The 72,089-nt window shown below is 41.3% G+C and overlaps 4 protein-coding genes and 1 pseudogene across 7 annotated transcripts; 2 read left to right on the top strand and 3 right to left on the bottom strand.

Annotated features, from left to right (window-relative positions):
- The first annotated feature begins 17,081 nt into the window (after positions 1-17,081).
- LOC119730059 (tetratricopeptide repeat protein 22-like) lies at positions 17,082-22,763 on the top strand. The gene is made up of 3 exons (XM_038202845.1): positions 17,082-17,121; positions 17,827-18,230; positions 19,174-22,763. The coding sequence occupies exons 1-3, from the start codon at positions 17,082-17,084 to the stop codon at positions 21,499-21,501; spliced, it is 2,772 nt and encodes a 923-aa protein (XP_038058773.1). The 3' UTR covers positions 21,502-22,763.
- A 4,239-nt stretch (positions 22,764-27,002) lies between these two features.
- Positions 27,003-33,109, bottom strand: LOC119730058 (monocarboxylate transporter 12-like). Its single transcript, XM_038202844.1, has 4 exons — positions 32,908-33,109; positions 30,239-30,382; positions 28,769-29,581; positions 27,003-27,353 (listed from the first exon to the last, which is right to left on the bottom strand). The coding sequence occupies exons 1-4, from the start codon at positions 33,107-33,109 to the stop codon at positions 27,214-27,216; spliced, it is 1,299 nt and encodes a 432-aa protein (XP_038058772.1). The 3' UTR covers positions 27,003-27,213.
- Positions 33,110-40,118: 7,009 nt separating this feature from the next.
- Positions 40,119-54,894, bottom strand: LOC119730468 (monocarboxylate transporter 12-like). 4 transcript variants are annotated; one of them, XM_038203385.1, is made up of 5 exons: positions 54,369-54,894; positions 51,634-51,844; positions 48,846-49,046; positions 47,068-47,880; positions 40,119-42,551 (listed from the first exon to the last, which is right to left on the bottom strand). In XM_038203385.1, the coding sequence occupies exons 2-5, from the start codon at positions 51,830-51,832 to the stop codon at positions 42,412-42,414; spliced, it is 1,353 nt and encodes a 450-aa protein (XP_038059313.1). In that variant the 5' UTR covers positions 51,833-51,844; positions 54,369-54,894; the 3' UTR covers positions 40,119-42,411. The 4 variants fall into 4 exon arrangements, with proteins under 4 accessions (XP_038059313.1, XP_038059314.1, XP_038059312.1 ...); XM_038203386.1 differs by having other exon boundaries at positions 54,524-54,894; XM_038203384.1 differs by having other exon boundaries at positions 54,574-54,893.
- Positions 54,895-59,128: 4,234 nt separating this feature from the next.
- On the top strand, positions 59,129-62,592 carry LOC119730057 (monocarboxylate transporter 12-like). Its single transcript, XM_038202843.1, has 4 exons — positions 59,129-59,476; positions 59,678-59,821; positions 60,666-61,478; positions 62,448-62,592. The coding sequence occupies exons 1-4, from the start codon at positions 59,278-59,280 to the stop codon at positions 62,585-62,587; spliced, it is 1,296 nt and encodes a 431-aa protein (XP_038058771.1). The 5' UTR covers positions 59,129-59,277; the 3' UTR covers positions 62,588-62,592.
- Positions 62,593-65,674: 3,082 nt separating this feature from the next.
- LOC119730055 lies at positions 65,675-68,949 on the bottom strand (annotated as a pseudogene).
- Positions 68,950-72,089: the final 3,140 nt, after the last annotated feature.

Raw genomic sequence — 72,089 nt, 5'->3', positions numbered from 1 at the left:
ATTGCTTGTCGAGCGAGGGCTCAAGTTGCAAATGCGACGGCTGTTTCCTGTGCCGTAGATCCTGAACATGCTGAATAGAGATCAGTGCACGTGGCCCCCAGACGATAAATGCATGGTACTATCCTGAATAGAGATCAGTGCACGTGGCCCCCAGACGATAAATGCATGGTACAGGAAACAGCCGTCGCATTTGCAACTCAAGCTCGACAAGCAATTTACATAACATGAGTACATTGTGCATTATTATTCAGTTCTTAAAGGGGCACAAGGTCTTGAAATCCCCGAAAATGTTATGTTTTGGATTGTTTACTTAGCCTATTTCAAACATCTGGTTGAAAGGAAACCAACCCAATGTCTTACCGTTCCCGAGAAAAGACGAAAAAAAACCTCCGCTTGTTTAGGCATAAAAATACTCGGTCTCTGGTCAGCGCGCGCGTCGATTTTAATCATGCTCTTCAACTTTTTTTTCTTCAAATTTACACGGAAGCTACAACAGCGCCCTCTATTGCCGCACCTCCTCAAATTTTCGGACCAAGGAGCACCAAGGAATGGGGAAATTGCACCAAGGCAAATGATAAAGGGCAACAAGGCAAATTATGGAGGACACCAATGTATAACGAGGACACAAAAGAGCAAAATAGTACCCACCTTGTCTGTTCAATTCAAGCTTGACAAAAAAAAAAAACCGTTCAATTCAAGCTTGACAAAAAAAAAAAAACAACAACAACCGCGTCGCCGCATCAATTCCGGAACTTCTGTCTGACCAGAGACGGATTTTTTTTTTGGCCTTACATCAGACATGACTGAGTACGAATACGTTTTTCGTGTCGTTCTCAGTGTACGATATACACGTTGTGTGTCTCGGGAACTGCGGTGACCAATCACCAACTGTAAGGCCAAAAAAAAAAAAAATATTCGGTCTCTGGTCAGACCGAAGTTCCGGAATTGACCCGGGGACGCGGCTTTTTTTTTTTTTTTTTGCTTTTTTTCCTTTTTTTCTTCAAGCTTGGATTGTACAGACAAGTTGGGGTACTATTTTGCTTTTTTGGTGTCCTCATGTACATTGGTGTCCTCCATAATTTGCCTTGGTGGTCTCGATCATTTGCCTTGGTGCAATTTCCCATTTCTTGGTGCTCTTTGATAAAAAAAATTGATGAGGTGCGGCAATAGGGGGCGCTAATGGAGCTACAGCGGAACATTTTGGGGAAAAAAAAGATAGACGCGCATGATTAAAATCGACGCGCGCGCTGACCAGAGACCGACTTATTATTTTTTTGGCCTAATGAAAAAAAAAGAATAAAAAAGAAAAATGGTTTCTTCAACGTCCGCAAAAGGCGATGACTTTACGAATGAAATCACAACTGGCATCCAAACGGCTCGAATTTATACAGGAATAACACAAAAACGCCCAGTTTTGAAAGGATAGTTGTGTGGTTGTTTATAATCTAATTTCAAATGTTATTTCCGATAAACATCATCTCGTTCAAAGCGCGTTTTGTAGCCCAATCCGGCTGTTCCAGGAACTAGTATCCCTTTAACGTTCAACAGCACAGAGAATAAAAATGGCGCAGTGTTTGCCTAAAATAGGGAACGGTTGACATTACTCATATCGGGGTTTCCCCGTTAGCGGTCGTGCTATTTACTTAAGAGTCAATAATTAAACCGCCAACAGCGTCAACAAGCTGAAAGTGCACGCTTGTCTCGGTACAGGTTTTGAACCTCGACTGAACTTACAACGAATGCTCAGTCGAGACGTGGCCACAGACTAGACACACAATCAAGCTATCACAGGAAAGAAGACACAATGTCCTTTCACGTGATATTCAACTTATTTGAAAATATTTATATGGGATTTTTTTTTATAATTTACATTTACATCTGGGTTTCCTTTTTTTGATACACCCTGTAGTTTTCACAATTATTTCTCATTACGGGGTCAAGTTAGACTCGTATGATGTATTCTGATTAAGTCCTGTTAAACCAAGAATGCAAGTATTGAATTTATATCTTGCATTTAGTCATTAAATTGCAGGTGTTGGACGATCATTGTGAATTATCATGTCCAATCCTCAAGAAATAATTCTCCTTTTTTCAATTTGTTTATTATCAAACTTAGATTAAAACTGAATTTCGGATGGGTAAGATTATTAAACACGGGGGAACTTTAAAAAAAATTGTTTATTTTCCGATCTAATGACACGACGAATTACGGGTCTCATTTGCATACGTGTTCAAAAATCTTGCACATGCAAATGATCCAATACCGGGGAGAGAGCAGGTAGTGGTGGGCGCGTACTGCTCGACGAGGTTGCCATAATCCATATTGTACAGGCATCGCGAGTTTTGAATAACAATAAATGTACGTTCGTGACGTAACATGCAAAGCACGCGTGCGCATTATTGGCGCGCCCGGCGTGCAATCTTCGAAATGCGCGCGTGGTACGCTGTGAATAGGCAGTCAGCATTGTTAAAGCCCGTGTCACACTTTTGCGTATCCCAATTCCTTATGAGTTCCTTATAAACAATTTTCAATACGCAGCCGTACGATCAAAAACGTCGAAATTTTTTGATTACTTTGACATAATGTGCGACGCACATCTAGCGAACAAGTAACGAATTCAGCGCATCAACTGCGTATGAGATGCGTATGAGTTGCGTAAGCATTGCGCAAGATCGCCATCTGTGCGTTTCTCATAAGTTACGAATAAGTACAATGCGCTGCCCGCTCGCGGGACGAGCGGTACTAATTCGTGCAAGGCGTCGCTATGTATACGTCCAATATAGGAGGTCAGCGTATTGCCGCGTATGAACGGCTTATCCCTCACGAACACATAGCGTACTCGTACCGCGCTCGACCGATGCGGGACCGATGCCTGCGTTCATAAAACTTACATAAAACGATAGAGATGCATATGAGGTTCGTATTGTGCGTAAGACTGCGTATGGAAAAAAGGCAATGCGCAACTCATAATGAATTAGGATACGCAGAAGTGTGACAGGGCCCTTAAGCCCCTGTCACACTTTTGCGTATCCCAATTCCTTATGAGTTCCTTATCAACAATTTTCAATACGCAGCCGTACGATCAAAAACGTCGAAATTTTTTGATTACTTTGACATATGAGCGAACAAGTAACGAATTCAGCGCATCAACTGCGTATAAGATGCGTATGAAATGCGTATGCAGTGCGCAAGTTCGCCATCTGTGCGTTTCTCATAAGTTACGAATAAGTACAATGCGCTGCCCGCTCGCAGGACGAGCGGTACTAATTCGTGCAAGGCGTCGCTATGTATACGTCCAATATAGGAGGTCAGCGTATTGCCGCGTATGAACGGCTTATCCCTCACGAACACATAGCGTACTCGTACCGCGCTCGACCGATGCGGGACCGATGCGCTGCGTATTTATAACTTATGACCTGCGTAACAGCGTACGCAGCGTAGTTTTGTGCATGCCCAAAACTATCCAGCGTACTGGGCCGTACCATGCGTATGCCTACGTACATAAAACTTACATAAAACGATAAAGATGCATATGTGGTGCGTATTGTGCGTACGACTGCGTATGAAAAAAAGTCAATGCGCAACTCATAAGGAATTAGGATACGCAGAAGTGTGACAGGGCCCTTACGTACGTGTTAATAAATACCTTGGAGAGTTGATGGTTTCTGATTGGTCGAGACTCGATCACGTGGCCGGGCATTAACGGTGCTAATGGACCGGCTTCAAAGAACAAGCGAAAAAAATGGCCCCTGAACCAGCATTGATCCAGCCCCATTGAAGGCAATGATTGGCCAAATTTACAACATTCATACGGTAGCTTGCAACAATACAGCACTGCACATGCGCTCAACCACCTTCGCGTGACACTGACGCGCGCGTACGCAACACAGTTGCTATGGGTGTGCGCGCGCGTAAGAAGTTTTAAAACGACTGGACATCGTACATGTACATGTACATGTACATGTACATACAGCAGTGCAGTATCTGATTTACTGAGGATGTTTACGACGAAAGCGTAGATCTACGATTTATTTTGTTTAAACACTTCGCCCAACGACATATTTACCTTTCCTAAACCGAGCATCTTTGTAATTCTGGACACGAGGAGTGTGTTAACGAAATTTCAGCTTCCTCCATCAGGTAAAAATATGAAAACATTGTTGTAAATATTTTGTTTCGCTACGGCAGTAGAAGTCCAAACCCTGGACGTCGTACGCGTACGCAATAAAGACGTTGTCCACCAATGTCCAGCACAGCCTGGGCCCGGCTGTTGGTGTATATAACAACGCTTATCCTAGAGACAGGGTACCACGCATAAGTTAAAATATGGCCCATGAACAATGAACACAAAAAAGTCTGGAAATATCGCCGAAAGAAAGTCACAAAATTTGAGCATTTTAACTGTGTCTCGGTCCATTAACAGCGGTCACCCCCAAACCCGGTCATTATCACGCAGTGAAGACCGGCTCCTCACACTGTTATTCCCTTTTATACAACACCTGAATAAATCCCCGTCATCTGATTGGTGAATTGTAGATCACGTGACATATTATTATTCAGTATAATGCACGGTGCGACCATGCGTTATACCCATGCGTTATACCGTTCACTTTGCGCTTGTTCCATGACGCGGTATTTGCGTGCAAAATGCATGCTGGTGTGCGCGTTCAGCATAGCGCGTATTGTTCCAAAGAGCCAGCGCTACAGCGTTGGGTTCAAACATTTTCGTGAAGGGGTAGTTCAACATCTTTAAAATCAAAATAAATTGTAGTTTATAATTTACAAATCAACTGACGAGAATTTATTCAGGTGTTGTATAAAACAAATAACGAATGTTTTACGTTAGTGCGATGAAAAGAATAATTTCATTCGGTGACAGATTGAATGTTCTATTCCACTCGGCTTTGCCTCGTGGCGTGGAATAGAACATTCAATCTGTCACCTCATGAAATTATTCTTACCATCGCACTCACAAACATTCGTTATTTGTATAATTAAATGACTAGATCGGCAGTGCGTACAGACGCGCGTTCTGCCATGGGCGGCGCCATTCTTTAGCGCGTGGGGCAAAAGTTGCGTTACGCGCACCTTTTTTTCCCGTAGGTTTGTATGGAAAGATATATTTTTATGTCCGTAAAAGTAATATTTTTGGCCTGTAGTAGTTATTTGCCCAACAAAATTCAAAATGGGTTATCAAGCTGCATATTCATTTCGAAGTTTGGGCTATTTTATTTCTCGTATTTATTTCCCGTTTTAAAATGCTGGTGCGCGTAGCTTAAAAAACCCTGGCATCCAGTTGTTTGAGTCCTATTTTCTTCATCAACAAACATAATTTTCAAGCAGTTGTTGCGCTGTCCTTTAATTTGAATGCACAGAAGCTCTTAAAGGACAACACCCAGAACATTTTTTTTCTCCATTACCCCGCCTCAGGGTATGACATACGCCGTACATCATATGCAGTTTTTATACTGCTGGATACTGGGGGGAGGGGTATGCTGGCCCCTCCCCCAGCCCTTCACTTAAATTAAAAAAAAATAGAACAGATTAATTTGTGTTATTTTGCTCTGGACCTTTTGTGGCACATCCAGCATCTAAAAATCTTCAAGAAGGCGCAAGAATCTCACCATGTTGAACAAAATGGGTACTATTAAGCCGTCACCGACACCACGAACTGACACCCGGTGGTCAGCGTTGCAGAAATACAAATCGGAGAAAAACGCTTTTAAAGGTTTGACAAGAATTGACTCAGTAAAATAATCCATCTATCTTAGAGGTTTTAGTATCACTTAACGTGAAAATGCTTTAACTACTCAATTATAAACGTTAAAATGTGAAAATATGCTTAGTTAATTAGCAATTAAATGATTAAGATGGGTGTCAGTTCGTGAAAACGAAAATGTATGTGTTTTGGGAGAGTGCGCGCATGCAATAGCGTTAGAGAGTGTCAGTTCGTGAAAACGAAAATTGACGTAATTTGGGAGAGTGCGCGCACACACTGCGCATGCGTGCGCGCACTCAAAAGCATGTCAATTTTCGTTTTCACGAACTGACACTCTTTAACGCTATTGCATGCGCGCACTCTCCGAAAACACGCAAATTTTGGTTTTCACGAACTGACACCCTGTGCAGAGTTACTTCGTGGTAACAACAAACACAAGAATTTACCAATTTCTTGAAAATTCATTATTAAAATTTGCTTATTTTAGATGATTTTAGCAATTTTAACTTCGTCATGTTAAACTTCATGATACAAACTGCTAATATCGGCAAAAAAAGAAAATTTGAATTTTTAATTTGTTTGTACACATGTGATGCAAAGGGTGTCAGTTCGTGGTGTCGATGACGAAGCGTAGAGCACAATGTAAATAAACTGGAGGAATTAATTAGGTTATTCAGAAGTTCGGAACATTACGGGAGTGTAATTTCATTTCATTCTGAAAACGGTTTTCAGGGGCAATATTATTGTCATTATTATTGTCACACATGTACAAGGAATCCAAGTAAATTGTTCTCATCCCAAAAAGGATAATAATTTTAACACAAATCTCTAAAATCATCCATTGAAACATTTCACAATTTTCTTAACTAATTCAACGGTTATTTAAAAGCAGTTTTTACATTCTACTTTTTCCCTTTTATTGTTTAAAACAATGTCTTTATACACGTTTTATCAGATCGGCTGATTTTATTTGGAGATTTTCAGCAACGCGCACCACCATTTTGAAACGAAAAATAAATACGAGGGGAAAATGGAGCAAACTTCGAGGTCATGACTACCAAGCTTGAAAATGCATATTGACTTTTGTTGGATACATAATAACTACTGGTAAAACAATGTAGGTGCGCGTAACGCACGTTTTGCCCCACGCACTACTGCGCGTAGAGCGTCCATGAAGAAACGGGGAATTTTGTCTCATATGTTGCGCGTTCCGCGTCCATTTGTTTATCATGTAATTGGACAATATTTCACAAGCTGAGTTGACGCGATTCTAACGCGATTTAACCGCGATTCTACCGCGATAGGTCAATACTCCTCCGCTTGAAAAACAGATACATGACCACGTGACGCCATCCGACATCTGGGGTGCGTTTTGGCGGTAATAACCAAGAAATGATTCGGTTGTTTCTTGTCAGTGAATTTCTGCGGGAATTTTAAATGGACGAGAATTACTCACGGTTATGCAATACTCAAACCCCCAAAACCATTAGCCAAAGAGAAACAACAGAACCAATTTTTGGTTATGACCGCCAAAACGCACCCCTGATGACCGGCAATGGACCTATCCAGTAAGCCCCTTCCCACTGCGCACGTGCGCAAATTAACACGTACTCCTCTCCAACGCCACGCTGCATTTTCCTGCCGCGCACATCATACGCGCGTGCACGCATGTCGGACTTTTGTGCACGCATGTCGGACATAAATCGCGGCTGTGATTGGTCAGAATACCATTGGGCGGTGCTTACTGGATCGGTCCATTGATTGACTACGCAGTCGTACACCTTCTATGAGCCTGCCCGAAAAGCCCGTGACCAAAATAACATGCAAATAATGTAAGGGTTGTTCACATAAATCCGATTACATTAAACCAGGCTTATTTCAGATGTAAAACACCTTTATAAACTCACCACATTTATTACAGTGAAATGAAAGTTGGAGGTTGTTTTTCTCTTATTATCTTTACTTGCTCCCACTCCCATGTCTGAACCAATGATGATAGAGGGACTGGGAACCAGTCTACTAATCAACGAAATGAATAGCGCCATCTACCACCGCTGCCGCTTGACTGCGTATAATACCACAGCAATCATACTACATGTACATTGTTCATGTACATTGTATGTATTAACTCAACTATTTTTAAAGCTATTGTCCATCATTTGTAATTAGTGCATTTTGTTCGTTTGAAGCAACAAAAATGTTCAAAATCTAATGAAGGATACTAAGCAACTAACCTGATGAAGTTTCAGCTAAGCTTCAGCTGTACATGCCGAGAAAAGCAGCATTCTAAGATCTCAATTTCAAATCAAAAGTTACTGAATCATGTTTTGAATTGTTTTGAATTGCAGCTATACGCGGCGTCGCGCACTGATCCGACGAATTATAACAACCGCGCGCGCGTGTGCGTCGTTCCAATACTTGTGCGCGCTGCGCCGAATAACAAAACGAACTACTAATTTAAATTTTCCTACGGTGCTTCTTAAGAATCACCGTTGGAAATGCCTTCTTTCGTTGATTACTTCAAAATGACAGCTTCCCAGAAAGAATAATTTCACAGGGAGTTTAGTTCCCTTACTATCTTTCAACCAAGTTTGTTTTTCAACAGTAATTACGCCAGTTACTTTTCGGATGGCTGCAAATGATGGACTATAGCTTTAAGGATTACACAAAAATAACGTTATACTAGATGGCAATCAATATCCACTGCGCGGTAAAAAAAAATGCTCGTCATTGCCCCTTTCTCAGTACGAGATTCGAGCGGAGCAAGTGACTGCTACACCTGCATAATATCGGATTATTCAGTTTGATGATAACGGCATGGAATTTGGCACACAGTCAGACAGAGTATGTCATGGGAAAGATATTTGGCTATAGGGCCATCGCAGATTTGACTTTTGAAAAAATATCATAGGATAATAAAAATGTTCAAAATTTTCAAAATGGCGGCAATTGCAAGTTATTCTATGCTATTTTTTTCAAAGGACAAATCTGCGATGGCCCTATTATACAAATATTGAATGCTTCGAGTGGTGTAGTAAAACTAGCCTCCCGAGGTGATCCATGGACATTCTATTTTCCCGAGGCGAAGCCGAGGGAAAATAGAATGATCCATGGATCACCGAGGGAGGCTAGTTTTACTTTACCACGAGATAAAGCATTCAATATTTGTTTTATAACACTTCACCCACAGATTCTGCTTGATTTTAATATTTTAAATTATTTAAATCTGAACACAGCTGAAATAAACTTCAATTTCAATACAAAATTGGTGGAAAATGTATTTCTCTCTTAAAAACTACCCCTTCGGGAAATGTTTGAACCCAAGTCTGCGGCACACTCTCATTGGAATAATACGCGCTACGCACAACGCGCAACGCGCACACCAGCATGCATTTGCACACAAATACCGCGCCGTGGAAATAGTACTTTGGTTGCTAATGGTATGGAACTTTGGTTGCTATGCGCATAGTACTTTTGGCCGTGCACAGAAAGATAGTAAAACTAGAAAGTAACATGTGACTCGCTCTCGGCCAATCAAGACACAGAATCTGTGGGTGAGGTGTTATAAAGTCATATATCGTTTCCATGACATACTCTGACTGTGTGCCATATTAAAGCTCATGCTTTTATCATTAAATCAACAATTCCATTATATGTGTACCAATCTGCCTGTCTATCCGCAGTTTTCATAATGTGAACTTTGGATTGAAACAGAACTTCATTGATTTCAAGCGGAAGAGCAGCGCATCAGGTGAGCACAATTTAATGTTTGGGTTGTGTACAGAATGGTGAAGGGCACTTCAAGGATAACATAATAATGAAAATCAATCTTTAATTTTGTGTAGATATCTGGAACACAATTGGGTAAAAACCTCGGTTGAATTGCGAAGCGGTTGAAAACCGTGTGCTCAAATGCAATTGTTTTTACATTTTATATTCACAGCACAGAAAATTGCGCATTGTTGGCCTAAAATAGGGAACGGTACTCATGGGTTTTCCCGTTACCGGTCGTGCTATTTATATTAGCGTCAAGGTTAAACAAACACGCGTCAAAAAGAGTCAACAAACTGAAATGCACTCTTAAAGGCCCAATATGAAATTTTATTTTATGCAAATCTTGAAAATGCACATTTATTTTTAATTTTCGTTTTGCCATTTTCAAGGGCATTTTGCTGTCTTTTTGGTTTTTATGCTAAATGCCAATTTGCATATTCATCAGCAAGAGTGTAAAGTCATTTCAGGCACAAACCTCTATGTTACAATGAGCAAACTTTTCTCACAAATGATAATGAGCAGATTTTTACGGAAGCGTATTGCTGCCAACCCCCCACCCCCCAAAAAAATAAACCCACAAAATACCACAAAAGAAAACGACCCGATATAAACAAACACCTACAAAAATATTAAAAAGAAAAACTAACCGGAAAAAAATAAAACGAAAAACAAACCACAAAAAATATAATAACGAAGAACGAACCGAAAAAAAACCACCGAAAAACGAACAGAAAGAAAAAATAAAACGAAAAACGAACAGATAACAAAATATAACGAAAAACGAATAGAAACAAAAAATAAAACGAAAAACGAACATAACATTTTTTGGGGGTTTGTTTTTCGTTTTATTTTTTATTAGGTTTGCTTTTCCTTTTAATATTTTTTGGGGGGATTGTTTTTTCGTTTTATTGTTTTTCGTTTTTTATTTTATAGCGGTGTGCATGCGCTTTATAGTTCGTAACAGTGTTTTTTTCTGGGGGGGGGGGTTGACCTGGGGGATGGACAGCGTTTCAAAGGGGTTTCCAATGGCGGTTCTGAAGTGGGAGCATTTAATATTGGGGTCAATGGAAGTTTATTTACGGGTCTGCAACCCGAAGGACAATGGGGACAGGGAACCAGACCATAAACTGAACAGTATCTTCCTGAAATGACATCACGGCAACAGTGCCCTCAGTTGTCCGGAAAAGCATATTTAAAAAAAAATGTTTAAAGAAGTCCACTTTTGAATAAAATTATCCAAAAAGAGATGTCGAACAGTTTTCATACATTTATGAGAAATAGAAAGTTTCACAAAATGTGTTCCTAAGAAAAATCTATTTCATGCATCTCTTTAAGCTTAAAAAGGTATCATCATGATTTAATAAATAAATTGCCACATCAACTTAAAATTTGGTATGGGAATTGGTTTTCAAGTCTCCAAGAAGTCTAACGATTTCTGTTGATAGGCCCCTGGTGACTCTCACGTGGCCACAAAGATGATATCAGTGAAACGACACAAAGTTTCAAATCTTATAGTTTAGCACTGGCTTTAACAACAACTGTTCTGTATGTTCTTTTAGTTAGGAAACTTTAATTGGACCTGATTACTACCAAGATGCCGCAAAAGACCGTTCAGCAGTTAGATGCATACATTAAGGCAACATCCGTCGTGTACGACCACTCCAACGCAAAACTCATCAGCAAGAAGGCTAAAGTCAAACCAAGGAGGAAACAAGCGCTCCTGTCTGTACTGCATTACAGTAATGCGTCTTTGAATGAAAGCTGTGCAAAGAGGCGACCATCGATGCGATGGATGCCAGGACAATTGAAGTGCAAAAGTAACAGCCGGAGGTAATCAAATCAATGACAAATGTATTCAATAGCAGGGGCAGATCCAGAAATGTTTGCGGGGGGGGGGGAGGGGTGCCTCATGAGGCCGGCAGGCCCGTCAGATTTTTTTTAATCAGCAAGTTAGTGCTGTAAAGTGGACAGGTATTTTTCTTCGGGACTCTTGGCCTCCTTTGAAAAAAAGAGGGGGCGGGTGCTGGTACCCCCAACCGGGTGCTGGTACCCCCGACCCCCAACCCCTGGATCCGCAAGTGAGTAGAGAAATCGCTAAAATAAAGGGCACTATATACATGTATTGAACAATTTCGTACATCGTTATTATTAGAGCTATGATAATGAACTGTTTCTTTGACGAACTGCAACTTGAATTCCTAATTAATCTTGCTCAAGGAAAAAGATTTGCAAAACCTACAAAAGTAATTTCCCCTTTTTACAGCCATGTCGGGAAACAAAAGCTGCAATTCTTTGTCCGGACTCCCTTCCAGCCTGCTCCCTTCTTACATACACCGAAGACGCTTTGTTTCCGCCTCGATTCAGGCACATCCATCTCATCATTGAAGCAGTGGATTCAAAAGAAGACCGGTGTCGAGGCACGATATCAGCGTCTGTACATCAGGAGAAACTTTCAGGTACAAGTTTATTTGGGGTCCGCTCATAAGTCCGACGCCTCATAAGTCCGACACAATCGCATCCCCTTAACCAATTTAGGCCCATAAGTCCAACTCCTCATAGGTCCGACGCCTCATAGCTCCGACGCTTCGTAGGTCCGACAAATGAAATTTTTCCGACGTAGGACTTATGAGGCGTCGGACTTATGATACGGCCCCGTTTATTCTACGTAACATTTTCAAATACACAACCTCGTGCGCGCTGCATTTCCATTTATTTAGGCCAAGTATAAAAACTCCAGATTTTCAGCACAATTTTACTTTGAATACAACTTCAAAATATGGTAGAAAGAGCAATGAATGGCTCATTTCGAAACAAAGTATTAGTAAATGAGAAGAAAAAAATGGAATAATCTATCCGCCATATTCATTTTTTTTTTACCTTGGCCTTATATCGTGTGCACATGCAGAACTAGCCTTGATAATGGGAATTCCGTTGATTGGCTGGTCGCTTACAATTTCTTTTTTAATGACTGAAATAATTGGGAAGTGTAAGATATAACATTTTGAGATATGTTCAGTTTATTCAACAGAACGGAATGAATGGTGAGGAACGAGCCATACAAACACTGTCTGTTAAATAGTTTTGGGTTTCATATATATCTGCGCAATAAAACTTGAAACGATTTAACTTATTTATACAATCCCCCCCCCCCCAAAAAAAATCCACTGAAAAATATCATGAGATCATTTGTCATTTTTTTTTCATTCTTTTGCAGCTTTGTGACTTGTTAACGCTTGAAGATAACGGCATTGAGAAAGACGAGAATATTTCGCTCCGTCTATCTTTCGATGGTTTACATGGGGGCGGACCAAAAGGTAGAGTCCGACAGAAGAATTTGTCCTGAACTAAAATAATATGTCTACGACAATGCCACCTGACGATCTCCGGTGATCTTCTGTAAGATTAAATTCCTCAAGGACAAGAAGTGTACAACAGTACCAAAAACTGGGACTGACGTTGTCTTTATAAACTGCACAGCGCATTTTTTTTTATATCTGTGGACTCTCAAGGAGACCCGAATCAGATTGACCCGAATCCGCACTCTGTTTGGCCAGACAAAATGGCAAAGTTGAAACGAGTCACCGAGTCGAGTCGAGTCATTTTAAAGAAGTGACTCGACTCGAGTCGAGATTTTAGGTCAAGAAGGTCGAGTCGAGTTAAGTCACAGTGTGTAGTCGAGTTCAGTCTGATCGAGTTAAATGTTAAGCTCGAGTCAATTCGATTCACGATTCTTTGAACACTAACATAACAAATAAAGACGAGAGAAAGTCGTTTGTATCACCATAGTTCAGAAAATTCGATCTTATACAGTGTGTCTCAAAAAATACACACAAAATATTACGGAATGCTAGACGTAGGATGTGTAACCAACATAGATAATTTAGGTATGGTTTGAAAGATACACCTTTTCACTTTAAAATGAGACATCAAACGACAAAATTTGATATTTTTTGGATCGATTTATGAGCAATTTTCCAAGAGAGGTCAAATAGACCACGGGACCAGGTTATTCATTTTAGGCATTGGGACAAAGGTAGCCTAATGGCCTCCGTGTGGATAATTGCCTGGCCTAAAAATACATTTAGTGAGTAAACACAATTCTAAACACACACATACTGGAATTTGTATCCTTGTGGTGCCATTCCTTTGTTCTCGTGTACTAAGAGTACACGAGTTTGAAAGTGTAGTTTCAAAATGCTCCTATTTTAACCAGAATTAATTTCCTGGGCTGAAATTCGGACTAAATATCTCTTACATGAAATACTTCAATTTGCGACGGATCCATTACAGATATGTTTTACTTTTATTTTTGGGACTCGAGTTCTTTTAACCTTCGAGTCGAGTCGAGTCCAGTCGAGTCTTCTGATGAGGGACTCAAGCCGAGTCGAATCATTTGCTCGCAGTGACTCGAGTCGAGTCCAGTCACCAACAACTGTGACTCGATGAGCCGCACTCGAGTCGAGTAATTGACTCCAGTCATTACAGCTCTTCGAAATGGACACTCTGTCTGGTCGGAATTACACTTCTCTGATCGACTCATTTTGTGGAGTCAATTTGACCAGCGAACCTTGGCAACAGTGTAATGTTGACTGTCAGTTTTGAACCTAAAAGGTGTCAGGCCAAAAAGAGCCGGTATTTAAATCTGACCCGGGATGTTTTAGAGTGTACAGTCGAGATAGCGTCATTTTCTGTTCTCTGTCCAATCGATGGCTTTCTTACTTACTTTTTTTAAAGGATAGTTAGACATTTTTGATCACTTCTTTTGCAGAGATGCCACAATTTGCTAAGTTGCTCTCGGACATCGCCCCGAAAATTGAGTCAACTTGGAAGAAACTGGCCAAAAACCTTGGATTTGAAGAAGCAGACATTGTTAATATCCAAGCTACGAATGACTTCAAGGAACAGAGCTTGGTGATGCTGTTTGCTTGGTGGGGGAAGCAGAGGAACAGCAGAGAATCATCTCAGAGGTTGAGAGAAGCATTGGAAGCCTCGGGTTTGGCTGATTTGGCGTTGGGAGTACCAGGTGAACTTTATAAGCCAATTTCAAGATTGTTTCGTGCTGCAGTCGACAAGGACCATGCATGCATGTTTCAATTAAAATACTGACAATTAACAGTGTTGTAGTCGAGTCTATTGCATGTCCAATTACAAGGTGTGTCATGAGTAAAATAGTAAAAAGGGTATGCCTTTCTCACAATGCAAATGAATAGCTTGTAAATTGGTTTAGATTGACCTAAGTTTTACAAGTCCTTATTGGTCCCTGAATACGTCTGGTTATTTATTGTTCAGTAATTATTGCAATACCCATTCATTGCTTCTAGCTTACGAACTATATTATATTCTTCTCCAGCCTCTTCGTCAAATCTTATATTTCGACTAAACTAGACACCCCTAAAATAATAACTTCAGTATTGATGCTACTCTCCTCAGATTCAATTGACATTGAACAAGAAGATCAAGAGGAGCAAGAGAGACACGAGACAGTAGGACATGGCCCGTTTGTAGCTCAGCCAAAGGCTCAAGTTACTGGGGCAACAGCACGTGAACCTCTTTACGACCCACACCCAGAGGCACTAGGTGCGCAGCAAGAGATGATGACTTTTCCTGGGCAACAGAGTGGGGATCAGAGTCACAGTTCTGCCTTAGTACCCCAGGGCCATCCGGACACATCTTCTGCATTACCCATTTCCCAAAGACACGGACAAATACAATCAGGTCCAGTTAATATCAACGTTGATGGGAGCAATAATCCTACCTTTCTTGCACCTGTCGTCAATCCTACTATCAATTTCGTTCAGAATGTATTTCCAGGGATCGATCAAGGTAAATACTAAAATTAGAGAATAATTATGCACTTTTATACAGGGAATAAGTATTTTTATAAAGGAAATTGACAAGAGCAAAAAACAATGTCTTTGACAACAAATGTGGACTTGTGAAGTAGAATGTGATTCATTCATGTAGGCCTGTCATGTCTTTGAAAAACAAATGTCAAATTCCAATTGAAGTTACCAAAAAAGATTTGCGTTCTTTCCGACGAAAACCGGATGAGCCAGCCATTAAAGGTAACAATATTATGTATGGGAAGCTTGATTTTCAATTAGACTAAATAGAGAGTGAGTCAACTCTCCCCCCCCCCGAAATATTGATGGCGGTTTCTGTAGGTTTTCCTTTGCAAGTTCTCGTTTATTCATGGAGGTGGGGAAACATCTATGCTTCATTGTACTCAATGGCTATTCATCAGTTCGAAGAACGGTAACATTTAATGATCAGCGGTAGACAGCCGAGTATTGTGATCTTTTAATTGAATAGAGAATGGGAATATAGTGTACAAATTACGTGAAATTGTCACGGTTAAAAGTCAATAAGATGTACTCTATCCCTATGGAGCGAGCCAAATATTAAAAAAAAATATTTTACAAATTAGTCACTTTCTTTTTGACTCACCCTGTACAAGTATATTGATTCTCTTGTTTATTCGGATCCTTCTGATGTTTTCTGCCTCCCTATGTAAAAGTTATGTATAAACTGGATTGGTATGTAGAGCGTTATTCCATAAAAATGCAGTTGGGCGCTTTGAAACACCCGTATAAAGCGCTATATAAATGTAATTTATTATTATTGTAAAGCACAATTTCCAGTTTGTAATGGAAAATACATTTTGCTCTCACAGTGGCGTATCCAGAGGAGGGGGGGGGGGGGGGCACCATGCCCCCAACGGATTTTTGTGAAAGATATTTCTTTCAGTAACTATTGCCTTTGTTGTTAAAGAGTTCTAACATTGACCCCAACCAAAAAAAGCAGCTCAAAAGCCAGTATGCATATTGATGATCAGTTTTGAAGAGAGCCCCCATTTGGAAGATGCATGGGTACCGCCCACCCCCTACTTTTTAATTTTGCGGAGGCCAAGTGTGGGGATTAAAAAAACATGTCTACATTTCGGAGCAGATGTGCGGTTGCCCCCCCCCCCCCCCCGACATCAAAAGCTGGATACGCTACTGGCTCGCATGTCGTACAGTTTCCTGCTAGACGGTTAGTTTCTAATGCAACTGAGTGGTTCGAGTCCTCATTGAGCCGGTGTAGAACAAAGTGCATACACACCTATCTCATTTCCTCCTCCCCATCTAGACAAAAAAAATGCAAACCACGACATAAAACGCTTCTCTGTTTTTTTCCCCAGGCCAACCGGAAAGGGAACTGCAGAGAAATCGTCAAACGGGCTCCAGACAACGAAGAACGGGTAGGCCTTAAATTATCAGTCCGCGAAAGCCAATGGCAAATATAAATATACATGGGCCTATGGGGTAAGCGGACATGTGTCTGATTTATTAAACTGTGCAATTTTTTTTTTACACATGTACAGGAAGACCGGAATTAAACGAATTGTTCTTCCAGAGGTTGTCGAGAAAGATTGCCGGCGACTGGGAGACGCTGGCTTTCATTTTAGGCTTTTCAAAGGAAAAGGTTGAAGCGTTCCGGGAAAAACCCAGAGACAACAGAGACAGGCAATGCCTGGCGATGTTAAGAGCCTGGCTAAGAATGCAGAATAATTATGAGGAAGCAAGGCAAATTTTGAGCAATGCCTTGATGGAAACGGGATGGAAAGATCTGGAACTGTCGTTACTGGGTAAGTTATTACATTGTATTATGCTTTGTTCATGTTGTTTCTGCTACGCCGTATCCAGTTAGGAACTGTTTTTGTCGTAAGTGGGGGACACCTATGACGCATGATCTCCAACTCTTGACAACGTTGCAACAGCCATATCTCTTTGTGCCCCCTTCTTCCGGCTCAGAATTTTTAGGAAGGCAAACGCGAAAACGTAAGTGTCCCCCTGCAATTGGACCCATGGGCCTTATTCACGAGTTGGCCATTTTTGTCGAGTTCCCTGAATGCATTTCATTAATTGTTAACTGTTGAATGGGATGGCGCCAGACTTTTTATGCAGGCGCAATGCATTCTTCTTTACTGTCTTTTTTTTTTTTTTTTAAATATGGCTTTAAACATAAGGGAATGTTTGATTACAAATATTAAATTATTCTGTGAAGCAGACTGAAATTTAAGTTGCTTTCATTTCTCTTTGCAAGTTCCAAATATTAAGATTTTACCTAACTTTAAATTCAATATGGCCGACTTGCGAATAAGGCCCATGGCACGCCACTGAAGGTTTACGACAAATATTGTCGGGATGAAAGTTGTGTCATAATGAATATATCAGGTACTTCTGCATACATGCCGAAACCTGTTTGGTTAGCTGTACTTAAGGTGTAGACTTCTTTAAAATGACCACAGCACCTCATATAACAGTATGTGATAACGTATTTCTTTTTACAGAACGGCCTTTTCTGGATGTAACAACCACAGTCAAAAGGAAGGAGGAAATGGACGAAGTCTTGACTAAGACTTTTGAAGATTTCATGCTGAACTTATTACAAATCTATGGCTTACAATGCGTCGAGGAAAAATGTTCTGAAATTCTCGAAAAATTCATCAGCGGAAATCTCCAAGATGTACAGTGTGGATCTGTGACATTCATTTTTCGCATCGAGAGTCGGGAGGGTCTGGACAAGCTGTGGAGTATGTACACCACTGGAGAACTCGCTAATAAACTAACAAAGATTTTTATTACGGATGAACTGACAACGGAAGATAAGAGTGACTTGGCTATCCAGGCGACTATACTGGAAAGCGACTACAAACGGGCCTGCAGATTCTTTGACGAGTTGGAAAAAGACAAGGTGAGTCAAAATGATGCAAAGTTGCAAAGGTGCAAAGGAGCAAACAGGGCGCTGGGATACTCTGATGAGCTTCACAGAATCTTGTGAAGGAAGTGGCCTTTATAATAATAATAATAATAATTTGGGAGGCTAATCATCCTTACTCGCAGCTGGGATGCTGAATTGCGAAGGACGCGGCTACAACGTGGTCGGGCTGCTGGCACGTAAAGGCGCCTATGGCTGCCGGCCACATCGACCCATATATGATAAAGGAGCACAGCCAAAGATCGAAAGTGTTTGATTTTTCCGGAGGGAGGAAAACCGGAGGGCCCGGAGAAAAACCCTCGTGGCACAGGAGAGAACCAACGCACAACTCTACTCACATGCGATCCGCGGCCAGGATTCGAACCGTGGTCACCTTGGTGAGAGGCGAGCACTTTACCCACAAGCCACCCGTGCCACCCACATCCGGTATGGAATATGACCTGTGTATGAAGCATCTGGCTACAGCTGTTCAAGCCCGCAGTTAGACAATGTGCGCAAATGCTATCCGAAAACGTTTCATTGCGAACCATGTGGACACAATTTTGAGCGACGCATAATGCAATCCGACCGTTCGTGATTCGAAACGGAGCCTGAGCAAGTGACGAGAATTGTAAATTTACAACGAAGATAACTTTTACAGAATTTCCTACATTATTACGCTTTTCAACGAAAAAAATATCTCTAAACTGGAATAAAAGAGTAATGAATCAGTCTTAACGGCCGTTTCAAACTTTGCAGAGTCATGACCGTGATGACGCACAGATCACATGGTCACGCACAATCCAATCAATCAGAGTGTGAGTTCATCAGAGTATCCCAGCGTCCTGTTTGCAGGGCGGGGAAGGGGGAGGGGGGTAAGAGCGAAGCTCTGTAGTTTTTTAAATACAACACTTGTTATTGTATCTTTTGTTATATAAAGGCAGTACCGAAGTCATATATCAGCACCCAAGTGTTCCCAGGGCATTTCATGCTGCCTCTTCTGATCAACAAGGAGATCAACATCGACACAACCATCGTGGAGACAAAGTTACGAGATCTCGATCATTTCCTGAGAGTGAAGACTGGGCGTCCCGAGGAGCTTGCCATCCTCAACGTAAAGGGTCTCCTGAACCTCCGCCTTCACCGCTACGAGGAGGCGCTTGACTGTTTCCACGCAGTCCTGGCGAAAGACCCGGATAACCTGAACGCCCTGGCCAACCTCCAATATGTCTTGGAGAAGCTCTTCAAATTGGCCGAGGCAGGGAACTACAGGGAGATGTGGCACCGTCTTCTTCGCCCGGTCGAAATGGCGACCCAAAGAGATGATTCAATTATTGTTAAAGCACTGAGGAAGCAAAGACGTATTCAAGCCAGGTGCTTAGCCGAACAGGCATATGCACACACCTTCGACATTCACAGTGAAAACGTCTCAGGGCAAAGGCACATGCAGTCAATAGAGCTGTACCAGAAGGCTCTTCAATTGGGTGGAGATGTCACCGACGAAGAGCAACATGAGTGGAAATTTTGTATGGCGATAAATGAACACAAACTGTTTACCTTCTTGCCTTACCATAACCAACCTGATCAACATGATCCCAAGGTCCACCTTGAACATGCACTGAAGTTGTTCTCTGATCTTGTTGTAGGAGGGGGTTCTGTTGACAAGGAGATTCAGTGGGATAGCTGGTGTCATTTGGGGGATATTTTCAGGACTATGAAACAGAGACATATGCAACAAAATGTGCCACATGAGATGAGAAAATACACAAAGGATCCGGAACAGTGTATGACAAAAGCCATGGAGATCTCACCCGACAACCCGAGGCTCTTGGTGCGCTACGCAAACGTCCATTACTCCCTCAACAAGGACAGAGCAAAATCTCTTGAACTATTGGACGCGTCTTTAAAATCCGATGCGACTAACTGGAAAGCCCTGTCCACGCGAGCCACGATCAATATGAAACATTATAACTCTCAGCAAAAGCAAGACCGTCCTGAACTGAGAGATATTCTGGACAGCGCCAAAGGTGATCTTGAGAAGGCACTATCCATGAATGTCACACCCTGGGATCTGACCCAACTTGGACAGGTTTATTATCGCCTTGCAAAAAATCACACCAAAGAGGAAATAGCAAAAAAGTCTCTCTTTCAGAAAGCCCTTGTATGTTTCTCGAAGTCAGTAGATTGTCCAGATGGTAACAACAGAACTGACGTGCATTTCTTGCGGGGCCTCTGTCTTTTTGACATCGAGGAAAAAAGGGCGGCGATCGGTTGCTTTAAGCAAGCGATTGCATGTGAGGCTCCGTACCACAAAAACACTCGTAACTTTAACGAATTGCTCAGAGTATACTTGAGCATACTCCAAGAGGAAAATCCCCCAAAGGACGAGTCTATCCTGGCAGAGACAGCCTTTTTCTTGAAGAAGGCGCTAAAGAAATATGGCCAATATAACATGAGTAAGTACTGTATCAGTAAGTTCACAGTTGAGCACAAGAAAGAGCTGCTGTTGCTCTTGGGTTACTGTAGAAAGTATGGTGAACTCAATGAGCTCGTGTCTTTGTTGGAGAAAACATCATTTGCAACACCACGTTCTCCACTACACATTCATGAGACACCACGTGCACCGTTCGGTCATGGCATGAGGTCTGCTAAAATATCAAGCATCTCGCATGATGGACGCCCTATGCTTCGTACATTGCGTTATGAAGGGGCAGGGACCCCACAAGAAGAGGTGGACATGCAGAATACAGGAGCCAGCGTCACGGGTGGGCCAGCGGAGGAAGCATCGCCAACCATCCAAGAACCTGCAGAGGAGGTCAAGGAGCAACCAATCAAGGAAGCACCAAAGGAGGCCCGCGTCCCTGATTTCAAGTATGATTTCATCGTGGTCTATCCTAAGAGCGAGAGAGACTGGGTGTCCTACGACCTGCTGAACGAGCTGGAGGCGGTCCGGAACCTGAAGGGGTGCACGCGTGACAGGGCTGCCCTGGCTGGATCAATGAAGATCTCAAGTGAGATCAATCTAATGAAGGAAAGTGCCAGCATCTTATTGGTCATCAATCAAGATTTTATGTCTGAGTGCGAGGCTTCCATGAACTACGCGCTCAAGCTGAGGAAAGACAAACAGCGCAGTCGTGTGGTAATACCGGTGCTTCGGGACGACTCAGAGATCCCTGATGAAATCGACATGTTGTTGAACCCATTCACTGCAGCATCTGGTCCGGTTAACTGGGACAGGTTGAAATTTTCCATCGAGCAACAAATTTAGAACAGCCTTTTTCATCCCAAAAGACACTCATGTTACAGTCATCTTTGTCAATACGTATTTCTGTGTAGTAATTTGATGTACGAATACGTTTTTCAAGTATTTGAAGTCTTCGCAAAACGAGGGGGGCACAATCATACTTTTTCAAATTTTTAAAAAGAATTTCAAAAATTTGGCAGATATGGTGCAAGCTATCACATGTACGTGGTGCGACAACCGCAGGAGCTGGGGCGCTTCACTTTTATGCGACTTTTTTTGTCAAAAAGAGTAATCTCGGGGGTTAAGGATCTGGCAAATCTTTAAGGCCGCATCCTTGATCAAAGCAAGCAAGATCTTGTCCGTTTCCAAAAACGACCGATGTTTTCCGAATAAGTTTTCGTTCACACTCATAATTATGTTGGCAAAAGCTCCGGTACCCCTCTGGCTTTGTATTATATTGTATTATTCATCATCAAAATACCTGTCATTGTTGTTATCAAATACAGCTTCGAATTCACTAAATTCAGTGCCATGTATGATGCACAGTACATGTCTTTATTGTAGGGGAGACTGGAGCTAGTTGTTACCGGGGCAGGTTGTTTAATACAGAGTCGAATGTTTGAGACAAAGCGATTGAGAGCTGCGCTCATTCTCCTTTCTTATGACTGTGGGTCAACTTTGTCACATGCGTGTTGGAGGTAAAGCCGTTGTATCGTAAGAAAATTAAAAGTGTGTTTTTGGACCTCCAAATATTTTTTAAATTATTTTTGGTAACTGTATCATCTATAGATAGAGAAGTATGACTCTACCTTTTTCATAATGAACTTAAGTCCTAGCATCCCTTAGGCATAATGGCGTGGATTCCTCCCAAAGGCAAAGTAGTTATACATGTGTTAATTAAAGTTAATTAAGTACATTTACCATTATAGGGTAGGTTGTTACGCTATAATTCATCGAATATTTTTCTTGTGTGAGTGAATAAATTAATCTTTAATGCAACTAAACACGATCAGAAGGAATCAAACAATCAAGCACAATGGACATGATCAAAAAGTTGTTCTGAAAAGAGAGCCTGTGCGACCAAAATAACTCCGATACAAGAGAAATAACCAATGTGGATTTCAAAATTTCATGAAACAAAGAACACATGGAATATACACTTAATATCTGTTGAATGCTCATGTCAGAATAAAGCACATAAAAAGAACAAAAAGATGAAGGCGAAACACAAAATGCTTAACTAGACATGTGAATATATTGTTTGTAATTAAGTAAAAAAAACCCCATATTTTAACCAAACTTGAAAATTCAGTGTTTCTAGTAAAATGTAGAACCTACATGTACTGGCCCAATATTGCATTATACTCCGAATACCTGGGATGAATTGTTACAAAATATTTTCATTAATTATTTAACAAATAATTAATAAAGAGTCTTTATAAGCTGTAACTGTGTTTTGTTTTATGGTAGACATACTGAGCTTCCACAAGGTGGAAAACCAAATGCTATAAATAGAAAGGGAAAATACTGCTTTTAATTCGTCTTACAAATGTGTAGTCTAATATTAAATTTCAAACCTGATTTCGATGCAAAATGCATCAAATATGGAGCAGGGCAATGGAAAGTGTTATTCACTGTAACCAAACTATACCTTCCACCCGTTTAAATTAAACTCAACTCAATTCATACCAGTTATTTGTAACAATTTATAGAGCACAAACTGCGATCTTAGAAAACAATCAATCAGCTTTCTCCAGTTTAGAGAAAATCCTACTTTTTGAAAAAGATGGAAAATACAAAATTTCTGAACCCATCAATGATTGTTGCATGCGCATTTAAAAATAATTTTCATGTGTGACAGTTTGATGATTGCACTGATTGCATGTACATTCACAAGATTGAAAAGACGATATGTCATAAAGTTATTGTGGCTACGTTAGATGAAAGAATTAGTACCTACTAAAATAAAATCAGTGTGCAGTGTTTGTCACAGTTGGAGAAAAACGTCTTTTACATTTATTTTTGCATTAGATTATAACTTTAAGCTACACATTAAAAAAATGTTTTCAATGACGGAGTATTTTGTAAAATTGAGGTGAATACGTGCTTGACGTATACCACTTTATACTGTACAAACCTTGCTTTGAACATTTTCAAAAATCAATGATTGGTCCAGGTTCTTTTCTTCAAATGAAGAAAAAAAATATGCAGAAACAGGTTTTTATACAGGGTTAGTCAAAAAGCGGAACCCCAAAAATTACATTTCATATTTGAAAAAATATGAAACACCAAAAATGATAATGACTGCAAAGCCATTTTTATTAAGCTACTTTTAGATGAAAACATCACTGAAATTGCTCAGTTCGTACAAGGAATATCAAGATTTAAACACAATGACCCTAAACCCTCTTTCGTCCAAAACAAACAGCAATTTATTATGTATTCTTACTGTTTGGAACAACAAAGAAAATGACACAGAATACAGAATTGTCAACAACTGTAGTGCACAATATCTTTATTAACAACCCTTGTTAGGCAAACAATATGATTTATAAAATCCACTTTTTTTTTTAAAGACGGGCCTTTAAAAGGATTTTTTTTTACTTTTAAACTGAGGTTTTATCGTTGGTGATGTTTGAAGACAATTGAGATGACGATTCTTGAAATCGCATTTTTGGACAAAAGAGGTTTAGGTTCATTGTGTGATATTCTTTGAACGGATTGAGCAATTTCAGTATTTTTTCATCGAAATGTAGCTTATTCAATTGGCTTTCCAGTCATTATTATTTTTGGTGCTACATATTTTCTTAGATGTGAAATATAATTTCGGGGGTTTGGGTTCCGCTTTTTTTTACTCACCCTGTAGCCTTGAAACCACTTTTTAATATGAATAAAATGAAAATAAATTTCAAATTAAGAGTAAAGATACTTTTTTTAGAAGATGAAAAATACTGGATCCATGAATGATTGTTTGCACATTTATTTTAAGAATAGTTTTAATATGTGAGTTTTAATTGTTACCGGCACTGATTAGAAGTAAACTCAAAAGATACATTCAATATGTCGATAATCTGCATACGACAAAATAAATCATCAGACTTGAGTTCAGTGACTCAAACGATACTTGCTGTTAATCCAACAGCACACGGCTAACTTGTGAAAATAAAGTATCGCTGTAAGATTTGAGGCTTTGCATGGTGGGGTATCGGTATCGTTTCGGTTTGCGGTAACACCATGTGGTAATAACTACTGCTTAGAAGATATTAGTTCTGAAAAGAACTTGAGTTATTCCAAGTTGCAACTTCCGTGGCTCACAGCCAACTGACACACCTGAGCGAGCAGGACGCTCAGCGGGCATCCCTCAACACAATGCCCAAGGCTCACAGCCAACTGACACAGTCGAGCGAGCAGGACGCTCATCGGGCATCCCTCAACACAATGCCCAAGGCTCACATCCAACTGACACACCCGAGCGAGCAGGGCATGCCCAGCAAGCACTCCCACTCCTAACAAATCCTACTTAAGGAGTAGCATCTCCTGACGATGACTAGAGCAGGCTAGTCGAAACGTTGAGACCAAAGACAAGTTCGTTTAGAACTTACAGCAGGACTGTTCTTATCAGAACAAAAAACTACTTAGCAAAGTTGATAATAAGCAGGACAAGTTCTTTTCAGAACTAATATCTATAAAGTATCGTGTTCATTGCCTCAGCCAAATGTGGTGGTGTATGGGATTGAACTTTCATGTATATCAAGCAAGATGACAAAATTAATAAAAGCTTAGTTGATACGAGTATGGCATATTTGTTTCATCATTTTGGCAATTTTTCAGCTGTTCAATTTCTGCTTTAGGAACAGTCGAGTCAATTTACGCTTTGACCTCAAACAAAGTGCAATAGAAATCTTTCAAGCGTCAAACAACTTCAAATGAATACCAAAAAAATTTGGGACTTCTGTCCTCGAATAATTCGTCTGGTGTCTTTTTATACATGCGTGTAGTATAAGCTACTGTTTATGATTTAAGACAACATGCGAGTGCAGCAGAAAAGATCCTGAAGTATGAAAAAAAAACCCGTCGCACACGAGAGCTACGTAGGCCTACTGAGGAAAAAGTTAGTCGAGACCGTTTTCTCAGAACGTAGGTCACAACATAATCCTAGTGTGTGGTGAATTTTTGCTGAATTGTTTTTGCCAATATCTGTCCTGTTTGATTTTTTTTCGCCTCAAAAGAAGACGAACAGGCTCAGGTTGACTCTTTGCTTTGAATAGCCCAATGTTGCGTTTAATTATAAGCGAGTAGCTTAACCAACCCATTCCAAGACACGCATAGCGTAATTCTTGCAGAGATCTTGTGTGGCCCGCTAGCGGTAAAACCTACCCGTGTATTCGACCCTCCGTAACTCTGAACACCTACCTTACGAGTGTGACCCGCTAAACCACTGACCGATAACCGGTCATGTGGCCAGTAATCTAATAACTTCCCCTTCCTTATAGCTTTACTCATTGTGCGTAGATTCTCAAGCAGTCTAGAGACTAAGTCTTGTACACAAATTTAATGTACCGAGATCCCTTTCACTTTCTCCTTAGGGTCAGTTCCCCACAACACGCCCACGAGTAATCCTGTGAAATCGCCGTTATACCACAACTCTCGGACTTTCTTTCGCTAGAATCATGGGCGTCGCCAGGATGGGGCAAGGGGGCGCATGCCCCCCTCCCCCCCCCCCGGAAAAAAAGAGATAAATAAGAAAAAGAGGTGCAAAATGACATTACTGTTTATTTATTGCACATTTAACAACATGGGCGTCCGCAGGGGTATCAATGGGGGTGTAGTGGGTAAATGTTCACCCGCCCAACCTAAAAAAAAATGATAGTAAATTGAGAATATGCCATAGAGAAAGCACAAGGAGTATGGGAAATAATGTGCTTTGCCCCCCTCACTAGAAAAAAATCCTGGCGACGCCCACGGCTAGAATGTCTAAGTCATCCGGGACTGAATTGTGTACAAATCCTCCCAAGAGATTTCCTCCATACATTTTAAACACGTATATGATGACTCATAGCCAGCAGAATCATATGCCCTCATTGGCTAAAACACGCCCAAAAAGTCTATATAAAGCGGGTACCAATAGCAGGTTGTCATTATCGAGCTGGGCTGTCAAGCCACATAGCTCTCATCAGTGTCATCCTCTAGCCACAAGGCACTCAATACTCAGATAAAACATGTTAGGCTCAAGCTTAGGGCAAGTTCGCGCAAGAACTACTGTTAACCATTGGTTAACCATAGTTCGAATAAAGTTAGCCCGAACTCTGTCTAGTTGATCGACGGTGGTTGACTATGCTAGTCGACTATTTGGAACCAACCTATGGGGCTGGTTGCATCGCTGGTAACCAATAGCCGCGCGCATTCATAACGTACAGCAGGGAGCCAGAATCCAGAGGTTTTGCGATGACATTTTGATTAGCGTTTGACTATAGAGACGTTCGCACGTTGCTATTAGTGCGCAGGCGTAAGGTACGTCACAAATCAACCACTAGTCCACTAATGGTCCTTGCCCGAACTTGGCCTTAACTGATATTGTCAGAAGATGTTTTCTACAGTGTGCCCTCTGTTGAGATGTACATAATCCTGAGTAAACCAGATACTATAATGTGCGACCAACTTGAGAGAAGCACGTATGTATTTACAATAATTTTCGGATATCAAAAATTAGCAATCAATACAAAATTTACTTGGGCTTCATGTTAATTCTTTCTGTGCGTCGCTTTCAAAACATCGATAATACCTCAGAATGAGAAGAGGAAACATCGGAAGGAATTGCATGGAGCCTATGAAAACAAACGCTGTGGTGTAACTGCCTGTGGTGTCGAACAGCCAACCTTGAAATGTGCACAAAAGAGACAGGTGAGATGACAACAGATATTGAAATATACTTTGATAAGCAAAATTATAATCACCATGTAGGCCTACTTTCTTATGGTTGCAGAGTAGTAAATAGGTTCTGCCCAGGACCTGGAACTTCGACTTCTGTGGAAATTTGGATGAAAATGGACCGGAAAGTCACTCTATTTTGTAATAGAGGGATGGATCATTTTCAAAATGGCGATGGACTGCAGGATTGCCTTTTACAGGTTGTCATCTTCGGAGGGGAAACAAATTACCCCAATGTCACCCCCACAATAATTGAACAGAAAGTTAAAAAGGGTTTATCAAGCTTTACTTCGATGTATGTTTTGAACAATTGAATAGTTGTGAGTGTTTTTTCCCGATTTTTTTCTTCAAATTTATGGTTGATGTCTATGGACATGTTATACTGGTCTGCACCCTTATTATGGTCTCCGCGCAATAAGATTAGATGGCGTGTCTCTTTACCACATTTTTCTGTCTGCTCACGTGGTCTGTGGACGGCATTTCCGAGCCAGGAATGGACTGTCAGTGTACCTGTTTACATGCATGATAATTGTGCAAATTTGTGTTCTAATTCGGTGGTTTTTTGCATCATAATGACTGATTGCTGAGCCTTGAGCAATCGGAAAGAGGAAAGGTTCCAGATTTATTTACCAACAGAGCCGTCATGGCGATCGCAGCCACTGCAGGCCTGACTGAATTTGTCAGTCAACAATTGACTGCTAATATTATAGCAGTAATGTAAGATTATAATCTAATCGTAATGTAAATGATAAAGACAGAAAATCAGAGGAAAATTCCCCAAATGACCAAAAATATAGATACGGTTCTCAGGTTTCTAACATACCAGTCGTGAGATCGAGAGGTGGGGAACACAGAGATTAGCGGTAATCAGCGCCCTCTATGTGGGCAGTCGGCATGATATGTGTCTACAAGTATGGGCTGGCCTACCCCCTCATCGATTCGTATAAACTTATTAGGTTTTACGAACAGAAGCGCATGCAGTAAGCATGGTTAAACCATGCTTACTGCATGCAAATGGTGTAGCATTGCTCCAATTAAATGGAACCGGAAGTTAACGCAACTTGAGTGTTTAGCGAATGGGGCTTGTAATTATAGCAGTGTGCGCGTGTGTGATCGATAAAATGACATACAGTTTTTTCTTCCCATTCATGGCTCTGGAGGATTTTGTTTAAGGGAAAGTAAGTACGAGAACCATTACGTTACCAACTGACGCATGCGCATTATTGTCATTCACTGTAATTGCGAACCGCCGGTAAGACGCCACATGTTTGGGCACATTTGGGTTAGTATTAGCGTGCGTACTTCGCGTATATAGAAAATGCAATGACGAATACCCACTGAAAATAAGAACGGCACAGCTTACCAGGTAAAAAGCCCAGAGAGAATTCCAAGATGGCCCCAGTAAAAGATGTCCAACCAAAAGCTCCGACCAGTAAATCTACACCGAGTACCTGCTTACTGAGAACGTCCTGAAGACAGCTGAGGGCGCCAGAGCTTGTCACGATCAAGAGTGATGACGTCATCATTGGCCAATATGACGTCAGCCAGGGAGTTGCGCAGTATGACGCCGAACAAACCGTTACAGCGATGACCGTCAGATGGAAACTCGATATCACCCCACGGTCAAGAAAGAATCCCTGAACCAGTTTTGCTATTAAACCTCCAACGCCTCCAACTGTTACAAATATTGCCGCCTCTTGTAAGGAAAAGCCATTTGACTGAGCTTGTGAAACGAAGTAAATGAGCCACATGTTGAATGCAAACTTTGAACCGCAGGCTATGATGGCCACCGACCAGTACCGGAAATCAGAGAGAAGTCGAATATCGAAGATCTCCAATAGGTTCTTGTAAAATGAGGTACAGCGAGAGGGAAGTTGACTTGGATGTTTTGATATTCCATCGTTTGCTGGAAGCTTTTGGTATCTGCTTGCTGAAGGTGCTCCTGCTCGCAGCATGAGGGCGCCACACACCACAAGATGCACAGAGATGGCACCCACCAGTAGCATGGCTCCTCTCCATCCATACGTATCGATGAATATCTGCACGATTGGTGCACACACAAACAGCCCGATGGAATCACCCGTGCGTGCAATGCCAGTGGCCGTGGCGTAGTTCGTGGTGAAGCAGCGGGCGATGGCCTCTTTTATAAGCACACCGGAAATCCCGAGCCCTGAACCTGACGTGTTGAGAAAACAAAAACAATGTGGGGAGAAATCAGAGATAACATCGCTGCGATCAACCGCTAGCTTCGCATGCACCCTCGTTCGCATGAGTACGAAAACCGCTCGCCCCGTCCCCATCCAGCTAGGAGCACTGTGACCTGTAATATATATTGTTGAGCTCTAATTGGAATGATTTTAATTACAGGTGAACAATGGCCCACACCAGTACACAGAGACAGTAAGGAGGAGTGAAGGGTACATTGTAATATAGTGTTTTACTTTTGAACGCATTTATAAACGTTATTTTTTTTTGGAGCACAGCTTATAAACATGTTAGCACGTTTAAGGAAAGAGACGCCATTGACCTAGGTAACTGGTCTAGGTTCAATTTTGAATCAGTTTTATTATGCAGATATCTGCCTATATAAACCTATATCCATGTACGAAAAAAAACCCAAAGCCTCAAACAACTGGTTTCTAGTTCTGCAGCTGTTTGTAACTGAAATTTAATTGACTCTCGAAAAAAAAAAAACCAACACTTTTAAACGTTCTGTAGTTGTAAACGCCAGGGGTGAACGGCACTGGAAGCGTTTAACTTAGTTAAACAAGACGTTTATTGTGCCTAACCAGCACCGTTCAGGAGACGTACTACGGGTACGTCATTTGCTTACCCAGGAGTAGAGTGAACACGCAAGCTAGGTGAATAGGCGAAGTTGCAAACGACGCCATGATGACCGAAAAACCAATCATTGCACCACACGTCATGATGACGTAGCCGGGACCGAACCATCTATCCATCAGCCTCGAGGTGATTGCTGCAGAGATGAAAATTGGTTTGTAACGGGTGGGTCTTTGAATATTTTTTGAGTCGGAATGGTGATTAAAGAGATTGCATGATATTGTACCTGTCGAATGGCTGAACATTGGCTGTAAGTCTTTTTATAGGCTCGGTAGGAAATTCTGTTTCCTTCACCCTTGCATATACGGATGTAATGTTGGAAAACATTTTGTTCAAATCTAACACGTCCCAGATAGTTTGCCTTGCCTGTACTTATTTCTAGCCGTAAATGCAGCCATCAATGTTTGAACCAAACTGTCAACGTAAAACTTGCGCGATGATATCAGTGGTACCATGCCAGTTTCAGATCCTAGCGCACACGCGTTTGAAGCAATTTGTAGTAGTAGTAGTAGTAGTAGTAGTAGTAGCAGTAGTGGTAGTAGTAGTAGTAGTAGTAGTAGTAGTAGGAGCAGCAGCAGCAGCAGCAGCAGCAGCAGCAGCAGCAGCAGCAGCAGCAGAAGCAGCAGCAGCAGCATTATAAGGGAAGCAAACCCAAAGTTGCATGAAGAAACGGTCTTCCAAACGGGACAAATAAATTTTAAAAGATTTCACCCGCCAACGTGAACATATCTGTGTGCATCGTGTTTTATTTAAAATAAAGTATTACGTAACCTTTAGAAATTGGCCTTGATCGCAACCACACGGCTGCATAAAACTTCATTTATAAATTACAACTACATGCAATTATGTGAATATGAATCTAGAAGATGAGCTTTCAGGTTTTTAACAATTATAGATATTTTAAGGAGTCATCTAAGCTGTTCCATTATAAAGTGACACGTTGATAAATATTATTTTTGACAATTTGGTTCTATTAATTATACCAATGAAAGTCGGAGGTTAATGTAAATAAAGAGGTGAAACAGGGAGGTAATGTATTATTTATAAATCTATATATGCATTTGCCCAGATTAAAAAAATTATGTACAGGTCATTGAATTGTAAGAGACTCAGATTTGCAAATAAGGGAAGGGAATAATCACGATAGCCAGCAGGAGATATCAGGAGATAATCAGACTGCTCGTTTCTGAAAAATGAGCAGTGTGTTGCATTTGGATGGTGAACCACCCCCAGTCAAAATTAAACAATTTTCTTTGACGAAACAAAAGATTATACAAAGTATCAGATTCTACTGAGGAGGTAATAATTTAAACAATTCATTATGCCAACATTGTTTTTGATATGCTGGCGCTATATCGTCAATATGTTCTTTTTTTTCAGGTGAGGTTCCCGGCAATAATTATGCCCATGAATTTAGTCCTTTAAAGGGAAAGTACGTCATTGGCTTTTGCTGTGATTTTCAGAAATGCAACTATTTGAGGGATTAGTATAATAGATAAAAATGGTTACACTGACATGTTTGAAGTTTTGTGTTCGAAAATGCTGGAAAAACCAAAAAAAAAAAAATAACCAAAATGTTCAAATAGTCTGGTTCCCTGACTCCACTAAAGATGAAATGAATCAATTTATAGATGCCGGAAAATTGTAAGGGAAGGGAACCAGTCTAGTTGGCCTGCACCGTTCATGAACATGCAATAGCAAACAACATTTGGACTGAAAAAATGTAAATTTGGAGCAGTAGTTGAAAAATAGTTAGGTTTTTCCAACGGTCGTCCGCCGTCCACCGTTGAAAATTTATACAAAAATGCCACTTTTCTTGAAGATGACTTCACACCAGGTGCCATTATTTTACAGGATGCTTAAGACTGTCAATTACCAGCATCCCAGTAAGGTATTTCGTAAAAGTTTGGTAGTTTTGTTTTTTTGATGTTTGCAAATGTTGTATATTACCTTTAAACTTGATCTACACTTGAGTCTTTTAAAATTAAAGGAACAGGTTGACAGTATTTATACTGATGGGCACAGAAAATCACGTAGTTCGATTTCAACAAGTTAATACATATTTCTTAGGTAAGAGCCATGTACTAATTGTTTTAAGTTCAGCATTAAGTTTTCTAATACCAGTATCAACATTTTATGAGTATATAATAAACTTGTGTCATCGGCAAATAAACAAAATGAAATAATATCGGTGCTGCAGATATCATTAATATAAATAACAAAAGGTAGTGGACCTAACACAGAATCTTGTGGTACTCCACAAGTAATATTTCGATCAGTAGAATTATTTATATGACACATGCTACTTTCTATTAATCAGATAACCTTTAAATAATGTCCAGCGCTGTTCCACGCACACCATAATGTTCCATCTTTAATAATAATCAGTATGTCATGATTGACTGTGTCGAAAGCTTTGGACAAGCTTTGAAAAAAAATGCGACACTGGAATGACGACAAGAGCCCCAGTGGTTTCAATTTTTGAGGACCAAACATTTGTTACCTCGAAATTCATTCGCACTACACAAACCCCGTCCAAGTTCTTAAGGTTTGAATTGAGTGAAAGAACATGTATTCCACTTTATGAACGATCTTTTCAATCTGTGATCGTTTTGTGAGAATAAGAGTGCATTCCGGACGATTCTGTGGCTTTAATCTTACCAGATAATCCGCTGGCAGCGCCTATGATGGACGTTATCCAGCCCAAGATCCACGTGGTGGTATTAAACTGGTCTTGTAACAAGGGAAGCATCATGCCGATGGTCTTAAGGACTGCCGACCAGATGAAAACTCGGGTCCACATAGCCAGCACAGCAAACCACCCAGCACGGCCTCCATCAGATCCACCAGCTGAGCTAGCCATGGCTCGACTGATTTTGTCCTATATGAAATAGCAATGTATTAGTACAGGCGGATACAGTATTTTTAAGCTCTGCCAGGAGCTACTACATGTCACTTGGTGGTCGGCCTGTCTGTCTGTCCGTCTGTATGTCTGTTCCGAAAATTGACCCAAAGTATGGCGTCCCATATGTGCCACGGCGTCGCATTGTTCGGCGTCACATTTTTAAGCTCTGGCATGGATCATTTTGATCGATTTCATGCACGACTGTCATGCAAGACTTCTTGCAACACGGCCAGAGCTAATTAGTCCGGTCAATTTACGTTTTGACCAAGAACAAATTTCTTATTTTTATATTTTTCCGGAAGAGTAAACTTTGAAGATGAGTTTTTTTTTTCTTTCTTTTTTTTCGCAGAAAAACTGGGATTCAAGTTAAATAGGTTGCAACAGTTTCTCTGAAAGGATTTGTTTTCTGAGGAGCACACTTTAAAGATTTCTTCCCTTTTTCAATGTAAAAAAACTGTAAAAGTTATAAAATTGCAACGTTTTTTAGAATTTCCCTGAAGCTTCTTTCCTTCGGGGCAAACTTTGAGGATCCCCCTCAACCCCCCCCCCCCCAAAAAAAAACCTAAACCAAACAAACAAACAAACAAACAAACTGAGGAACAACTTTATGTTGCAACGTTTTAATTTTTATTTCTCTGAAAGTTTTTTTTTCCACGAGGAGAAAAGTTTGCAGATTTGTTCCTTTTCTCTTTATTTCGTCGCAGTAACTGGGAAACAAGCGGTTGCAACATTTTTAGTTTTATTTCTCTGAAAGGTTTTTTTCTTTCCTTTGGAACAAACTTGGAAGGTTTGTTCTTGTTCTTTTCTTTTCGCTGTTTAAAAAACATGGGATCACGTTAAGACATCTAACATTTTGTTTTTTAGTTTCTCTGATTTCTTTTTCTTTTCCCAAGAGCAAACTTTAAAGGTCATTCCTTTTATTGTTAACTGTTTGCTTAGTAAAAGGAAATGCTTACAATTAAAGAGGTTGCAAGTACATATATATTCAAATCCGTAACCTTACCTGAGACTGTAGAGGGGGGGGGGGGGGTTCAATGTGGAACAGCGACTGGAACTCGTAATGCAGGTTAGCAACAAAACGTCCAAAGTCTTGTCTAAATTATTTTTGTGTGTGTGATTGTATTGTAATTACATCACTATTGAACTAATGGAACTCAATGATTTTTTAAATTGTCCTTGTTTGTCTGTTAAATTCCTTTTTTAGACAGGTCCTGAGTTCAGCGCACGTTTCACTGCTCGATTTACCTGGTTTAATCCAATTATATTTATCTTTATTTCGGCTTTTTAGGTTGTACCAATTTCTAACAATTTAAGGTTGTGCCAATGTCCTGGATTTCTCTACCAATTCTGCATTTCGGATTTATTCCCCCCCCACCCCCCCCCCCCCCCCCCATACTAATGTAAAAATGGACCGAAGCCCATGTCCACGTTTACAACTATGCCGATGCAAGGATTAATCCCACGAACGATTTACTGAGCTGCAATGCGTGGCAAAGTTTAGTCAATTGGTGGATAATAATTAAGGTAGTAAAAGAAAATCCAAATTCTTATTTCAAAAAATCACAATACCCTATAGTATTGCGCGGCAACTTCGCGGCAAGGAAAAATCCTAAAGACTTCAGCAATATATCGACAAAAAAAATCCGTCTGTTGTGATCAGTCGTGCTTCCTGACGCGTCCTACGTGATATGAGAAGATAAGGCTGACGGGTAACAGACGCTAAGCATAAATCATGTCACCGTACAAACGACAGTTGACGCGTTAACGCGTTACGAAAAATCAGTCCAAAAAAGGCGAGTAAAACCACCTTTCCACTCCCTGGATGAAATTTTTAGTATGTTAACCAGTGTTTTGTCCGTCGTGTGAGAGTGTTAAAATAAATTCTATTGCATTCTAGGTCAATGCCTGTACAGGGCGAGTCAAAAAAAGCGAAACCAAAATATCGGGACCATTGTTTTGAGTTCTGCATGTAGCACTTTCAAAATCTAGGATATGAAAGCCCAATTCACCAGCTTTCGTTTAGTACAAGAATCATTCGAATCACTAATGTACTTTTCAAGTTACAGAACTTTAAATACAACCACCGTTTCAAAGTTCTGTCCACGGATCACACGAAAGTAAGTGTTTTTTCAACAAAACGAAAACAAATCACATGGGGATGTGTGTGAATTGTTTTCGTTTTGCTGAAAGAACGCACACCTTGTTGTGATCCGTGGACAGAACTTTAAAACGGTGGTTGTATTTAAAATTCCGTAACCTAAAAAGTGCATAAGTGATTCGAATGATTGTTGTATTAAAAGAAAGCTTATGAATTGGGCTTTCATATCCTAGATTTTGAAAGTGCTACATGCAGAACTTCACACTAAAACAATAGTCCCGACATTCGCTTTTTTTTACTCACCCTGTATTGTCGTAAATTGACCGGACTATAATTATTGCGCACTCGCACTTGTTTAACAATGGCCGACACCACCCGTGACCTTCTAGCCAAGATCCCAAAAGGAGGTTTTCAGCGGGAAACCAACCAAGTGCCAAATAACTAATGGTTGGCCGAGGTGTTGTGCCATTTGCTATACTACGTACCACGCAATATAATGCCCGTGCATGTTCCCTCATGCATATCAAAGCGATACAAAGCTTTTACTCTCTAACTCCTGTTTAACGCATGATGTGAGTGGGATAAAAAAAAAAACCCAAAGGACACTGTTGGACTTTTGAAGCAAGGTATATACAGCGCACCCCCACCTTTTGTGTTGGTTATTGTGTTCCCGGCCCCGGAATCTCATCAATTTGTTTGGGAGATGTATTTTTTAGGTATATCAAAAGGGTTTGGGGTGTATACCCTATATTTGTCCTAACTCGTGCACGGTATAGTCCTTGATCGCAGCTTTATGTAATATTATAGTTCGAGCAATTATAGTTCGAGACTCATGTAGGCCTAAGTTTAAAAAAAAAAGTGTTAAAAGTGTCACAAAATAGTTTGAATGGATCGACACTATGCATATACTAGCTTGGTCTATACTAGTCTTTCAACTTAAATTAGATCGGGGATTACATCAAACTCACGTTTTGCTGCTTACTTTCACAAATCGATGTTTTTTTTTTACCGTGTGAACAGTCTCGACCCTTGCTGGAATAGCTGATCAAATCATAATAACACGTTTATTAAGCCGTAACAAACCCATACAACGAAAGGTTTATGTAGCCTTGTAAACAACCTTTAACACAGGTGCTTAATTTGGTTCCTCTCTCTCTGAACTCACCCTCGATCGTAACATGTCTACTTGGGTCATTAATTGGTGGTGAAGAGACAAGTGGTGGTGGTGGTTCACTGTAATTACAAACATTATAATATTTAACTTCAGTAACAATTCGAAAACATAATTAATCATTGACCTATTGACTAACCTATTGAGCCTGCTCTTGACATGTTAGTGACCAAAACACATCAAAACTTTACCGAGAAAGTTGTAAATAAACTTATAAAATCATTCTGATTACAATAAATTTTAACCTTAAATAAACCAATGTGGCTTACCGATCGTGTTGGAACTGGAGTCTACACCATTTTAGATCTAGGTACCTTGCTAAAGTCACATTAATTGTGGGATGAAATCGGTACGCGTCAATTATTATTAACGAATCATCGGAATCATGAATAATTTTACCTATGACCTCATTAATATGCCATCTCAACAGAGGGCGCTATAACGAACGTACTGAAATCCAAGTTTACAGGAACCGCAACAAACGTCAACAAACTTTTTTTTCAATCAAAGGTGCGAGCAATTACAAAGTATAAGAAAACACATTGAATAAGAAAAAAACCTACAATTAAAAGAAAAACGACTTTGACATCTCGCCTCTACATACGTATACAAACAGGCAGATGTTGATGGCTTATCCGAGTCCTTTAGGGAATGTATTTCTTCTATCAGCTTCCAGAAACCATCGAATCTACAGTGAGGCTACTATACTCAGCAAACATGACGGTGCTGGGCTTGTTATGGGCAGTGCCGTACAGTTTTTATGGTACAAAACCAGAAGCGGGTTCGGTGTTGACGGTATAGAGCCAGAATTGGTCAAGTGCGCGATTTATTTTCCCCTAAACCACATCCGCATGTGGTGTACGCTATGACGTTTTGGAACTTTACTTCTCTGTTGTCTTAAAAACATGAGAAAAAATATAAATTTAGAAAAAAAAACCGTGTTTAAATTCTGACATTATTTCCCTTAAAAAAGAGTATCGTAGAGTGCGCTCAACAACCTGTAATGCGGATGTTGTTCGGGAAAAAATAATTCGAGTCCAGTGCTGGCGCTATTACAGCAAACCGTAACGGTAACCCAATACATGTACAGCGCCTGAACTGGGCCTTGGTTGGCGCTATTAAGGCATACCGTAACGGCAAGACGGAACACGGCCTAAATCGGGCTATAGTGCTGGCCCTTTTACTGCAAACCGTAACGCCAAGACGGCACACAGCCTGAATCGGGCCAGTGCCGGACCTCTTCGACAAACCATAACGACGAGATGGTACATGGCCCGAATCGGGCCAGTGCTGGTCCTTTAAAAGGCAAACAATAACGGCAGTATGGCACAGCCTGAATCAAGACCCAAAATTTATAAAATGACCCACATGTCAATTTTCATGTCATCAAATCTGTATTAATTCGGTAGAACCCTTCTAATGCATACACCTAAGGCACTGATGAAATAAGGTGATGATAGTGTGATGGAGCAGTCTGGCCAGTGCCTTGTAAATTCAGGTGCTGTACCGTCTTGCCGTTATGGTTTGTCGTAAGAGGGCCGGCCCTAGTCTAATTCAGGCCGTGTGCCGTCCAGCGGTTATGGTTTGTTGTAGAGGGCAGGCACTGGCCCGATTCAGACTCTGTATCGTCTTGCCGTTATGGTTTGGCGTGAGAGGGCCGGTGTCACATGAAAATCCGACTCCTATGAAAATCGGACCCCTATTTCCCTATTATCGGTTGATCCCTCGCACGTGACAGGTCACTCTCCCGAAACGATCCTAAAAATAGCAAGGCATCGTACTCACACGTGCGCAGTACTACCAGTGAGTCCACATTTTCATGGAGTCGGATATTCACGCTACACTGGCACTGGCCCGATTAAGGCCGCGTGCCGTCTAGCCGTTATATTTGTTGTAGAGGGCAGGCACTGGCCCGATTCAGACTCTGTATCGTCTTGCCCTTATGGTTTGTCGTAAGAGGGCTGGCAACGGCCCGATTCAGGTTCTGTACCTTCTTGCCGTCAGAATTGTATTAAGAGGGCCGGCACTGGCCGGATTCAGGCTCTGTACCGTCTTGCCGTTTTGATTTGTAGTAAGAGGGCCGGCACTTGGCGGATTGAGGTTCTGTACCGTCTTGCCCTAGATGCTTTGTCGTATAAAGAGGGCCGTCATACTGTCTTGCCGTTTTGGTTTGTAGTAAGAGGGCGGGCACTGGTCGGATGTAGCTGTAGCTCTGGAAGTACATGGCCTGAGGCGCCCGCCCGACGTCACGTTGGCAGCCATGTTATTGCATGGCCTTATGGGATACTTACCCAAGTAACCGGCTCGGCGAGTCGGTTACTTGCGCCAGGCTCCAGTAAGGTCGAGAAGTCAAGTGAGAGGTAAATCGAACGCTGTCGCGCTTGCACGAGTAAGCGCGGGGGAAGTAATTGAACGCACTCTTAGTAAAATGTATAGAACCTACAATGTACTTGCCCCACATAGCAATATACTCGGTACCTAGGATGAGTTGTTACAAAATATTTTCATTAATTAATTAACAGATAATTAATAAAAGAGTCTTCAACAGATGTAACCCTTTTGTTTTATAGTAGACATACTGAGCTTCCACCAGGTCGAAAACCAAATGCTATAAATAGAAAGTGAAAATACTGCTTTTAATTCGTCTTACGAAAATGTAGTCTAATATCAAATATCAAGCCTGATGTAGATGCAAGGGCTCGGTATGCAGCATCCACCAAATACGGAGCAACGCAATCATGGAAAGTGTTATTCACTGTTAACAAACCATGCCTTCCACCTGTTTGAGTTAAACTCAACTCAATTCTTACCCGTTTATTTTTGTAACAATTTGTAGGGCACAAACTGCAATATTAGAAAACACTCAATCAGCTATCTCCAGTTTAGGGAAAATCCTACATTTTTCAAGATAAAAACTCCGTCAATGATTTTTGCACATTTAAGAATATTTTTTATGTGTGAGAATTTGATTATTACACTGATTACATGTAAATTTACAAGATTGAAAAGACGATGTTATACAATTATTGTGGCTACGTTAGATGAAATAATTAGTATATACTTTGTAAAATAAAATCAGTATGCAGTGTTTGTCACAGTTGAAGAAAAACTTCTTTTACATTTAATTTTGCATTAGATTATAGATTTAAGCTACGAATTAAAAAAAAAGTTTCCAATAAAGGAATATTTTGTTAAATTGAAGTAAACACGTGCTTGGTATATATCACTTTATACTTCCCATATCTAGTTTTGAAAAAAAAAAATCAATGATTGATCCAGGTTCTTGTCATCAAATGAAGAAGACAAATGCAGAAATAGTTGGTTTTATGGAGTACCGAAGTGAATACGTACTCGCACACAAAGTGTGTGCGAAAGACATAATAAGCGCGTGATAAGTATTTTCGTGATTAGTATTTTCGAGAAGGCGTGGACGAATGATCGCGAAAACAAGTACTGCACGTTGTGAATAATAACACCAAGTACACGATAAAAATCCATTACTGGCCAATTGCGGTATCGAATCAGGATACAGGAAGAAAGTTTCCTATCCAGTGTTTACTATTGGAAACGAGGTTGGAAATAAAGTAAGCACTGGGGACGAGGTTGCTCCAACACAGACCCAAACACGCGCGCGTACTCCATATCCGTTGCACTACACTTTCTGGCTCTAAATGACGTCACACTTTGGTACTCCATAGCCTTGAAACAACTTTTTAATATGAATAAAATGAAAATAAATTTTATATTAGGAGTAAAACTCCTTGTTTTAGAAGATGAAAAATACTGAATCCATGAAAGATTGTTGCACAAGTTTTAAGTATAGTTTTAATATGTGAGTTTTAATTGTTACACTGATTAGAAGTAAACTCAAAAGATACATTCAATATGTCGATAATTTGCATTCGACAAAATAAATCATCAGACTTGAGTTCAGTGACTCAAACGATACTTGCTGTTAATCCAACAGCACACGGCTAACTTGTGAAAATAAAGTATGGTGTTCGTTGCCTCAGCCAATTGTGGTGTATAGGATTATGCTAATACGAATCAATAAATGCTTAGTTTATACTGGTCTGGCATATTTGTATTTTGGCCATTTTCAGCTGTCCAATTTCTGCCTTATGAACAGTCCGGTCAATTCACGGTTTGAGCTCGAACAAATTGCAGTAAAAATCATTCAAGCGTCAAACAACTTCAAATAAATACACAAACAACGGCTGAAAAATCTATCATTTTTATGAGGTGGGAAGGTGTTTTTGAAGCACATTGTCCTCGAACAATTCGTCTGGTGACTTGCTTCGATTTACATGCCTGTAGTATAAGCTATACTGTTTAGAATTCAAGACCACATGCGAGTGCAGCAGACGACAGTGCGTCAGGAACCTTAAATAAATGTGTTTTTTAACGTGTGATAGATTTTCTTTTTGCTTTTTACATAAACTTTTGAGTACGTTTTATATTATTAAAACATTGCAAGTGTGTTACTTGGATCACAATTCTTTATTTAACGGAGATCAGTGTCAGTTTCAAGTCATAGTTTCAATACATAGGCTAAGCTTTCGCGTCTGCGAGAGCTAGTATGTTTTTCTTAATTTTGCGCTATATTTCTAGCGCACGACCTCGTATATGCGAATATAGATAGTGTAATGCGACCGGGCTAATATGTGGATTGGATCTTTTAACACCTTGGTTAATCACGACGTCATTAAATTATTATATGAAGTTACTTTGCACCATTACTTGTGAATGTACGAAAAAACAAATGGTGGGGATTCAGCGTCGTTTGTCATCCGAAGACCTGTCGTGTTGCTTGAATTCTGCAGCGGATGAATTAGTCCTCGAAGATTTTCGACCCGAGCAGCGGAAGGCCTAAGAATACTTTCTTCATGGTCTTAGAATGCACCAACTCGACGTTTCATCAGCTTATGCCACTTTACCGTCAGTTGCCATGTTTACCAATCGTGACATTTGGGAGTGAAATTGGCGCGAATTGCTTGATCATTAAATTGCTTGAACTGCTTTAACCTTTACTCCACATGCATTAAGGCTCGACTATTACAGGGTGTCCCAATAAACATTGTGCGTGAAACAAAAATCGCTGATTTTCTCAAAAGTTAGTCAGATTAGCTAATCAAATTTCATATTATTTTAAAGCCTATGGTCTTGTTTATAATTGGTGAAAATATCAAGAAAATCTACCATTGCAAACCAGAGATATCGTTGATTTGAAAGGCTGAAATTATTTTCCTGCTGCGCAAGTAGAATCTGACAATCAAACATGTTAACAAAGAACGTCAAAAGGTTCTACGGGGCAAGCGAGGCGCATGGCTCCCCCCAGGAAAAAAAAGGAGACAAAAAAGAAAAAGGGAAGAAAAAGAAAATGAGATGCAAAGTAATTTACATTAACAACGTGGGCGTCCGCGGCAAATGTCCCCTCCCGGCCCAACCTCGACAAAATGATAAATTGAGAATAGTTATGCTAGAGAAAGTACAAGGATTTTGGGATATAATGTGCTTTGCCGCCCCCCCCCCCTAGAAAAATCCTGGCGACGTCCATGGCTAGAATGTCATCAGGGACTGAAAGTATGTACAAATCCTCCGTATGGATTTCCTCCATAAACTATACACGTATGACTACACTCAGCAGAATCCTATGCCCTCATTGGCTAAAACACGCCCCAAAAGTCTTCATAAAGCGGGCACCAATGACAGGCTATCATTATCGAGCTGGACTCTCTAGCCAAAAGGCTCTCAATTCTCAGATAAACATGTTAGGCTCAAACTTATGTTACTTACTTAATATTAACAGATATTCTAAGAAGATGTTTTCTACAATGCGCCCTCTATTGAGATGTACATATTCCTGAGTAAACCAGATGTAATGTGCGACCAATATGAGAGAAGCACGTCTTGCTCCTGTAAAATTACATGTATTTACAATAATTTTCAGATATCAAAAATTAGCAATCAACACAAGATGTACTTGGAGCTTCATTGAAGTTGACCCTGTGCGTCTGCTTCAAAACATCGATAATACCTCAGAATGAGAAGAGGAAACATCGGAAGGAATTGCATGGAGCCTATGAAAACAAACGCTGTGGTGTAACTGCCTGTGGTGTCGAACAGCCAACCTGCAATGTGCACAAAAGAGACAGGTGAGATGACAACAGATATTGAAATATACTTCGATAAACAAAATAATCACCATCTATATACCTACTTTATTATGGTTGCAGAGCAGTGAATAATGTCCTGGTCCGGACCTGGAACTTCGATTTCTGTGGAAATTTGGATAAAAGTGGACCGGAAAGTTCCTGTATTTTGTTATAGAGTGGATGGATCATTTTCATAATGGCAATGGACTCCAGGAATGCCTTCTAGGGATTGTCATCTTGAAAATCAGAGAACTGCTGGTTGTGTGCAAACGCCCCCAAAATGACCAAAAATGTCGAGACGGTTCTCAGGGTTTAAATACCAGTCGTGAGATCAAGAGCAAAATAGCAAGTTCATGCGCGCATGCGCATAAATGGGCGGGAAGGCAAAAAGCGAAATCGGCCAATCGGAGTCGACTTTACTAAACCGTGACGTCATTTTATTCCAAAACAGGACTTAAACTGTGATTTGCCAATTAGAATTCAGTGTTTTGTAATACAACAACAGCCGGACGCGTATCACATAATACAGAGCGCGTGACCCCAGCCTTTGTTGCATGCTGAGTTATATATACATATTTTTTGTATCCATGTCTATGACGCGACAGCGGTGAATGACCGAAGACCCGATATACAAAGCGTCCGCTGATTGGTCAAAATTTGGAGGTGAAGATACGGTTGTCTTGCTTAATGAATCAGTGAATCTGCTCAAATGTTATAGAATATGGCTTTCGCCATGGTCTGTAAAGCAGATAAAACACCCGCTAGACACAGCAACAAAGGCCGTGGTCACACACTCTGTATTATGTTACGAGACGCGCGCGGCTGTTGTTGTATTACAAGACACTGCATTCAATTGACCAATCACAGTTTTAGTCCTGATTTGGGCATGAAATGACGTAACGATTTTAGTAGAGTCGACTCCGATTGCCTAGCGCGCGGTTTGCATATATCTTCATGTTTAGTTATCAGACGTTATAACGGAGACTTGGCGTCGTGGATAGCGGGTGATACTCAGAGTGCGGGGTACCATCCAGCAAAATTTGGGCCGAATCTCGGTGCTGAATCGCGCCTGGCTGGCTTCGCTTTAGCAATTGAAATACGAACGGGCTACGCCGGTGTCATATGAAAATCGGACTATTTTCCCCTTGTATTGGTTAAACCCTCTCACGTGACCGGTCCCTCTCCTAATTATCTATGCATGAGCATGCGCAATACCACCAATGAGTCCGTATTTCATGCAACCTAAATTCATGCTACACCGGCACACAAAGATTTCACCGTGCAACGGACGGTCAAATTGACCGGAGATTGTGCATAGACAAATGGGACAAATCATGGAGAAATTTAGAGAAAATGACAAAACCTTTTGAGCAATAGGCGCTTGTAATCAGTGGTGCGTGCGCGTGTATGATCGATAAAATGAAATGAAAAATGAAATGAAAAACCCATGGGCGTCGAGAGGGGGCGAGCAAGGGGGAGGGGGCGCTTGCCAAAAAAGCCCCCCCCCCCCCAAAAAAAAGGAGCCAAAAAAAAAAAAAAAACAATAAGGAAAAAGAGGTGTGAAGTCATATTTTCTGTTAATTTAATGCCGACTTAACAAAATTGGAGTCTTCAGTGGTGTCAATGGGGGTGGGGTGGGCAATTGTCCCCCGCCCACCCTCGAAAAAAAATGATAAATAATTGAGAAAATGCTAGCGAAAGTACAAGTATTTTTTTGGGGAAAATGTGCTTTGCCCCCCCCCCCCCCTAGAAAAAAATCCTTTGACGCCCATGAATACAGCCTTTTCTTCTCGTTCATAGCTCTGGAGGAGTTTTCTTTTGGAACTTAAGTCCGAGAGTCATCCCGTTAAGCCCAAGTCACACATTCACGGTTAGAGCTACGAATATCCACGGTTTACCCGTTTTCTAAGACCCTAGTCACACTAGAGGCGGAATGAGCCGGAATGCCGTCGGACTGAAAATTCTTTGTATATTCCTGGATTTTCGAAGTGCATTCTAAAACTTCTGACTGCATTCCAAATATTCGGGCCCACTCTTGTAGCCGGCCCGAATGTTTTGCTCATGCTCAAAACTTTCGAGGCGCATTCGAAGTGGAGAAATATCGAACGGCATTCGAAGTGTATTGTAACTGCACTCCGACTGCATTCTAAATATTCTTACGGCATTCCAACAGCATTCGAAACATTCTGATCGCATTCGAGGGAGAATCGAAAGGCCAAGCCTGCCAAATCCTGCCAGAATGTCCCGAATGCGCCTCAAATGAGCCGGAATGCACCTCGAATGCATCTCGATTGCTGCCGGAATCTATTTCGATATTAAAAGAATTCAGCTGGAATGCACTTCGAATGCCGTCAGAATCTTTCGATTGCCGCTCGAATGCGGCTCGAATGCAGTCGGAACGTCCCGATTGGCCCTCGAATGAGTCCGGACGTAATTCAGAACAACGCCGAATCGCCTAAAAACGCGGCCAGCTGCCGCTGGAACGTCAGTCTGTGATGGTTGGGCTGAGACTGATGAAAATGCTAGATTCGGCAGCATTTTATACCCTATCGGGAACCATTCGAAGTACACTCTAAATATTCGAGCTGCATTCTGTTTGAATTCTTGGACGTTCCAACCATATTCAGTGGCCATTCCGGGAGCGTTCTGACTGCATTCGAGGTGAATTCGTACAGCATTCGAGGCATGCACCTTCCAACCAGACCTCGAGCGGTATTCGGGCAGCAATCGAAGTGCATTCTAAATATTCTGACTGCATTATAACAGCATTCTAAATATTCCTACTGTGTTCCAACTACATTCGAGCTGCATTCGAGAGCTAATACACCCGGAATGTGCAAGAATCATTAGAGGCGGGTTTGAAGCGCATTCTAAGTATTCGAACGGCATTCTTACAAAGCTTGGTCAATGTGAAATTTCCTCCCAAATGTGGCAAGAATTTTGAAAATTCTTCATTCCGGCTGGTTCTGCTTGATTCATGCTGCTTTCAAATAAGTGTGACGGGGGTCTTAGAATGCACTACGGTTTCAGGACGGATAGCCACGACTGCCCTAAGGTTTCTGTACGAATACACCACGGTTTGTCAAGAATATGAACGGATTGTTGAAGAATATCGACGGTATTACTACAAATAATGACGTTAACGCCACGGTTGTCTGCGATTGGGCCACGGATGACAAAGGTTCTCATACGGCATATTCGTAGTACAACCTTAGAGAACCCTAGCACATCCGGGCATCTCCGTCGACCATTCGCAGCGAATTCGTAGAGATTTCTACCACGAATGAGCTACGAATCTCCAAGAATATGCACAAATATCCACGAAGAACACTACGAATAAATACGGTTGTCCTACTGATGTCTCACGGTTGTACTACGGATTAATTTTCATGACGGTTCACCACGGAAGTTATGAACAGTTTAAAACTTCCGTAGCCCCTCCATGAATGCCCAAGGAAGATGACGGATAACCACGGATGCACTGAGGATGAATACGGTACTCCCACGGTTAAACACGAATTTCAAACCATAGTGACCGTTTTAGCCGATTTTCGGCTAAGTTTGACAGATTTTTTTGTTAAAAAACGAGTTTGACCGAAAATTTGACAGAATGGATTTTTTGGGGCAGATTTCTGGCAGAATTCTGCAAAAATGGTTATTTTACAGAAAAACATAGCAAATTTGAAAAGAAGGTAGATCTGTTTAAAAAAGCTCTTTTCAAGCAAACCCTTGCATAATGGGACAGGTTGCCTTGTCTATGTGCTGAGGTTCACTGGGAATTGGATTTCGTCGAGACGCAATCTCGTTTTGACTGAAATTTGCGCAATTTCATAACACCTTTACATGACTATATATTGCTTATAATTTTATTTGAACCTTAATTAAGGCAATATACAACATCTGCATGCGATTTTAAGTGTTTATAGTGTATTTCGTGTAATTCATTCAGGGGAATTTGGCAGATTTTTGATAAATCTAACGCATTTAGCAGAATTTGGCCACGAGCTTACGGTCACCCTGTTTCAAACCGTTGACTTTACTTGGTGGCATGACAAAATATTTGCGAACCGTACCGGTAATTGCGTGGGCCACGGATTATGATTAGCGTAGTGTGCGTGCAAACCTTTACGCGCATGCGGTGTGTCATGGCCCTACTACGTTTCGGGGGATCTCAAAAGTGGTCATAAAGCGCCATCTACTTTTCTTGTGAGGTTTCCACATCTTATTTTCTCTCTGTCACCACTGAGGTGGAGCACACCCAAAACGTGTGGAGAGGGCCGACCGAAAAAAGGCTGAGATGAACTTGAAAGAAGGAATTTGTGAAGGAATTCATTAAAAAGGGAGGGTGTTGGGAGAGAGATAGAAGACAGGACAGAACAAAACATAGATGCTAAGGGGATTTTGTAACATGTCAAGATGAAGAGCACATTTTACGAAAATGCGAGAAAATGCAATGGCGAATACACACTGAAATAAGAACGGCATAGCTTACCGGGTAAATAGCCCAGAGAGAATACCAAGATGGCACCCGTAAAAGATGTCCAACCAAAAGTTCCGACCAGCAAATCCACACCGAGTACCTGCTTACTGAGAACGTCCTGAAGACAGCTGAGGGCGCCAGAGCTTGTCAGGATAAGGAGTGATGACGTCATCATTGGCCAATATGACGTCAGCCAGGGAGTTGCACAGTATGACGCCGAACAAATCGCGACAGCGATGGCCGTCAGATGGAAACTTGATATCACCCCTCGGTCGAGAAAGAATCCCTGAACCAGTTTTGCAATTAAACCTCCAACGCCGCCAACTGTTACAAATGTTGCCGCATCTTGTAAGGAAAAGCCATTTGACTGAGCTTGTGAAACGAAGTAAATGACCCACATTTCAAAGGCATACTTTGTGCAGCAGGATATGATGGCCACCGACCAGTAGCGGAAATCAGAGAGAAGTCGAATATCGAAGATCTGCAATAGGTTCTTGTAAAATGCGGTACAGCGAGAGGGAAGTTGACTTGGATGTTCTGATATCCCATCGTCTGCTGGAAGCTTCTGGTATCTGCTTGCTGAAGGTGCTCCTGCTCGCAGCATGAGGGCGCCACACACCAAAAGATGCATAGAGATGGCACCCACCAGAAGCATGGCTCCTCTCCATCCATACGTATCGATGAATACCTGGACGATGGGTGCACACATCAACAGTCCGATGGAATCACCTGTACGTGCAATGCCAGTGGCCGTGGCGTAGTTCGTAGTGAAGCAGCGGGCGATGGCCTCTTTTATAAGCACACCGGAAATCCCAAATCCTATACCTGATATGCGGAGAAAACAAAAGTTTGGAGAAAAATCACAGACAAAGAGTACTACTGCGCCATTTTCGCATATGCACCCTCGTTTCTTCGATATAACCATTTGCATTTACAGGAGCACAGTGAACTGTTATAATTATTGTCGAGCTCTGACTGGAATGATTTATTTACGGAATAGAGTTAACACCAGTGCACAGAGACAGGAGGAGTCACTGATCTCTATAAGACTGGATAGCGTACAGAAAGCCACTGAAGAAAGCCCTTTGAAGCCATAATGGAGAGCCCATAATGGAGATTCACTTTTGTAGCATCGTTCACCCGATTTACATTTTGACCACCACGGTTCGACCATCGTGGTCTACTTTTGAATGCCGAGGCGTTAGGAAACAATAATCACTATACAGATATGTGTCATTTTTAGTTGAGTATTGTGCGTCTGCGTGACCAAACTGCGCTTCAACTCTTGATACAGCGTGCGCTGTATACGCGGCCATCTTTGAGAGACCGGGGGCGAATTGGTCAATACGCACATTCTACTGTGTGACTGGTGCATGGGAATCCGCTATCCAGTCTTTATATAGATATCAGTTGGAGGAGTGAAGGGTATACACTGTTATACATATATAGTGTTTTAATTTTATACACATTTATGAACGGTTTTTATTTTTTTTGCAACACAGTTTATAACCAGACGCCATTGATCTGGGTAAGTTGGTCTAGAATCAGTTTCATCATGCAGATAAATCCATGTACGAAAAAAACCCCAAAGCCTCAAACAGCCGGTTTTAGCAGTGCAGCTGATTGAAACTGAAATCGACTCTGAGAAAAAAAAATCCACTATGCAACGTTCCGTGAACGGCGTTGTTTTGGAAAGAAACGTTTACTTACATAGCGAAACAAGACGTTTATTGCGCCTAGAAACAGTTACCCGTTGGCGAGGCGTATTACAGGAAATATCATTAGCTTACCCAGGGGTAGAATGAATGCACAAGTTAGGTGAACAGGCGAGGTGGCAAACGACGCCGTGATGACCGAAACACCAATCATTGCACCACACGTCATGATGACGTAGCCGGGACCGAGCCATCTACCCATCAGCCTCGAGGTGATTGCTGCAGAGGATGAAGATTGGTTTGGGAAGAGTTGGTCTTGGTATGAGTGGGTCGGAGCTGTGATTAAAGAGTTGTGATTTTAAAAGTTAAGATTTTTCGGATATACATGTATTCTGTTTCCTTCACCCGTACATTTTACGGATGTAATGTTGGAAAACAATTTGTTTGCATCTGACACCGTGCAGCCCAGATGTTTTGCCTTGCCTGTACTTGTTTTCACTTTCAGCGGTGTAGCTAGGGGCGGGGGGGGGGGGGGGGAGTCGCCCCTTCCACTGGCAATTTGGCAACCCCAGAACAGCACAGTCCTAAACTTTGCCATCAATAGCGGGTTTAAAATGAAGTGACATTTTCACTTGTTTTTGTTTATTTTTTTTCACGAAAACCCTTTTTTCGCAATTGGGTTTTTATGTGAACGTCACGTGAAAAGCTTATAGCGCCACCTACTGTCTGACATTGACCATGATGTCGGTTTTGAACAGCGCACCCATGGAAATACGGTGTCTAGCCCCCTCCCCCACCCCAAACCCCACTTTTGGATTTTACGGAAACCGGGTGTCCGGACACCCCCCCCCCTGTCTATCTTTCAGCACGGGTGAAATTGGGCTCCCCCTCCCCCCTCACTGTTACATCCAGTTCCCCCCTACGCCACTCGCCCCCTAGGATATGATGAGAACCCTGGCTATGCCGCTGCCCACCGTTGATCCTAAATAACTATGATGGAATTAAACCAACATTTTAGATCATGTCAACAAGACATGATACAATTTATGGAGTTTCATTAACTTTGTGCAAGAGGGTGAGATTCAAACGCCCACGAAAAACACCGTACTTTCAGAATGTCAGTACAGCGCTGGAGACGGTGGCGGCAGGCGCGTGCTCCCGCCGAAAGCTTTTGAGGGAATGCAGGATCACCCCTGATGTCATTGCACACCTGCTCGATTGTGTGTTGCGCCAAACGATCGAGGAGAAGTGCAATGACATCAGGGGTGATCCTGCATTCCTTCAGAAGCTTTCGGCAGCATCACGCGCCTTCCCACCGTCTCCAGCGCTGTATCGACATTGGAGAACGCCAAGTCGAAACTTGAACCTATTAACAGACAAGCCTGTACACGAACGAAAAACTTTCTGATATATTGGACTCGTGCTTCGGTTGTAATATACGAATGAACGTCAGAGGTTTTATAATGTAAACAAGGAGTTGAAACAATGAGTAATGAGTTATTTATAAATAGCAGGTCATTGAATAATGTAAGAGACTCAGATTTGCAATGAAGGAACGATCGAATGATCACGATAACCAGCATGAGATATTATTCAGACCGCTCGTTTCTGTAATATGAGCAGCTTTTCTTTGCATATTTTGGATGGTGAACCGCCCCAAATCGAAATTGAATAATCTGGGTACGGCAAAACAAAAAAACTACATAAAGTATTAGATTCTACTTCTGGAAGTTTATATTTTTAACGATTCATTATGCTAACCTTTTTTGGGGTTGGTATTTTGTCGCTATATCGTCAATGGTGATATTCTCGTCGATAAGTGTGCCCAAGAATTTTGTCCTTTAAAGAGGTTGTGGAGTGCTCGAAGACATTTCCGTCATTTTTCAGGTATATGTATGCTAAGGTGTGATGAAATAAAAACGACTTTTGTGTCTGTCATGAAATGAGAACAAAAGGTACTTTTGAGAGCTGTTTTTCAGGTCCTGTTTCGACCCGAACGTGCAATTTGTGTAAAAGTTGTCGTTGGGGGCAGCAAACAAAACATAGTAAATCGTGACGTAATAAACAGGACTCGTTTATAGTACTACGCTGCATCGGGAGTCATACTCATTTCATGACAGACACAATAGTCGTTTTTATTTCATCACACCTTAGGCTACATATACCCGAAAAATGACGGAAATGTCTTCGAGCATTCCACAACCTCTTTAAACGCGACCTAGACTTGAGTCATTTAAAATTAAAGGAACAGGTTGAGTGTATTTATACTAATTGGCACAGAAAATCACGTTGTTCGATTTCAATAAGTTAATACACAGTTTGTTAGCTACAAGCCATGCACTAATAATTGTTTTAAGTTCAGCATTAAGTTTTACCAGTATCAACATTATAAACTGTCATTGGCAAATACACAAAATAAAATAATGTCAGAGGGGTTACTGATATCATCTATTATATAAAAGGTAAAAAGTATTGGGCCTAATACAGAACCATGGGGTACTCCACAAGTAATATCTCGAACAGTAGAGTTCACAGAATTATATGACACGTGTACTGCTTAATATTATTCAGATAACTTTTAAATAATTCTAGTGCTGTACCACGCACGTACCGTAATGTCACTAATCGGTACGGTATGTCACGATTGACCGCGTCAAAAGCTTTGGACAAGCGTTTGAAAAGAAACATGAGACACTGGAATGAAGACAAGCGCTCTAAAGGTTTCGATTTTTGAGGACCAAACATTTCTTACCTCGAAATTCGTTCGCACTAAAAATTCGTTCGCACTATACAAAACCCCCATTTAAGTTCTTAAGGTTAAATGAGTGAAGGAACATGCCACTTTATGAACGATCTTTTCAATCTGTGATTGTTTTGTGAGCACAAGAATGCATTCCGGACGATTCTGTGGCTTTAATTTTACCAAATAATCCGCTGGCAGTGCCTATGGTGGACGTTATCCAGCCCAAGATCCACGCGGTGGTATTAAACTGGTCTTGTAACAAGGGAAGCATCATGCCGATGGTTTTAAAGATTGCAGACCAGATGAAAAGCCTGGTCCACATAGCCAGCAAAGCAAACCATCTAGCACGGCCATCAGATCCACCTGCTGAGCTAGCCATGACTCTCTGCCTCTGCCGAATATAATACCATGATAAAGAAATCTATTAGCAAAGGCGGTACAGGATTTTTTTAAAGCTCTGCCGTGAGCTTCTACACATGTCACTTGGTGGTTGGTCGGTCTGTCTGTCTGTTCCCAAAATTGACCAAATGTATGGTGTTCCTTATGCGTCATCCGCGTTGCATTTTTCGGCGGCGCGTTTTTAAGCTCTGGCATGGCACGGATCACTTTGATCGATTTCATGCAAGACAATTTATGCAAGACTTCTTGCGACACGGTCAGAGCTTTTTAGTCCCGTCAATTTAAGTTTTGACCTACAACAATTTTTTTCATTTTCTTTTTTCTTCCCGGCCAGAAGAGTAAACTTTGAAGATTTGTTCTTTTTTATTTCAATGTAAACAACTGTGAAACAATTTAAGAAATTGCAACATTAAAAACAAAATTCTGAACTTTTTCCCCCTTATACTAGGGACAAACGTTGATGAAAAAAAACCCAACCAACCAAACAAATTGAGGAACAACTTTAAATGCTGCAACGTTTTTGTTTTTTATTTCTCTGAACCTTTTTTTTCTTTTCACGAGGAGTAAACTTTGCAGATTTGTTCCTTTTCTCTTTATTTTGTCGCAGTAACTGGGGAACAATCGTTTCAACGGTTTCAGTTTTATTTCTCTGAAATACTTTTTCTTTCCTTAGGAACAAACTTGGAAGGTTTGTTCTTGTTCTCACGGTTCTGTTTCGCTTTAAAAAAAAAACAGGAGAACACGTCATATAACAATTTCTTTTTTAAATTCTCTGATTTCGTATTCCCTTTCCCAAGAGCAAACTCTGAAGGTCATTCCGTTTTTTGTTAACTGTTTGCTTAGTAAAAAGAAATGGGAAAAACTAAAGAGGGTGCAACTATATTCAAACCGGTAACCTTACCTCAGACTGGGGAGGAGGGGGTTTTCTAAGTAGAACAGTGACTAGAACTCGTAATGCATGTAAGCAACAAAACGTCCAGAGTCTTGTCTAAATTTACCTTTTGCTTGTGATTGTTTTGTTGTTACAATATCACTTTAAAAAAAAATAAAACTCAATGATTTGTTTAGTCATTTTATTTCGTCTGTTAAATTACTTTACTCGAAAGGTCCTGAGTGTAGCAAGCGTTTCAGTGCTCGATTTGCATGATTTAATACAATCATATTTATCTTTATTTCTGCTTTTTAGGTTGTACCAATTTCTAACAATTTAATGTTGTGCCATGATGTCTTTAATTTCTCCATCAATTCTGCATTTCGGATTTATCCCCCCCCCCCCATGTAGCCGATAAGTACGATGGACCGAAGCCCATGTAGGCCTAAACTTGTTTTCAAGTGTATGCCAATGCAAGGATTAATCCCCACGATTGAACTACTGAGCTGCAATACGGGCAAAGTTTATACAAAACACTGTAATCAATAGGTGGATAATAATTTTAAGGTAGTAAAAGAAAATCCAAATTCTTACATCAAAAAATCACAATAGGCCTACCCTATAGTTTTGCGCGGCAACTTCGCGGTAAGGTAAAATTCTATACACGCTAGCCCCATAAATGTGGCCAATATACTGGACTACCTCCGTAAATAAAGGCCACACTTGGAACATGTACAAAACATGTAGAACTTTGTCAAATTTTGATATTCACATTATATTTTCACATTAGATTGTAGGCTTAGTTTGTGTTTGTTTTGCTTTAGAAGCATACTCACCTTTTTACAGGCTAATCAGAAAGTACATGTACTGCCTTTTTCAGATGTTTATTTTTCGTGAAATTTCCAGATTTGTTTGCACACGTTTGTGTATCAAAATTTCAACATGAAATTTCACGAAAAAATATACATCTGAAAAAGGCAGCACTTTCTGATTAGCCTATAAAGAGGGTAAGTATGCTTCTAAAGCAAAAATAAACTACAAACTAAGCCTAAATGTGAAAATCAGAATTTGACAAAGTTCTACATGTTTTTGTACATGTTCCAGGTGAGGCCTTTATTTACGGAGGTAGTCCAGTAAATTGGCCACATTTATGGGGCTATATACATGCGTGCGGAAAAACTGTTGTGACCCTGAGCATAAATCATGCCACCGTAGAAACGTCATTTTTAATACGCGTTACGAAAAATCAGTCAAGAAAGGGCGAGTAAAAACCACCTTACCCTGCACTCCCTGGATAAATTAGAAGTTTTAGTATGTTAACCAGTGATTTTTCCTTCCCGTGAGGAAAAGAATATTGCATCCTGACGCTACGTTTGAAACAGAAATAAGATTTTTCTTTTGGCTTACATTGTACCTCAGAGAGTATACTTTCATGTGAGAACTGTAAGGAATATGTTGCCAAAGTCTTTAAGAGAGATTTGTAGGCGAATGTGTGGCCAACTTTAGTGATTTTTACATGTCACTGCATGTTGAAGCCCTCATCTGCCGCGTGACATGTACACATTCACTCAATTGGCCACACATTCGCCTACAAATCTCTCTTGTAGACTTTTTCCCGTGAGAGTGTTAAAATACGGGTACATACCTGTATTCCCCAATACCGATGTTCCCCGAAATCCCTACCAATATAACCCTAACCCTAACCCTAATCCTAAGGATTTGGGGAAACATCGGTAGTGGAGAACATCTGTATTGGGGAACGTCGGGTAGATCCCTTAAAATACATTCTATTGCAAATACTTCTAGGTCTGTATCGTCGTCAACTGATCGGACTGTAACTGTGCACTCACAATGGCCGACATCTCCCTGACTTCCTGGCCAAGATCCCAAGACGATGTTTTCAGGAGTTAACCAAACAAGCACCAAGCGGGCTGAGGTACGTACTGGTTGTCCAAGCTCGTGTGCTCTTTTTTTTATTGTACGTACAACGTAATGTAATGGCCGTGCGTTCCCTCATGCATATCCAAACATGTGCAAAGCTTTTTACTATTTAAATCCTCAATTAACGCACGATGTGAATGGGACAAAATACAAACGAGAGGAGCATAATGTTAGACTTTAAAGCAAAATGAGACGTACCCCTACGCATTTTGTGTCATTGTGTTCCCGGCCCGCGAATCCCGGCATGCATTCTTTTGGGGATGTATTTAAGCCTAGGCCTGTGTAGAGTTTAGCGACAAAGGTTAATGACCGAAGACCCGACATAGAAGGCGCCCGTTGATTGGTCTAATTCGGAGTCTTCAGAAAGACGCTAGCATCATTTAGAGTGCGTTCGATTACTTCCCCCAGCTACTCGCGCCTCGCTCCTCGCGTGAGAACAGACATGCGCAGTGGAGCTGCGAACGGTTTCGGGTAAAGTTTCGTGCAAGAGCTGGAAACATGGGCGTCGCCAGGATTTTTCTAGAGTGGGGCATAACATATTTTCCCCAAAAAATCCTGTATTTCTCAACATATTCTCGATTTATCAGTTTTAGAGGGGGGCAGGGACATAAATTTACAACAATATGACTTCTCGGCTCTTTTCGTTTTCTGTTTTTTTTTCCTTCCTTTTTTTTGCTTTTCGGGGGGGGGCAGGATTTTTCTAGAGGGGGCAAAACATATTTTCCCAAAAAATCCTGTATTTTTCAACATATTCTCGTTGTCAAACCTGCCCTCAGATGGAAGCCCTAAATCCAGGGAGGTGATTCTTGGGTATATTTACACAATTCCACCAATTTTAAAGTCAAACGGTCTCCGTTTTCAAAAGAAATTGTGGGGCACATTTTTTGCTAATGAGCTCGCGTATATAGAAATTCTCACTCTGCACAATCCAACGCGAATTAATTGCGGCCTCTGTCGTTCTCATCGCGCCAGTCGGATATCGTTGTTATAATCGCTGTAATAATAATGACGTTATCAGCACTCTTTGTGGGTTGGCCAAACGAGTTTAAATCTTGAATATTTACACTGCGTACTCCACCTGCAAACTCAAGCAATACGTTTGAAACCTTCTATAGCTTTCACATTTTAAATTTGGGCGGACATTTAGGAGTATTCGGGAACAAACTACCCCCCCCCCCCGCCCCTCAAAAAATTGTGTTCTGCCGGCATTGTCCGGTGCATTACTAGCACGTTGTCGTAAAAGTTGGTACCTTGATATGGGCTTAACTTTGAGTCCAGCATGCCTGAAAATTAGATATTGATACCAGGATCATCCAAATCGACCATATAGAAGCATTTCTAGACAAATAGTTCTTAGGGGGTCATTTTGGCGGCCATCTTAAAAAATGGCCGCCATCTTGGATTTTCAAGTGGCCAATCGGGCAGATTGTGAAGTATACCCTAGAGAATCAATGTGCCGAATTTAGTGCTTGTATCACCATTTGCACGATTTTTCTGTTATCTGCTCCACTACTAATGGCACACGAAATCTCACCTTTTTTTTTTTGGTTTGACAGAAACTCTTCTAATGTAATGAATAGCCAGCTAGAAAGAATTCGAGACAATATCATAATAACAATCATCATTTGTTCATGATGCACTTCCAGAAAGTTTCCTACCCAGGGCTTACTATTGGAAACAAGGTTGGAAATAAAGAAAGCACTGGGGACGAGGTTGGTACTGGGCCGTTTCTGGGCTAATACATCTTGCCAAAAATAATCCAATATTAATCCATTACTGTTCCAGAACTCTGCAAGTATACAGAAAGAACAAGACCAGTCATATGGGCCAGTTATGTTTGCCAATGTCGGGCCACTGCTACAATCCCGGCCAAAATGGTTGGGACACTTGGAAATAACCTTAGCCTCCAACGGTCACCAACTCCCCCGCTCCCCCGGTCAATGTTGTTCTCTCCAGCGGATGGAGCACACACCGCGCAATGAGAGACAACATTGAGCGGGGACTGGGGGGTTTGGGGGCCAGCGAGATTTGGCCAGGATTGTAGCTTGCCATTAAGGGCCCTGTACTGGCTTGTACAATGGAACGGTACAGTACGCGATGCCATAATTGAACCTGACGAGAATCAGTACTGGACCGATTCTGTAACAATACACGCCAGAATCAGACCAGGGCTGAGCCAGCATTCACCCAGAACGTACTAGGACAGTTCTGTTTCGACTTTACTGGGACAATGCTAGATTACCAGAAAAGGCCCAATACTGGCTTGCGAAATGGTGCGTACTGTCAGTTATACAAAAAAGAAAATTGCTAATTTAAAAGAACCTATAGTTAACACATAAATTTAATAACACACAACACTTTTATTACTGTACCACCAATTTGTTTTCCATACGCAATCTATTTCTCGTCTGAAGATACAGCTCGAGTATACATGGAGTTGAACCTGAGATAAAAATATGAGTATTTGTGGCTTTCAAATATCATAGCAATTTGCTAGTAATGGATTTATATCGTGTAGTTGGTGGCGTTATTTCCAACGTGTTTTACGTGTTTTCACGATCATTGCAATTATAACGTCAACGCCTTCTCAATAATACTCCTTTTTCCTTCCAGTTTGCCCATATAAATATGAAATGTGATACTGCATATTTGCGGGCCAGATTGTAACATTTTAACTTCAAACTTAAGATTGTGTTTTCATGACTCACGGCGCGACGAAGTGATGTTGTTTTTACCCCAGACACCACATACAAAACCAAACGCTAATGTAACGCACATGCAGGCACCAGACTATTCGTCATTTGCATACCTGTTCAAAAATCTTGCACATGCAAATGATCCAATACCAGGGTAAGAGAGCAGGTAGTGGTGGGTGCGTACTGCTCGACACCCCGGGACGACGTTGGACCAGTACTGATTTTTTTTCTGGTTCAGTTTATGTCCAGTTCAGTTTGTGTACATAATGCCCACCCATACAAACTTTTTGCGACACTTTTTCACAAGACTTTTTTTTTTTACTTAGGCCTACATGAATCTCGACTATGAAACTAGTCGTTGCATGCATATAACAAACTTACCATAAACATACCCAAGAGATTTCATGACTATAGGTTAAAGGGTTTTGGAATTATTGCCCATTAATTATTCACATGCACCAATGGTAATTCTGCTTTGTGTACACTACATTATGGGGAAATTGAGTTTTCACGGCGCGGCGCGCCGATTTTTTTTTCACTGTGCGGTCCAAATGGTCGGATTTTTTTTGTTTTTCAAAAGATGCGCAAGACTCCAGGCAATTTTTTTTTGCCGGGGAATCGCGGAAAAAGTTGAGGGGGCGTGGGGCGATATTTCGTTCTTCCAAGCGACATGGTTGTAAGGTATGGCGTTTTGGACTGTACTTTTCTAAAAACATGACAAGAAAATATAAATTTAGAAAAAAAGAAACGAATTCAAACGTAATGAAATTCGGACTTTATTTCCCTTAAAAAAAATCCTCCGAAGCCTCAGGTAAGAAAAGAAACAAAAAATGGGGAAAAAAAGGTGCTTCGAACCCGCAACCTCACGGTGCACAAGCACGACCGCATCGACTGAGCTATCGCACTGCTCGCCAAAAACGCGGGAAAAAATAATTATATACCTGCGTACAATGTACGTATCATAAAAGTATCGCAGAGGGCGCTAAACAACCATGTATGTGGATGTAGTTTGGGAAAAGAAAATTCGCGGGCGGGGGCAGATTCCGCCCGGCTCTTTTAGGGTTAATTGTAAAGCGCTTTGAGATTGTTGATACGATGGAAAGCACTATATAAGAACAATAATATTTATAATTACCCTGGATTGCCATTGGGAGACATGCCCATAGACTTGTGCACAACATTTTTCAAACTTAAATGTGCCCTAACCCAATATTCCCTTGTCCTTTTTTGCACGAATTTCGGTATGTTTACTAATTAGACCACGAGCAACAAATATAATCTAATTGCGATGGTAAAATTTCGCCTCTAGAGGGGGGCTGTGACATTAGGGAGACATGAAATTGTTTCCCTAATGACCGATGTCTCTCATCATGCGAAGAAATTACGATAACATGTCTCCTTAATGGTACCATTACACGTATTAAAGCTGTGATCTAGGACTATACCGCGCACGGGTTGATGCATAGGAGTAAAGGTCGTGTACACCCGGACCCCCAGATCATAATACTCATTGTTATACCTATACACGCAGCTATCAAAAGAATTCCTGAGATCCAGGGAGCACAACGACCAACACAAAAGGCGGAGATCCGTCGCATATATCTTGTTTCAAATGTCAAATAGTGCCTTTCTCTAGTTATATTTTTATCCCGCTCACTTAATAGTGCTTTAAGAGGAGTTAGTGAGTAAAGGCTTTGTATGGCTTTGATCGATAGGGATGAGTGAACATGCATGGGCATTTCATACCGTGGTATAAAGAATACCTTGTGACACACCGTGACCTGACCTATATAAGATGGGGCCTAAAGCTATCCTAAATGTAAACACCTCTGCCAACCCATGTTAATAAAACCCTGTATCCGACTTTGTTAATATATTTCTATTTCATGGTACATAAAGTGCAATATTAGCCGCGCCATGGCTAGCTCAGCATGTGGATCTGATGGGCGTGCTGGGTGGTTTGCTGTGCTGGCTATGTGGACCAGGCTTTTCATCTGGTCTGCAGTCTTTAAAACCATTGGCATGATGCTTCCCTTGTTACAAGACCAGTTTGATACCACCACGTGGATCTTGGGCTGGATAACGTCCACCATAGGCACCACCACTGGATTATTTGGTAAGTTAACCCTTTAATATAGTAATCTCCCATGTATATCCCATGGGAAATTGTTTCCATATATATTGAGAACTTGAACTGGAGCAGAAAGTTGCATGTAATATGTTCCCATGAAAAAAATCCATGTCATGGGCCCTTTAATAATGATTCCAACCCCCATGCAATGACCAACCTGTTCCAAACCAATCTTCATCTCTGCAGCAATCACCTCGAGGCTGATGGGTAGATGGTTCAGTCCCGGCTACGTCATCATGACGTGTGGTGCAATGATTGGTGTTTCGGTCATCATGGCGTCTTTTGCCACCTCGCCTGTTCACCTAGCTTGCGTGTTCATTCTACTCACGGGTAAGCAAATGACATGCCCTTAATACGCCTCGTGAACGTTGCTGATGAACGTTTTGTTTAACGAAGTAAATAAACGCTTCCTTCCTGATCAGCACCGTTCACTAGGCGTTAAAACAGAACGTTTAAAACTGGTTTTCCAAATTTCCAGAGAGTCAAATTTCAGTTAATACAAGCAGGGGCCGAATTAAAATTCGGCTGTTTGAGGCTTTGTTTGTGCTACTAATATCTACATATTGAAATTGACTCAAATCATAACCGATAACTTTTGCCTATAGGTTAAAATGTTTAACTGTTGCAAAAAAGCGTTAATAATGTGTTCAAAAGTATGAGTTTACAGTGTACTCTTCAATCATCCTAAAACCTAACCGTCCCAAAGGCGAAAACGTAATTTGACCTCTAATGCGCAAATGGAGGTGTCGAACCCTGTTCATCTGTAAACACTAGCCCCTTTTTTCACGAGTGCCCGTTTTTCACGAGTGCCCTTTTTAAAGTGTCGCGCGAACCTCGGCAGTTGTGCCGCCATGAAAAGTGCCACGCATTGTCCGATATTGCCCAGGGTCGTCCGGTTTGAACAGCAACCCCATAGAAAGTTGCCGCTTTCACATCTAGCCCCCAATAGAAGTGACCTTGCTACGCCACTGACAATGACAATGAATGACAATGAATTTTATTTAGCTGAACGGCCTCTGCTGAGAGAAAAAGAGAACTTAAAAATTACAATGTGAAAGGAATTTATCAAAATTAAACTGTTAAAACTGAACTGTTACTGAGGCTACTTGCGAATTAAGCTGAGCGCATGATCATGGTCGTCTATTTATAGCAATTGTTTCTCTCTGCACATCAGGTACGGGGTTCGGGATTTCTGGTGTGCTTATAAAAGAGGCCATCGCCCGCCGCTTCACCGCGAACTACGCCACGGCCACTGGCATTGCACGTACAGGTGATTCCATCGGGCTGTTTGTGTGTGCACCCATCGTCCAGGTATTCATCGATACGTATGGATGGAGAGGAGCCATGCTACTGGTGGGTGCCATCTCTATGCATCTTTTGGTGTGTGGCGCCCTCATGCAGCGAGCAGGAGCACCTTCAGCAAGCAGATACCAAAAGCTTCCAGCAGACGATGGAATATCAAAACATCCAAGTCAACTTCCTTCTCGCTGTACCTCATTTTATAAGAACCTGTTCGAGATCTTCGATATTCGACTTCTCTCTGATTTCCGTTACTGGTCGGTGGCCATCATAGCCTGCTGCTCAAAGATTGCTTTCCACATGTGGCTCATTTACTTCGTTTCACAAGCGAAGTCAAATGGATTTTCCTTACAAGAGGCGGCAACATTTGTAACAGTTGGAGGCGTTGGAGGTTTAATAGCAAAACTGGTGCAGGGATTCTTTCTTGACCGCGGAGTGATATCCAGTTTCCATCTGACGGCCACCGCTGTAGCGGTTTGTTCGGTGTCGTACTGCGCAACTCCCTGGCTGACGTCATATTGGCCAATGATGACGTCATCACTCCTGATCTTGACAAGCTCTGGCGCCCTCAGCTGTCTTCACGACGTTCTCAGTAAGCAGGTACTCGGTGTGGATTTACTAGTCGGAACTTTTGGTTGGATATATTTTACTGCGGCCATCTTGGAATTCTCTCTTGGCTTTTTACCTGGTAAGCTATGCTGTTTCTTATTAAATTTTGCATGGGTGTTCGATTCGCCATTGCATTTTTGTCGAATTTTCGTAAACTTTCTCTTCGTCTGTAGAAATCCCCATGCATCTTTGCTTTTTCCTTTCCAGTCTTCTATAACTTTCCCTCCTCAGTAAATTCATTGAAATATTCTTCTTTCAGTTTAATCTCGTCCAAGTTTCTCGATCAGCCCTTTCTGCACTTGTCTATTTTGGCCGTTCGAATTAAGGGGCGGATCTACCTTTCAGGAAACGGGTGGGGTGGTGGTGTGATGTAAAATTAGGTTGACTCTAAGGCGTGCCTCCCTGCCAGGGATTCGGGGCATGCCCCCGACTTTGTTTGAAATGTACAATGCTTCCTCCTGCATTCTAGCGATTAGAGTAAAATTAGGAGACCATTGGAGCACAGACCAGTAAACAAATTTCCATAGACACCAATAATAAACTTCCTTCAAAAAAATTATCCAGAAAAACACTCACAGCTAAAAGTGTTCAAGGCATTCATCAAATCAAAGCTTGATTAACCTTCTTTCACTTTCAGTTCGATTTTTGCGGGGTTAATAAGTGACTTTGGGGTCAGTTTTTCCCCTCTTAAGATGACAACCCCTAAAAGGCATTCCTGCTGTCCAACTCCATTATAAAAATGATCCATCCACTCTATAACAAAATAAAGCGACCTTCCGGTTCATCATCCAAATTGCCCCGGAAATCGTAGTTCCAAGCTCGGGTCAGACCTTGGGCCTGCCCCCCTCACAAACCCTCAAGTGCAAGGGCCACACAACTCTGTATTAAGAAAGAAAACTGAAGGCACCAATGGTGATATGGTCGGCGTAGATAATTTTAGGCCTATTTACTGCTGTGCAACCATAAGAACGTACAAGGTAATTTGCTTATCGAAGTGTATTTCAACATTCTGTTGTCATCTCACCTGTGTGTTTTGTGCACATTTCAGGTTTGCTGTTCGACACCACAGGCAGTTACACCACAGCGTTTGTTTTCATAGGCTCCTTGCAATTCCTTCCGATGTTTCCTCTTCTCATTCTCAGGTATTATCGATGTTTTGAAAGAGACGCACAGGAGGAGTTAACATGAAGCCCCAAGTAAATGTTGTATTTGTATTTGCTGAGGGAATACATTTCGTCAGTTACTTTCTGGATATAGCTGCAAATGGTGTATTAATATTGCATTGCATTAAATTAATTTAATACTGAACAAAATAATATTGGTATTTGGCTAAAGATGATAGACGCCTTTCAGTTTGATCATCTTTACTAATGTGCATTTATTGCACGAAATGTATATATTAAAGGAATTTTGAATTACAAATAGTGTTACTTCACTTGTTTGGTAACATTTTTAACCAACAAATTATCATCAGGAATTTGTTATTTCCATATGGCTCAGTTATTATGCCGAATTGTTCCGTCTGCAATGCTGGAATGTTGAATAAAACACGTGTAACTTGCAAAATGTAATACAAATCTGGAGTATATTTGCTGCATAGAATTCTACCCGAATACTTATCTCTGAACTAAAAAAACAAATTGGAGGTTAAAGGGAATAAACATCATTTGCTTTTGCTGTAATTTTCAGAAATGGATGGAATTGGGGGGTTGGAAATATTTAGCAAATATAGTTACACTGACTTTTTTGAGGTTTTGGGTTCGAAAATGCTATAAAAACGAAGAAAAACAATCATTTTCCTGTAGTCTAGTTCCCTGACTTCATATAAGAAGAAACAGAGCAGTTTACATACATTGGGGAATTGTAAGGTCAGGGAACCAGTCTAGCTGGCTTGTACCCGTTCATAGGTGTGTAATCGATTGCAAACAAGTGCGATGGTCAATTGGGGCCAGTATTTGAAAAAAAGCCAGTTTTTTCCAACGCTGGTCGGCCGACCAGCGTTGATGTTTGATATTATTAGAATACATTTCCGTGAAACGAATCGTGAAACAAATACAAGATTTGTTCCACATGTGCCCTTAATTCCAGTAATCGTATGACACAAGGATCTTAGGGACTTCAGTTTTGTCCGTTTCTGTTCATATCAATCCTCTAAGGTCACTAACAAAATGTATGTAAAAAGAAAATTTAAAACAAAAGTGTTCTCAGTATGATCAAGTGGAAAGACAATGCACTTTTTTTTTGGGGGGGGGGGAGAAACAGCCGTTACAGTGCATAAACATATTGTAACGGAAAGTGTAGGGACTATAACAAGTCTAGTGCTAATGCAGCGTGATCGTATGTAATGAACTGTACATGTAGCGCGTGCGTGACTGGGCGGAGCTTAGCGCTCAGTATAGCATGCACGTACCTAATTGTGCTTAAGTTACACTGTGTAATGCTGATGCGCGCAGCCGTACAAGTGAATGTTCTGTACGCATTGATCTCCATTACGAATGGAGATCAATGACTGTACGATATGCTAGCTTACATGGGTAAAGCGTAATCAAGTACAAGGCTAGCTAAACGGGTTGTATGCTTGTGTGGTGTACATTACTTGCGCTGGCGTGTACTGTTTACACTGGTATACGTTACTTACATTGGCGTGTGTTGTTTACATTGACGTACTTTACTTACATTGGCGTGTATTGCTTACATTGGCGTACATTACTTACATTGGCGGTATTGTTTACACTGGTGTACATTACTTACATTGTGGTATACTGCTTACATTGTTGTGCATTGTTTACAATGTTGCTTATTGCTGACTTAGTAGCGCATTTCTTGTTACATTGTTGATGCTGTGCGCTTTATTTGCTGCGTATGTGAGCAGTGGGTTGTCTCCCGGCAACTATAATTCAGTGACCCTGGTAATAGAACAGCCCAATTCAGGTCCCAATTATTAGTGTATATTTCTTGATTATTGTATGATAAATTACGATAATATTTGTTGTGCCAACAATCATGCTGTCAAGGTGTATTTCTTGCTGGTTTGTTGTGCAATTAAGGGAGTAATCATCATCATATTCGGCGGTATAATCCCTCCAAAACAGACCTGCTCCCTAAGCCTTGAGGTTGCTCTGAGTGGTCTCTCATCTTGGGAAAGCTTGGGGTTCGGGAAGATCAGCTACACTCTAGTAGGTGTCAGACCTGGTCCCAACGAACTTAGGTTTGGCTAGGGGAGATCACCACCACAATACTATATGTTTGCAAAAACACTCCGAGAAGGGCGTTGCTCAGTTGCTTTGAGACACAAATTCGTCAGCCTTATGTTTGAAGTACACTATTCGGAGGAGCAGAGCTAAGCTCATGATGAGGGCGGAACATACTTGCACATTATGCAGACCTTCCTAAAGACTGAAATATAGCCAACATTTCGAAACAAAGATACCAGACCGGTTTCAACTGAACATTGATTGATTCTTCATATTGCTTTGTATAAGCACAATTCCATGCACCACCACATTTGGCTGAGGAAATAAACATCATTCGTTATGTTCACCAATTAACCGTGTTCTGTTGAATTTAGAGCTAGTATTGTTCAAATCAGTGAAATCAATTCTGATAATGTATTTTGTCCTATGCAAATTATCGATTTATTAAATATACAGTCGAACACCTTTATAACAAAGTGCTTAGGACTTTACAAATTACCTTGTTTTGACAGGCACCTTGTATTATCTGTAGAGGAAAACAAAGAACCTGGCCTGGATCCTTTGGTTTAGGGATCATATTACATGTCCATCGGCTAAGGTAACGCTGACGCTGCCGCAAAATGCTATCGCTAATTAACGCTACCGCTAAATACTCTATATACTGTATACTACTACCGCCACTGCTATGTACATGCTGCTACTGTTTTGCTTTAAAGCTAATTATCTCATTACTGATATAGATACCGCTAATGCTACTACTTGATACCTATTAAATATTGCGTGCATTACTCGAGGAATATCTGTACCAACTTTTAAAGGGTGAATGAAAAGTGTATGGAAAACATACCAATTGTGCCAAAATCCTGGTTTGACTGAAACAGTCTTTTTGACAAAAACTTGGCAAAAAAGTGAAGCACGCTAGCTTCTGCGGTTGTTACTGCACGTACATGACTTTTTAGTAGCTTTCAACATATCTCAAATAGGCCTACCTGGTTCTTGCAATAAGAATTACTGCAAAGAAGTGCGTCATAGGGTCGACAAAGATGCAACAGAAGTGTCTTTTGTGATGAGGAAGGCTGTTCTAAATTTGTTGCTCGATGCAAAATTTCAACCTGTCCCAGTCGACCGGACCAGATGCTGCATTGAATGAGTTCAGCAACATGTCGATGTCATCAGGGATCTCTGAGTCGTCCCGAAGCACCGGTATTACCACCCGACTGCGCTGTTTGTCTCTCCTCAGCTTGAGCGCGTAGTGCATGGAAGCCTCGCACTCAGACATGAAATCTTGATTGACGACCAATAAAATGCTGGCACTTTCCTTCATTAGATTGATCTCGCTCAAGATCTTCATTGTTCCAGCCAGGGCATCCCTGTCACGCGTGCACCCCTTCAGGTTCCGGATCGCCTCCAGCTCGTTCAGCAGGTCGTAGGACACCCAGTCTCTCTCGCTCTTTGGATAGACCACGATGAAATCATACTTGAAATCAGGGACGCGGGCCTCCTTTGGTGCTCCTTGATTGGTTGCTCCTTAACTTCCTCTGCAGGTTCTGGGATGGTTGGCGATACTTCCTCTGCTGCCCCACCCGTGGCGCTGGCTCCTGCATTCTGCAGAGCCGCCTCTTCATAATGCAACGGACCTAGCGCAGGGCGTCCAGCATGTGACATGCTAATCATTTTTAGTATTCGGAGACCTCATGCTATGACCGACCGGTGCTCGTGGTGTCGCATTAATGTGTCGTGGAGAACGTGGTGTTGCAAATGATGTTTTCTCCAACAAAGACACGAGCTCATTAAGTTCACTATATTTATTACAGTATTAAACCCAAAAGCAACTGCAGCTCTTTTTTGTGCTCCAATTTGAACTTACTAATACAGTAGCTACTCATCTTATATTGGCCATATTTCTCCAGAGCCTGCTTCAAGGAAAAGGTTGTCTCTGCCAGGATAGATTCGTCCTTCGGGGATTCTCGTCTTGGAGTATGCTCAGTATTGTTGATGTACCCTAACGTGGCGCGCCCCCTAACGTGGCGCACTTTGATTTTTCGCCTGTAGCGCCTAGCTAGAGCAAAAGTTTTAACTGAAATTTCACAGAAAGTGAAATTTCATCAAGTTATAAACACTCCCGTTCATAAATCGCGAATTTATTTACCCGCTACAAAGTTAAAAGAAAAACTTATTTTGGCGTGATTTTCCGATTTTATTTTCAAGTGCAAAGTGAACCCTTTGAAAATGCCCCGAAAAATAAGAAAATAATTTTGTGACAAACATCTGGCTGGGTATGTAAGTAGAGATAATAATGATTTATCAGAATTTATCAAGTTTTCAGAAATTCTTAAATGTTAATTTGGAATTTCCCGAGATTTATTTAAGTGCGCCACGTTAGGGAACACTCCGCCAAATTGTGCCCAATTTCCGGACGCCACCGTTTTTTAATTTCGGCTTAAATTTTATGAAACCGAAATTGTTCACAGAGGTTAAACAGCAAGCATTAATAAGGTAAAAGTACCAGTATTTCACTGCATGAATTTGAGGTTTGTCAACAAAGAGGTTTGGCAACACTACACGAGGAAATTTGGGTATGCTTCGAAGTGCGCCACGTTAGGGTACACCACCATATACTCTGAGCAATTCGCCAAAGTTACGAATGTTTTCGCGGTCCTGAGCTTCACATGCAATTGCTTGCTTGAAGCAACCAATCGCCGCCCTCTTTTCCTCGATGTCAAACAGACAGAGGCCCCGCATAAAATGCATGTCAGTTCTGTTGCGACCATCTGAACAATCTGCTGACCTCGAGAAACATACGAGGGCTTACTGAAAGAGAGATTTTATCGCGATTTCCTCTTTGGTGTGATGTTTTGTAAGGCGATAGTAAACCTCTCCATGTTGGGTTAGATCCCAGGGCGTGACATTCATGGACACTGCTTTCTCAAGATCGCGTTTAGCGTTGTTCAGAAAATCCCTCAATTCAGGACAGTCTTGCGTTTGCTGAGAGTTATAATGCTTAATATTGATCATGGCTCGCGTGGACAGGGCCTTCCAGTTAGTGGCATCGATGTTTAAAGACGCGTCCAGTAATTTAAGAGATTAAAGACGCGTCCAGTTATTTAAGAGATATTCCTCTGTCCTCGAAGAGAGAGTAATGGACGGTTTCGTAGCGCTCCAAGAGCGATAAAGAGGCAACGAAGAGCACTGATTTTTTTTTACTGCGTCGTGGATCTTGATTGCCATCTAGTGTACTGTTATTTTTTTGTAATCATTCATACAATGTACATTGATATTGTAGTATGATTAATGTGGTACATGCGCAGTCAAGCAGCAGCAGCGATTGAGGGCGCTATTTATCGCGTTGATCATAATGTAGACCTATTTTCAGGCCGTAGTGGACCAAGTAAAGATGAAAAGACCCTCAAGAAAAACAAACTTCAACTTCTATTTTACTGTAACATCTGTGGTGAGATTGTAAAGGCGAATTTCCATTTGGAAAAGAAAAAACCTGGTTGAATGTAGTCAGATTTCTGTGAACATCAAGGTTCACTATTGTCAAAAATAAAAAACCTTTTTAAGGAAATTGGGCAAATATTTTTGTTCTAGATTTGGAAGGATTGCAGTATCACCTCAATGTTATGGTAAGTCACCACGACTATATTTGATAAATCATGAATTTCGAGGCAAGAATCATAAACTTCGCTCGATGGCAAGGTTTTAGGTCAGGGGCAAGGGGTGGGTAATTTTCTGGGGAAAATTTGCCCTATTTTGTTTTTTTATTCGCAAAAATGGTTAAAAGCGGGAAAGGGTAACGCTACTACAATCGGTTGTGGGGTGCTGGTTCTTTCATTTCCTTTCATTTAACAATTGAACACAATTGCTGTTATTTAAAAAGCTTTGGGACAATAGAACGATCGAATAGGTAAAGTGAAGCACATCTTCACATCTCATCTGGAACACCAAGCGGACAGTCATCCGTTGCCGAGAAAGGTAGGTGTTTATGCACAGACCCCCAAGGAGGAAAATCTTCCTCTACAAAAAGGCCGAATTCACTGCCATAGATGAACTCATAACAGCATTTGATGAGAAGTTGACTGAGGATCGTGTGGCATCAACAGACGTAAACACATTGTGGCTAGACTTCAAACAAGTTCTCGTCGGGGCTATGAATCGTCACATTCCTTCAAAACTGAGTTCAACAAGACATAATCTACCCTGGGTCAATTCAACAGTTAGACGAGCAATTAGGAAAAACAAAAGTTGTACAATCGGGCAAGAAGATCTGGAACAGCTTCAGCATGGACAGACTTCAAGAAATTACGCCGTTCAATTGACAGACAAAGCAGGAAAGCTCATCACAAGTACATCCATGATGTGATAGGAGAAAGCTTGAAGACAGAACACACAAAGCCCTTCTGGAATTACATCAAGTCAATGAGCCAGGAAGTTTTTGGAATCGCAACCCTTACAAATATGGGGCGTGCAGTGTCTCTACCAGCCGACAAAGCCGAAGCGTTAAACCACCAGTTCTGCTCGGTCTTTACCGAAGAAAACCTTGCTGAATTCCCGTCACTCAACTCGAATCCAACTCCAAAAATCTCAGCCCTCAACATAACAACAAACGGGGTGCAAAAATTGCTGGGGGAAATCCAGTCAAAGAAAGCATCCCAGCCTGACCAGGTACCAGCTAGAATACTGAAGAGCTGCTCAGCAAGCATAGCTCCAGTCGTCCAAAAGATCTTTCAAAAGTCTGTAGACAGTGGAAAACTCCCAGAAGACTGGTTGAATGCCAACATCGTCCCTATTTACAAGAAGGGAGATCGGACAAACCCGGCTAATTATCGGCCAATTTCACTTACTTCGATACCATGCAAGCTTCTTGAACATATAATTCACCGGCACATCATGGACCATCTTGATTTCCACAAAGTACTCACAAACCACCAGCATGGATTTCGTCAGGGTCGATCATGCGATACCCAACTTGCTGGGCTTATCGATGATCTAACAAGGACACTTGATAATAAAAGCCAGACAGACATGATACTACTAGACTTTAGTAAGGCGTTCGATACCGTCCCCCATAAACGTCTCCTGTACAAGCTCAGCCATGTAGGAATCAACAACAGCCTCCTGAAGTGGATCGAGATCTTCCTAACAACAAGACACCAGCGAGTTTTACTAGAGGGAGAAACATCTGCAGAAACACCAGTGACTTCAGGTGTACCTCAAGGGACTGTGTTGGGCCCCTTACTCTTTTTGCTGTACATAAACGACATGCCGAACGAAGTTTCATCTAGAGTTCGCCTCTTCGCAGACGATGCAATAATCTACAGGGAGATTAAATCGTCAGAGGACAGCTTGTCTTTGCAGAAAGATTTGGACGCTGTCTGTGATTGGGAAAGAACATGGCAGATGTCCTTCAATGCAGCTAAATGCCATACCATGCATGTCTCACACAAGATCAAACCACTCATCTCAGAATACAACATGGGCAGTCACACACTAGTGGCAGTTGACCATCACCCATACCTTGGTATCGAAATAAGCAAGGATTTAAGCTGGGCAACACATATAAATCAAGTGACTGGGAAAGCTAATAGAACCCTCGGCCTTCTTAAAAGAAATCTTCATGCATGCAGTAAATCCGTCAAAGAGAACGCATACAAGTCATTAGTAAGACCCAAACTGAATTATTGTGGAGCCGTATGGGACCCCTTAAACAACAACAATAAGATCAGCCTTGAGAAAGTACAACGGCGAGCAGCCCGCTTCGTATGTAATGATTACAAGCGGAGATCCAGCGTTAACAGCATGCTGTCTTCTCTCAAATGGGACACCCTCGAACTCCGCACAATCCGACTACGACTGACAACAATCTACAAGGAAGTCCACAATATCATACCATCAAACCTGCCGTCAAGCCAGAGTAACAACAATCATGCAACAAGACAGAACCTCGGTCCTCATATCATCCTCCCGCCAAACTTCAACAAACTGTGCTATCAATATTCACTCTACCCAAGAACCACAAAGGAATGGAACCTGCTACCACCAAACATTCGATATGCTCCCAATGTCAAAGCTTTCAAAGAGGGAATTGAGCACCTAGATCTCCTCAGCTTAGTTAATAAGGCCCACTTTAAAATTTAGTTCACTGCGCCAACCACTCCGACCTGTGCGAGATAAAACTTAAGAGGTGTTTGCACAGTATACAACCAGAACCAGCTATTCCGAAAATTTGGGACTCTCAATACTGTGTATGTGAGTCCCAAAACGTAAGGTATTGAAAACATGCAATACAAGAAAATAGACCGGCATCTGAAACAACCAGTCAAACAACCCTTCGGCACTGCATCCATCAACTGTGCCAAAAGAAACATCTAGCATGTCTGGTACTGATCTCTATTTCTACATATTTCTCCGTACGGCCAAAAAAGTCTCCGGTTTCTGGTATGCGCGCGCGTCGCCGTAGCCAGGCGCGTCGGCAAAATGAAAAAGGTTTTTTTTTTCAATGAAAGATGATGTCTCAAAACCGCCAAACTCACTGGTTTGACTGGAATTCTGCTGCTGCACAATTTTAACGTGTTTTTAGATGGGGTTATGTTCGAGAATAAGCTTTATGTGGCCTCTCTGGACTCCCATATATTTGCACTAAGTGTAGTAGGGCACCATTTGCAGTCATCAGCCGACATTTGAAGCAAAAAAACAGGTAAAAAAAGCCGCGTCGCCGCACCACTTTTTGGGCAAGCTCCATACCAGAAACCGGAGACCTTTTTTTTGGCCTAATCAACCACCACACCAATGAAGAGGTCAGTCTTTTCAAACAGTTGGACCATGGTTTGACATGTACCAATCTAGTCTTTGGCCTCAACTTGACTTCCCTCTCAGGTGCAAAATGTATTTAAGGAAAGTCTCCTTTGAAAATCGAATTTAGACTTCAAACTTGGATGGTGAAATAGAGTGAGTAAAGCTGGCCTGATTTTGTTTTTCATGTTTTTCAGCACACAAGGTCCCAGTCTGATGCGCAGCCAACTTGCCACAGTATATACAATGTACTATCTAACAGTTTCACAAAATATCTAGATTGATAAACTTCAGTGTACAAAAACAAGCGTGCAAAGTAAAGTCAGGCCATTATACCCACTGGGTCCACCAGAATTCCCCATGGCCTAATTTCCGCAAAGCAAAGATTGGGTCCTTTTGGAAGCTGTTCAAAATCGACCTCCAGACTTATGACAAGAAATTTCAGTTGGAAAAGCTGCGCTTCTCAAATGGCTAAATACCTTACATAATCCAAGGATCAGGCATCACGTCACTTGTGCAGATATGAGCCAGGGTATGCGAACGTTATCTTATAGCATGCACATGTAGATACTCAAACGTCATATCGATCAGAATCATGGACTAAGCTGTTGATTTGTCAATTTTGAATACAACAACGGGTTACGGAAACACCGAGTCCCGCTGAATGGTCAAAATCGGGATGTGAAGATGCAGTCTTGTTTTGC

The sequence above is a fragment of the Patiria miniata genome, unplaced genomic scaffold (assembly GCF_015706575.1).
Source record: "Patiria miniata isolate m_02_andy unplaced genomic scaffold, ASM1570657v1 HiC_scaffold_22, whole genome shotgun sequence".
NCBI classification, from domain to species: domain Eukaryota; kingdom Metazoa; phylum Echinodermata; class Asteroidea; order Valvatida; family Asterinidae; genus Patiria; species Patiria miniata.
This window is presented reverse-complemented; position numbering and strand designations above follow the sequence as displayed.

Excerpts from the sequence above, each read along its gene's own strand:
- LOC119730059 (XM_038202845.1), top strand. The coding sequence starts at position 17,082 with ATGGAAACGGGATGGAAAGATCTGGAACTGTCGTTACTGG. Across the intron at positions 17,122-17,826 it reads TCTGGAACTGTCGTTACTGG|AACGGCCTTTTCTGGATGTA; the intron begins GTAAGTTATTAC and ends TTCTTTTTACAG. Across the intron at positions 18,231-19,173 it reads ACGAGTTGGAAAAAGACAAG|GCAGTACCGAAGTCATATAT; the intron begins GTGAGTCAAAAT and ends TGTTATATAAAG.
- LOC119730058 (XM_038202844.1), bottom strand. The coding sequence starts at position 33,109 with ATGGCTAGCTCAGCTGGTGGATCTGATGGAGGCCGTGCTGGGTGGTTT. Across the intron at positions 29,582-30,238 it reads CGTGTTCACTCTACTCCTGG|GTTCAGGGCTCGGGATTTCC; the intron begins GTAAGCAAATGA and ends TCAACACGTCAG. Across the intron at positions 27,354-28,768 it reads CTCTCTGGGCTTTTTACCTG|GTTGGCTGTTCGACACCACA; the intron begins GTAAGCTGTGCC and ends GCACATTTCAAG.
- LOC119730468 (XM_038203384.1), bottom strand. Across the intron at positions 47,881-48,845 it reads TGCATTCATTCTACCCCTGG|GTATAGGATTTGGGATTTCC; the intron begins GTAAGCTAATGA and ends TCCGCATATCAG. Across the intron at positions 42,552-47,067 it reads CTCTCTGGGCTATTTACCCG|GTTGGCTGTTCGACACCACA; the intron begins GTAAGCTATGCC and ends TGCACATTGCAG.
- LOC119730057 (XM_038202843.1), top strand. The coding sequence starts at position 59,278 with ATGGCTAGCTCAGCATGTGGATCTGATGGGCGTGCTGGGTGGTTTGCT. Across the intron at positions 59,477-59,677 it reads CACCACCACTGGATTATTTG|CAATCACCTCGAGGCTGATG; the intron begins GTAAGTTAACCC and ends TCATCTCTGCAG. Across the intron at positions 59,822-60,665 it reads CGTGTTCATTCTACTCACGG|GTACGGGGTTCGGGATTTCT; the intron begins GTAAGCAAATGA and ends TCTGCACATCAG.